The 62,948-nt window shown below is 32.0% G+C and overlaps 6 protein-coding genes across 8 annotated transcripts; 1 reads left to right on the forward strand and 5 right to left on the reverse strand.

Moving 5' to 3' along the window:
• Positions 1-8,997: 8,997 nt before the first annotated feature.
• LOC140662974 (uncharacterized) lies at positions 8,998-16,868 on the reverse strand. Its single transcript, XM_072886819.1, has 4 exons — positions 16,695-16,868; positions 14,584-16,016; positions 13,201-13,207; positions 8,998-11,000 (listed from the first exon to the last, which is right to left on the reverse strand). Exons 1-4 carry the CDS (start codon positions 16,695-16,697, stop codon positions 9,567-9,569), a joined length of 2,877 nt encoding a protein of 958 aa, XP_072742920.1. The 5' UTR covers positions 16,698-16,868; the 3' UTR covers positions 8,998-9,566.
• Positions 16,869-17,819: 951 nt separating this feature from the next.
• Positions 17,820-20,883, reverse strand: Tum (Rac GTPase activating protein tumbleweed). Its single transcript, XM_072896037.1, has 10 exons — positions 20,608-20,883; positions 20,274-20,476; positions 20,040-20,188; positions 19,540-19,960; positions 19,277-19,446; positions 19,008-19,134; positions 18,690-18,922; positions 18,309-18,603; positions 18,058-18,233; positions 17,820-17,975 (listed from the first exon to the last, which is right to left on the reverse strand). Exons 1-10 carry the CDS (start codon positions 20,687-20,689, stop codon positions 17,912-17,914), a joined length of 1,920 nt encoding a protein of 639 aa, XP_072752138.1. The 5' UTR covers positions 20,690-20,883; the 3' UTR covers positions 17,820-17,911.
• Positions 20,884-21,466: 583 nt separating this feature from the next.
• Positions 21,467-26,424, reverse strand: LOC140669723 (vesicle transport protein SFT2C). Of its 3 annotated transcripts, none has more exons than XM_072899799.1 (3): positions 25,829-26,424; positions 25,508-25,511; positions 21,467-22,151 (listed from the first exon to the last, which is right to left on the reverse strand). In XM_072899799.1, exons 1-3 carry the CDS (start codon positions 25,866-25,868, stop codon positions 21,644-21,646), a joined length of 552 nt encoding a protein of 183 aa, XP_072755900.1. In that variant the 5' UTR covers positions 25,869-26,424; the 3' UTR covers positions 21,467-21,643. The 3 variants fall into 3 exon arrangements, with proteins under 3 accessions (XP_072755900.1, XP_072755890.1, XP_072755882.1); XM_072899781.1 differs by lacking the exons at positions 21,467-22,151; positions 25,508-25,511 and adding exons at positions 24,763-25,212; positions 25,290-25,441 and having other exon boundaries at positions 25,829-26,409; XM_072899789.1 differs by lacking the exons at positions 25,508-25,511; positions 25,829-26,424 and adding an exon at positions 22,318-22,588 and having other exon boundaries at positions 21,470-22,211.
• Positions 22,571-24,525, forward strand: LOC140669696 (uncharacterized). The gene is made up of 6 exons (XM_072899738.1): positions 22,571-22,682; positions 22,767-23,007; positions 23,155-23,205; positions 23,284-23,418; positions 23,505-23,721; positions 23,798-24,525. The coding sequence occupies exons 2-6, from the start codon at positions 22,898-22,900 to the stop codon at positions 24,410-24,412; spliced, it is 1,128 nt and encodes a 375-aa protein (XP_072755839.1). The 5' UTR covers positions 22,571-22,682; positions 22,767-22,897; the 3' UTR covers positions 24,413-24,525.
• Positions 26,425-26,864: 440 nt separating the features above from the next.
• On the reverse strand, positions 26,865-33,358 carry LOC140669616 (uncharacterized). The gene has a single exon (XM_072899616.1). The coding sequence runs from the start codon at positions 33,355-33,357 to the stop codon at positions 31,441-31,443; it is 1,917 nt and encodes a 638-aa protein (XP_072755717.1). The 5' UTR covers position 33,358; the 3' UTR covers positions 26,865-31,440.
• Positions 33,359-33,550: 192 nt separating this feature from the next.
• On the reverse strand, positions 33,551-49,344 carry Cdk5alpha (Cdk5 activator-like protein). Its single transcript, XM_072899748.1, has 4 exons — positions 47,039-49,344; positions 45,686-45,928; positions 34,281-34,577; positions 33,551-33,688 (listed from the first exon to the last, which is right to left on the reverse strand). The coding sequence occupies exons 1-4, from the start codon at positions 47,477-47,479 to the stop codon at positions 33,593-33,595; spliced, it is 1,077 nt and encodes a 358-aa protein (XP_072755849.1). The 5' UTR covers positions 47,480-49,344; the 3' UTR covers positions 33,551-33,592.
• Between the last annotated feature and the right edge of the window lie 13,604 nt (positions 49,345-62,948).

Here is a 62,948-nt window from a genome sequence, read left to right on the forward strand (position 1 = left end):
TGGAAAGCAACGCTGAGAGAATCCCAGTTAGTCGACATCAAATACGATCCCCGACAACATAATTTCGTGATCGAAATCAGGAAATGTGAACGAAAACACGACCGCGATTGCGATGAAGCCGAGAACCGAGAGCCGAGACGAATGTCAAAAACAATAGCGCGCTATATGTCACCAAGGTCGAATGTTATTATTTTATTTCGAAATCATTTTAGACGTATTTTAACACGTTAAGATTTATCGTAATATTATTGCATATTATTCGTATTATTATTACGTATATTATCGTCGCGAGAAACGTGTACGGCGCGCTCGACCTCGAGGTGACCGAACGCGAGGCGCACGTGCCGGCGCCGGCGCCGACATCGGAGTAAAAACACGTGCGCACACTACGCCCGCCGGAGTAAGAATGAATGACTCATGGCTGTCACTAGTCACGTACGCCGTACGCGCCGGGCTCCCCTCTCTTACTATGGAATGCGTGACGTCAAAGACAAGGTCGAGTATGCTCAGTCTCTCTCTCTCTTTCTCCTCGCGCCAGACAATAACAAATACGTACTATATACTACGTGATATAATTTAACGCGTTGAAATATGTACAATCAAATGATTCTAAAATACATATAAAATTCCTTAACTAAAACGATATTATTATTCGATTTATATAATGCGATATATTTAAAATACATGAAACGCGATTACGAAATGTGTAAAATACTTCAACGAAATTAATCTTATGACTTACTGTATGACTATTATAATTGCACGATTTATTTATTATATTCGTAAAAAATTATATCAATGATGTATGTGTGTGTGTGTGTGTGTGTGTGTGTGTGTGTGTGTGTGTGTGTGTGTGTGAACAATTATTTGTAAAAGCGATAGAAATTTATAATATAGATACACACATATATTTATAGACGTATAATAATTAAATATAAATTAATAATGAAAAATATGTACAAATTTACTGCCTGTACTTATTACATTTACTAAATATGTATAACTCTCTGTAATTATAGAAATTTGTCATATTATATTAAATAAATGTTCTCTCTTTCATCGTAACTATTTAATTATTCATTTATATATATTACGTATGTTTGTTTTTTTTTTCTATCAAAAAAAGAAAAAGAACAGATATTCTATCACTAAAAATTAATGTATTAAATACAATTTATTAATATTTTAATATTTGTTTATTATAAAAAAGTTTTTTATTAGATGTGCCTGTTTTTATTATAGCTTATACTATTTAATTTATTCGATTAAAATATGAATTTTTATTAATAAAATATTTTACATAAATATCGGCAATGTAATTCACGAGCAATAATGTATCTTAAAACGCTCGAAAATTCGCTTCTGAATGAATAGGAAAACATATTTCGCAAAGAAGGTATTGTTCTTCCCGCGGATTTTAGCGATACCTTCTTTGCGAATCATGTTTTCTTAATCATTCAGAAGCGAATTTTCGAGCGTTTTAAGATACATTATTGCTCGTGAATTACATTGCCGATATTTATGTAAAATATTTTATTAATAAAAATTCATATTTTAATCGAATAAATTAAATAGTATAAGCTATAATAAAAACAGGCACATCTAATAAAAAACTTTTTTATAATAAACAAATATTAAAATATTAATAAATTGTATTTAATACATTAATTTTTAGTGATAGAATATCTGTTCTTTTTCTTTTTTTGATAGAAAAAAAAAACAAACATACGTAATATATATAAATGAATAATTAAATAGTTACGATGAAAGAGAGAACATTTATTTAATATAATATGACAAATTTCTATAATTACAGAGAGTTATACATATTTAGTAAATGTAATAAGTACAGGCAGTAAATTTGTACATATTTTTCATTATTAATTTATATTTAATTATTATACGTCTATAAATATATGTGTGTATCTATATTATAAATTTCTATCGCTTTTACAAATAATTGTTCACACACACACACACACACACACACACACACACACACACACACACACACACACACATACATCATTGATATAATTTTTTACGAATATAATAAATAAATCGTGCAATTATAATAGTCATACAGTAAGTCATAAGATTAATTTCGTTGAAGTATTTTACACATTTCGTAATCGCGTTTCATGTATTTTAAATATATCGCATTATATAAATCGAATAATAATATCGTTTTAGTTAAGGAATTTTATATGTATTTTAGAATCATTTGATTGTACATATTTCAACGCGTTAAATTATATCACGTAGTATATAGTACGTATTTGTTATTGTCTGGCGCGAGGAGAAAGAGAGAGAGAGACTGAGCATACTCGACCTTGTCTTTGACGTCACGCATTCCATAGTAAGAGAGGGGAGCCCGGCGCGTACGGCGTACGTGACTAGTGACAGCCATGAGTCATTCATTCTTACTCCGGCGGGCGTAGTGTGCGCACGTGTTTTTACTCCGATGTCGGCGCCGGCGCCGGCACGTGCGCCTCGCGTTCGGTCACCTCGAGGTCGAGCGCGCCGTACACGTTTCTCGCGACGATAATATACGTAATAATAATACGAATAATATGCAATAATATTACGATAAATCTTAACGTGTTAAAATACGTCTAAAATGATTTCGAAATAAAATAATAACATTCGACCTTGGTGACATATAGCGCGCTATTGTTTTTGACATTCGTCTCGGCTCTCGGTTCTCGGCTTCATCGCAATCGCGGTCGTGTTTTCGTTCACATTTCCTGATTTCGATCACGAAATTATGTTGTCGGGGATCGTATTTGATGTCGACTAACTGGGATTCTCTCAGCGTTGCTTTCCAGTGAAAAATGATTGATTGAGGAAGATGTTGTCAAATGGATGTCGATTATCGGCGTTTAATTTGCATTTTTTCAATCGTCATTTTTTACCGGGCAACAACGTTTACACGCCTCAAATGCGCGGTTAATATTGAGCTAACGCTCGATAATCGGTTGTTGAGAGCACGGTCTGTGCTTCGGCAACGGGTTTCGGTCCTAGTCGATTAGAGGTCGGTCGATTGTTGGAATAAATCGTTGATGGGCCCCTTTTCTTGTACCGACGTATCGCATTGAGGACGTCGACTGGAGGATTTAGGTCATGATTTACGCTCAGTAAAGAGGTCCGATCCAGTTGATAAATGTTCAGATTGTTGAACATTCATGAAATGGGTGTTCCTCTTGATCTGTCTACCAGCCCTATGACGTATCATGTGGACTGTCTGTATGATAGACACATATGCTCATCCGAAATCGTGCCTAATGAGTTTGAGTCGGTCTAAAATGCGGAACTGCACGAACGAGAATCGAGCGTACCCCATTCGCGATCGATTCCCTCGATCTTCCGTCCTCTTCCGATTCGGACTTAACTCTTGCTCGGAGTTTGATCGCGCCCGACTTGTCGACTTCAAGTATGATTCTCGTGCGTGATGAAATGGGATTTTCGATCGTTTCGAAATTCAGGAGTGCCGTCAAAGTATCGCGCGTAAAAGTGCGGAAGTGCCGTCCAAACTATCGCGCGTTTTTACTTTCGTACGGTTTAAAATATTGCGCGATTTTATTTTTGTGCCGTTTCAGCAAATTGAAAAAAGTATATCGCGCGTATAAAACAATAGTTCCTGACGTCCCTTACAATCTGAGAGGAGGAGGAGGCCTAGGAGAGGCATCCTGCATCGGCGGAGCAACCCCAGGGTAAATATAATTTGTATATTGTTATTTGTAGATTAATTATTATAAATCACGTATATGATTTAATTCAGTTTATTTAGTTGATTGATTTCAACAAGAGAAACTCAGAGATAAAGACTTTTACATAAATCTTATAAAAGTCTATTTATTTAAAAAATAGTTCTTTTTTTTAATTATATAATTATTCGATATTTATATATCTGCTTATTATTGTACGCATTGAATATAAAATTTGATGAGTACATAATAATAATTTGATGAGTATATATAATAATAAATTCTTGAATATTAATTATTTTAAGCGCTGCTATAATTTATATTTTATATTTGTATGTTACAGACAACGTATAGATTCAATATCAACAACTCCGCTGTTGCGCATCAGTGTCGGTGAGTGATAAAAAGCTTTTATTATATTTTAAAGCAACGGATTTGTGTAGAGATTGTAGATGTAGATTAATAGACTTGTAGATAAAGATGTAGATTGTAGATAAATTCGTTGCTTTATCCCTCGGACGGCGGAATGCATGCATGCCGTACTCTGGGTCAATTTTAAATTATAAAAAAATTTCTTTTTGTACGTATTCCAAGAGAAAATTTTATCTTACATTTTTCATTTACTTTTTTTTTTAACTTTTGTTAAAATAGATATACCATTTGTATATTAAAATTGGAAAAAAAAGAAAAATATTAAAAAAATAAAAATATATGATTTATTCCAGTTTTATGCAAGACATACATGAAATATTTATTTTAATTATATATATTTGATTTTTATAAAACAATTTTAAAGATACAAATGTTTAATGACCCGCCGACAGAGGGATTGATATGCATGCTATTATAATATATTTTACATACACCGAAAAAATTATATTCTCAGCTTAAGAATATTTCATTTAACTTTATAATATATTTCTTTGAAATAAACATTAAGAAGATCTTCTTACAATTAGTTTAAGAGAGAAATCTTCTAAAGAGTACTTTCAGATATTCTTAGCAAGTAAGAATATACTTATATACTGAATAGAATATTTTCTTATCATTATATTATTTAATATTTGAGATTAGGAATTCCAAAAACAAAAAAAAAGCAATTTTACAAAGGGACATTTGCTATTTATTAAAATTTTGACAAGTTAGATATATATAATATATTAATATATACAATAGTTTTAATTTCATTATAAATAAGATGTTTTAAAATATATCTTATTTATAATAAAGTAAAAAATTATTCTTATTTATTAAGAATATCTATTAAGAAGACTTATAAAGTCTACATTTAGAGTACAATTTTTTCGGTATATACATACATGATTATATTTGTTATATATCTTTTGCAACTTTTGACGACTAATGGTACGCATTAAAAAACGATTGTATTATAATATCATACGATCCTAAATGAATATATGTCGTCTTATTTGCCGGTGATAATTATTACCGGCAGTAGAAGAAGTTATTTTTCTTCTTCAATTCTTAGCTCGTAGAAATCGAGTTAAAATAACTATAGCCAGGAGCAACAAAGGTAGGTCCAACTGGCTGGAAAAATATAATACGTGGTCAAATACTGGCCATAATACGCGTAACGAAACCACCCCGCGCCTTCGATACCCTGCTAACACCCGCCGGAAACTGCCGTCCGGCGAATACCAGCCGGACAATGGGCAGAGGCGTAGAGCGCTCATTTTTTAATCATATCCAAGCGCTCTACGAGCCTCGAGCAAAGCGGTCCTTTTCATTCCCGGCCATCTTGTCGGCCATCCGAACGAACCGACGAAACCGCGCCCCGCGAGAAGCCGTCAATCACGATCCACCCGCGGCGGATCCATACTCGAATCGATACGCGCCGGCATAGATCGATCGGTCGAGGCCTTCCGCCCACCGAAGCGCGCACAACCCCGCGACATTCGCCGATTGATATTGATATCGATCGCACAAAAATATGAGTATATTCCAAAGTAAAATGTTACAAAGTTTAGAATTAAATATTACTAATCGTCTACAAGTATGCCAATTGGATAATCGGCATTAATTAACAGTAATTAATAAAGTTTCTTTTCCCGAAATTAATATATCAAACGTCCTGCTCTTAAAATTGTAAATTCAAAGCTGCAAGTAGATGATGAATTAAATGAGTCAACTGATGAATAGAATTACAGTAATTAAATAAAATAAAATTATATTACAAATATGTATTTATATATCATATATATATATATATATATATATATATATATATATATATATATATATAGTTACATAAGGGTCTCTTGCAACAATGATCTGGGTTAATTAATTTTGATAAGTAATTTTCCTTTTTTTTTTTCAAATCACGATTAGTTGTTACAGAAAGTGTCTCGCATCAACTTTTTTATTAGTAATACAAAAATTTATACGATTAAATATTTAGCGGGGACCTTCTTTTAGCTCTAATGCTTTAGCTGTATAAATTAAAATGCTTGTCAAGTAAAAATTAAAACTTTTATTTTTTATTTTATCTTTTTTAAAATAATATGTAATGAAAATTAATGAAATTTTTACGATTATGACAGCGAACATGATATAATTCGAACAATTTTTACTTAAATAAAATTAAGTAAAAAATTAATTCATTTTTCTCTAATTAAAAAAGTTTTGTATATATACGTATACATATAATATATCTGATTTTTATTTCATTTAATTGAATCTATCGATATCTAATAGTTTATTTATTGTATTTGTAGAACAATATAATACTCTAAATTATTAAATTGTTGAAAGAAAATTTTTTTTTCATATAAAATAAGTTTTAATTTGTAAAATGTAGAATGTAAAAATAGCGTTTAATAAAAGAAAAAGAATTACCAAAAATCAAAATATTATTGGCAAAATTAGAATATTGACAATATTTACATGGTTATTTGATATTAAAAGTAAATTATTGCCAGTGTGGAGAAATAACAAATTATTTTTAGGTGAAAGTGAATAAGCAAAATGTGTTAATAAATTTTGTGGACATAGCACGGTTCGCAACCAAAACTGTGCACATTATGTGTTATCCATTGAGAACATTCGTGGACATTGGCTCTGTAGTTCAATGTCCACGTTTTTATGTTTACAGCGAGCATATCGCTTTCAGAGATCACGTACCTAAAACCGGGCAGTGGCATCTCTCACGCTTCTCTCTGCTACTACTCTAAACTGACTATTACTGCTATTGACTGAGTCCACAAAAAGCACATGCGTAATGCGTAAGCATACTTTGTATCTTCTTTCTTGAATGCAGGAGAGGAACATCATTTACATTCATGAATTGATTCAGGAAAACGAGAATAAAATCGTAATTACATTTACAATATATATTTGATTAAAAAATTACATTATATTTGAATAAAAATTAGAGTTAACTTTTTTATGTTTATATCAATTAGCTCGTCCTCGACTTATCTAATCTTTTTAGTTTACAATAGGTATATATATTAATTAAAAGTTTTTAAAAATATTTTTTCAAATTTTTTTGAAAATAATTCTTAATATTTATACAGATGTATTCACAATCAGAAAATATTCTAAAATGTGCTTACAAACTTTTATAAGTTTTTTTTGTACGCGCATATAATATTTTTGTTATATAATACTATTCTATACATGTTATCTGTAATTATAAAAAATATATATAATAACATATATATCATACAATTAATTGATATTAATAACTAATAAACATTTATTCGAATATAAATGATTATTATAACAACTTATTTTAATAACAATATTATAGAGATATAATTATAGAGATATAATTATAGAGATATAATTTTATTGCGACTGCGTATAAATTGATTATAATGTTAGCGAATTCAATTTTTGATGTATAAGTACAGAAAATCTATCCTTGATGAAATTCTGTTATCCCCAATAAACATGTATATATATATTAGATTTTTATGGCAGATTCATCAACTGGTTATAAAAACAATTTCATCTTTTTAATAAAGAATTAACTGCCAGGTTTTTGTATATACATACATATAAATCAGCAGTTTATGACAAATAAGTTTTTTGTAAAAATGTTGAATTTACAAAAAATGATACATAAATAAATTGTATATACTTATATACATTGCATTGTAATAAAAATTATTTCAGCTTACAGCCTTAAAAATTCCAGTGTGTAAAATTTGATTCTAGCATCAAATTAATGGTAAGATTCTGCGGCAAGTTCTTCAAGCTAACATTTAAATATTTCAGTCGATTCATCGCCAGATGCACCTCTATCAATGGGTAACGTACTCAGGGATAAAGATTCTAACAACGTAAACTTATTATTGTTCAAATTTAAATATTTTAAAGATGTTAAAGATTCACTTAATGTTTCTGGTAGAAAACTCAAGTTGTTCCTCGATAGATCTAATATTTCTAAAAGCGAAAGATGAGCGAATGCTTTAACATGAATTTTGTCGATTCGATTCCCTGCCAATAACAATATTATATAGTATGAAGATTCTTAAATTGTTATCTAATGCACATTACTTTACATTAAGAAAATGTACTTTTTAATATTTATTTCATTATATAATTTATATTATATATAATATATAATATATACATATTTAGATAATATTGTATATACATATTATTTTTTTGTAAACTTTTGATTTTTTTTTAAATGGTGGATGGTATTTTTTTAGAATAATATTAAATAGCAACTAGAAAAAATATTAATAATTGAAAAAAGCTGAAATAGATGAGACTAAAAAATAAAATAAGAAACTCAACTGCATATATATTTTGTTTTATGAGAGAAACAGTTCGATTTTCATCCATCATGCATAGATCTTTGCTATTTAGTTGGTGAAGTATTTTGACAGAATACTCAAACATCTCAAATCTCTGTCCTACCACACAGCTATTCAATTGAAGCAATATTTTATTATTTGTCATTGAATGTTGCATATCACAGTTCTTATTTTTTTTTCACACTTTACTACTACATACGAACCGAATTTATATCATAGTCATAGAATAAAGTATAGATATACATTCATGTATAAAAAAGAACAATTTTAAGTATAAAGAAATATTAATTATATATTATATATATATATATATTTATTTATTATATATACTATATTTTACGGCATATATATGTTATCCGTATTATAAACAAATATACTTACACATATACATATACAAACATGTCATACAATTAATTGATATTATAATAACTAATATAAAGATTTCGAATATAAATAATTATTATAATAATAACTTATTTAACAATAATTAACAATAATTACAGAGAGGTTATAATTTTATTGAGACTGTATAATTATAAGAATTGATTAATATTAGTAAATTCAATTTTCGATGTATAAGTGCGGAAAATCTATCATCGAAGAAATTCTGTTATCCCCCATAAACATATATACATAGAAGCAGTTTTTGGCAGACTCATCAACTCTTTAAAAAAAATTCATCTTTTTATAAAGATGTGCTGTCCGATTTTTATACATAAGTCAGCATTATAAAAATTAGGCTTTTTGAAAAAAGTGATGAATTTACAAAAAAACGACATATATTACAATAAGTTTAATTTTTGTAAACTGTTGGATTATATACAAAAATTCGGCAGTACATCTTTATAAAAAAGATGAATTTTTTGTAAAGAGTTGATGAGTCTGCAACAAAAATGTTAATATATATTTTTTTAGAATAATAGAACTTCATCGATGATAGATTTTCTGCACTTATATACATCAAAAATTAAATTCACTAACATTAATCAATTATATATATAATATATTTGCATTATAATAAAAATTATTTTGGTTTGCATCTATAAAAATTTCAGTATATAAAATTTAACTACTCCAAATGAATCGTAAGATTCTGCGGCAAGTTCTTCAAGTAACTAATATTTAAATATTTCAGTCGATTCATCGCCAGATGCACCTCTATCAATGCTGGTAACGTATTCAGGGATAAAGATTCTAACAACGTAAACTTATTATTGTTCAAATTTAAATATTTTAAAGATGTTAAAGATTCACTTAATGTTTCTGGTAGAAAACTCAAGCTGTTCCTCGATAGATCTAATATTTCTAAAAGCGAAAGATGAGCGAATGCTTTAACATGAATTTTGTCAATTCGATTCCCTGCCAATAACAATTTCGTCAATTTCGGCATTTGCACGAAAGCATTTGCAATTATATTCGTCATATTGTTATCATTAAGAAACAAATTGCTGATTATTGTTTCTTTTGAAATCTGCGGAACACCTTCGAGCTTGTTGAAACTCAAATCGAGCGATCTCAAAAACAACAATTTGTCAAATATCTCTGAAGGCAAGTAATTTATTTGATTTCTGGATAAATTCAAATAGACCAATTTTTTAGTATCTTCGAAAGCGTTTGATTCAATAGAATCAATTTCATTATTGGAAATGGAAAGATAATGTAAATTTTTCAAGCCAGTCATCACTAGACCATAATTACGTGAATTATCCTGTTGTGAATTATATCGAGAATCATATGGATTATTATACTGCGTTTGATATCCATGTCGACAATATTGATTATGTAAATGATTACGCGAATAATTATTGTTCTTCACATATTTCAGATTATTATTATCCAAGTTTAATGCTAATAAGTTTACTTGTTCTTCATTAAAAGCTAAGGAAATGAGCGAGTTATCGTGGAGATCAAGGAAGTATAAACTATTTGGCAATAACTTTATAAAATTAGTATCTTTTATCTTGTTATAGGATAGATCTAGAATCTTCAGTTTTGGGAATGGAGTTTTATTTGTAGGAGTTCGTAAGTCAACCATATAACTTTTACGAATAGACAAGATTTCTAAATTAGGATATTCTCCAGAAATGTCAAGGATATATGAATTATAGTAATTGTTATAATTATTGGAAGATGCACTATTTAGAAAAAGAATCTTTAAGTTTTCATGACTTCCAAAGTTGAAGAGGTTCTCCCACCTGATATTATAAGAAAGAATCAATTGAGTCAAATTAGGAAGTTTGTTGAAGGCGCCTTTTTGGATGTTCTCGATGTAAGTGCTCGTAAAATTGAGACAAGTAATCCAAGAACTACTGATAAAATCCTGACTAATAGAGGTAATCTTTGGAGCAAAGTTAAAGGAAATTATTTCATTCTTGCATAGATATGGGCCAAATTCATTTACAAAGTCCGGAAATTTCAAGATTTCAATATCATCGGCTGTTGATAGCGTGGACCAACAAATAAAAATGATGATTGCAAAAGAAAACTGCATGATATTGGATCTCTGCAAATATAATAAAAAATATCTTTCAAAAATATAATATAATAGAAATGGATACAAAATATTATAATAAATAAAATTATACTAACATTAATTAACATTAATGACAAAAATCTGTATAAAATTATAATTATGATAAAAAAATTTATGTAAGATAATGAAAAATTCAGATATAAAAGTTATAGCGAGTATAATAGTAAAAAAATTATGTTTTATTAGTTATATATAATAATTATATATATATTAATTTAATTCTTATTGGATGTTTATTTCAAAACTCAAATCGAATATTAGGATCAATTTGAAGGTAAATCGAGACTAGCTAATTAAAGTTTTATCTGTAAAATTTGAACAAATAAGTAATGATGAAGTTTTATAGTTTGATGCTTTTTAATGTCATTAGAACTATTACATTCACAAAATAAACGTAATTTTGTGAGAAATTTATTAATTAATAAAACTATTTTTCGATTTTTTTTAAAAAGGTATGAAAAATGGATCAAATTGACACTAACGTTCGATGAGGGTTAATTATATCATAAAAAAATTGCATAATAATTATTATAGTATTAGAGAATATAAAAATAGATTTTTTTAATATTAAATACAAAAATATTTTATTTATATATATTTGAAACTGTTTCAAAATAATATGAAAATTAAGCATACCATTTTAATAAAATACTTTCTCCAAAGTGTTGTTCAAATTAATTGATGACTTCCTTGTGATGTACTGTGAATATATATCGACTACTTGTCAGGATTGCTCTTAGAATACTGCAATTATGTTGTCATGCCAGTTTTGATAAAGTGTATATTAAAGAGCTAAGAACGTCATAATCAAAACCCCCATCCATCTGAAGACAAAACAATAGATAATTTTCTATCTCGTAACTCAGATATCCGTTCCGAGTATAATTTAAATTTCTTCAAAAATTATTTCTATAATATATTCAATAAAATAAGTCAAAATATTGTCTGAAAAAATGTAAGTTTATTTTATATTATAAGGATTTTTAAAAATATTTTCTTTTTCAATATTTATATGCGTATTAAGAAAATATATGTAAAAATAAAATATAAAAAAATTACAAAAGTATGAAGATTCTTAAATTGTTAATACACATTACTTTATATTAAGAAAATGTACTTTTTAATATCTATTTCATTATATAATTTATATTATATATAATATATACATATTTAGATAATATATACATATTATTTTTTGTAAATTTTTGATTTTTTCTGAAATGGTTAATTATATGCTATGTAGTAAGTTCTGATAAAGCATTTAAACCAATACAGTCGGACCTCTTATTCTACGACAAAAAAATCTTATGCTACGACCGCGAAAAGAGAATTATACCCTCACTCTCAAATTTTTGTCGTAGGATCAGAGGTTTAAGGGGAAGATTCCAGACCGAAAATGTCGTAGGATAAAAGGTCCGAATGTATATATAATATATAATATATACATATTTTTTGTAAACTTTTGATTTTTTCTGAAATGATTAATTATATACTATCATGCCAGGTCTGATAAAGCATTTAAACCAATATAATATTTATCAAAATTGTATATTAAAAAGCTAAGAACATGTAATAATCAGCACGCCGATGTTTATTCCCGAAGAGATAATTTTCTATCTCCATGACCCGGATATCTGTTCCAAGCACAGAATAAGTTATTTTAAAGTTATCTCTATATTAAAAAAAAAGTCAAAATCTTGTCTAATGATGCTTATTTTATATTAAGTATAGAGATTTTGAAAAAGATTATCTTTTTCAATATTTATAGTATATATGTATAAAAAATAATAACAAAATACAATATATAAAAAAACTTATAATTTATATTAGAATATGCAGATTCTTAAATTATGTCATGTTAATACACTATACTCTCTTTTCAATATTTATGTATAATTTCATTATTTTCTTTAAAATATACTTTTGATTTTTTTGAGAATGGTGCATAGTATCTTTTAAGAATAATATTAAATAGCAACTAGAAAAAATATTAATAATTGTAAAAGGCTGAAATGGATGAGACTAAAAAATAAAATAAAAAATCTCAACCGCATACATATTTTGTTTTATGAGAGAAACAGTTCGATTTTCATCCATTATGCATAGATCTTTGCTATTTAGTTGGTGAAGTATTTTGACAGAATACTCCCATCTCAAATCTTTGTCTTACCACACAGCTGTTCAATTGAAGCAATATTTTATTATCTGTCATTGAATGTTGCATATCACTTTTATCAGCTCTTATTTTACTTTCATTTTATTAGTACATACGAACCGAATTTATATCATAGAATAAAGTATAGATATGCATTCATGTATAAAAAAAACAATTTTAAGTATAAGGAAATATTAATTATATATTATATATATATATATATATATATATATATATATATATATATATATATGTGTGTGTATATAAATATATATATATATATATTTATTTATTATATATACCTATTATATTTTGCAGCATATATATGTTATCCGTATTATAAAAAAATATATATACACATACATACAAATATGTCATACAATTAACTGATATTATAATAACTATCATAAAGATTTCGAATATAAATAATTATTATAATAATAACTTATTTAATAACAATAATTACAGAGAAGTTATAATTTTATTGAGACTGTAATTATAAGAATTGATTAATGTTAGTAAATTCAATTTTCGATGTATAACCCAGATAGAAATACATGATGATCACGTTTCATCATAGTGTGAGCGTCATACTACTACCTTCAACTTAATATCTTTTTGAAGATCATTACATGATTAACATAACATGAAAACAAAATGTACACAAATGTGTAAAAAATGTGTATGATTTATACAATAATTATACATGATATGATGATGACATACCACGTTTCATTACAATGTGATCGTCATAATATTATCACATGAGATATATTTCTGACATCATAATGTGACTGCGCTTTGAGCAGCATATACACACGCATCTGTATGCATTTCTGAAATAATATTATACAATATATGTATATGCATGCTGAGCACAATATGATATCATTTTTCTATCTGGGAAGTGCGGAAAATCTATGATCGAAGAAATTCTGTTATCCCCAATAAACATATATACATAGAAGCAGTTTTTGGCAGACTCATCAACTCTTTAAAAAAAATTCATCTTTTTATAAAGATGTGCTGTCCGATTTTTATACATAAGTCAGCATTATAAAAATTAGGCTTTTTGAAAAAAGTGATGAATTTACAAAAAAACGACATATATTACAATAAGTTTAATTTTTGTAAACTGTTGGATTATATACAAAAATTCGGCAGTACATCTTTATAAAAAAGATGAATTTTTTGTAAAGAGTTGATGAGTCTGCAACAAAAATGTTAATATATATTTTTTTAGAATAATAGAACTTCATCGATGATAGATTTTCTGCACTTATATACATCAAAAATTAAATTCACTAACATTAATCAATTATATATATAATATATTTGCATTATAATAAAAATTATTTCGGTTTGCATCTATAAAAATTTCAGTGTATAAAATTTAACTATTCCAAATGAATCGTAAGATTCTGCGGCAAGTTCTTCAAGTAACTAACATTTAAATATTTCAGTCGATTCATCGCCAGATGCACCTCTATCAATGCTGGTAACGTATTCAGGGATAAAGATTCTAACAAAGTAAACTTATTATAGTTCAAATTTAAATATTTTAAAGATGTTAAAGATTCACTTAATGTTTCTGGTAGAAAACTCAAGTTGTTCCTCGATAGATCTAATATTTCTAAAAACGAAAGATGAGCGAATGCTTTAACATGTATTTCGTCGATTCCATTCCCTCCCAATGACAATTTCGTCAATTTCGGCATTTGCACGAAAGCATTTGCAATTATATTCGTAATATTGTTATCATTAAGAAACAAATTGCTGATTATTGTTTCTTTTGAAATCTGCGGAACACCTTCGAACTTGTTGAAACTCAAATCGAGCGATCTCAAAAACAACAATTTGTCAAATATCTCTGAAGGCAAGTAATTTATTTGATTTCTGGATAAATTCAAATAGACCAATTTTTTAGTATCTTCGAAAGCGTTTGATTCAATAGAATCAATTTCATTATTGGAAATGGAAAGATAATGTAAATTTTTCAAGCCAGTCATCACTAGACCAAAATTACGTGAATTATCCTGTTGTGAATTATATCGAGAATCATATGGATTATAATAATGCATTGGATATTCAATATATTGATTATATTGATTATGTAAATTATCACGCGAATAATTGTTGTTCACATATTTCAGATTATTATTATCCACGTTTAGTGCCAATAAGTTTACTCGTTCTTCATCAAAAGCCAAAGAAGTGAGCGAGTTATCGTGGAGATCAAGGAAGTATAAACTATTTGGCAATAACTTTATAAAATTAGTATCTTTTATCTTGTTATAGGACAGATCTAGAATCTTCAGTTTTGGGAATGGAGTTTTATTTGTAAGAGTTCGTAAGTCATTCATATAATTTTTACGAATAGATAAGATTTCTAAATTAGGATATTCTCCAAAAATATCAAGGATATATGAATTGTAATCGTTATAATTATTGGAAGATGCACTATTTAGAAAAAGAATCTTTAAGTTTTCATGACTTCCAAAGTTGAAGAGGTTCTCCCGCTTGATATTGTTATAAGAAAGAATCAATTGAGTCAAATTAGGAAGTTTGTTGAAGGCGCCTTTTTGGATGTTCTCGATGTAAGTGCTCGTAAAATTGAGACAAGTAATCCAAGAACTACTGATAAAATCTTGACTAATAGAGGTAATCTTTGGAGCAAAGTTAAAGGAAATTATTTCATTCTTGCATAGATATGGGCCAAATTCATTTACAAAGTCCGGAAATTTCAAGATTTCAATATCATCGGCTGTTGATAGCGTGGACCAACAAATAAAAATGATGATTGCAAAAGAAAACTGCATGATATTGGATCTCTGCAAATATAATAAAAAATATCTTTCAAAAATATAATATAATAGAAATGGATACAAAATATTATAATAAATAAAATTATACTAACATTAATTAACATTAATGACAAAAATCTGTATAAAATTATAATTATGATAAAAAAATTTATGTAAGATAATGAAAAATTCAGATATAAAAGTTATAGCGAGTATAATAGTAAAAAAATTATGTTTTATTAGTTATATATAATAATTATATATATATTAATTTAATTCTTATTGGATGTTTATTTCAAAACTCAAATCGAATATTAGGATCAATTTGAAGGTAAATCGAGACTAGCTAATTAAAGTTTTATCTGTTGAAATCTGTTAAATTTGAACAAATAAGTAATGATGAAGTTTTATAGTTTGATGCTTTTTAATGTCATTAGAACTATTACATTCACAAAATAAACGTTGTAATTTTGTGAGAAATTTATTAAATAATAAAACTATTTTTCGATTTTTTTTTAAAAGGTATGAAAAATGGATCAAATTGACACTAATATTCGATGAGGGTTAATTATATCATAAAAAATTACATAATAATTATTATAGTATTAGAGAATATAAAAATACATTTTTTTAATATTAAATACAAAAATATTTTATTTATATATATTTTAAACTGTTTCAAAACAATATGAAAATTAAGCATACCATTTTAATAAAATACTTTCTCCAAAGTGTTGTTCAAATTAATTGATGGCTACCTTGTGAATATATATCGACTGCTTGTCAGGATTGCTCTTAGAATACTGCAATTATGTTGTGATGCCAGTTTTGATAAAGTGTATATTAAAGAGCTAAGAACATGTGATAATCACGCCGATATTTATTCCTGAATATATAATTTTCTATCTCGTCTACATGACCCGGATATCTGTTCCAAGCACAGTATAAGTTATTTTAAAAAGTTATCTCTATATTTAAAAAAAAGTAAAAATTTTGTCTAATGATGCTTATTTTATATTAAGTATAGAAAATTTTAAAAAAGGTTATCTTTTTCAATATTTATAATATATATATATATATATATATATATAATAATAACAAAATACATATATAAAAAAACTTATAATTTATGATATTAGAATATGTAGATTCTTATTAAATTATGTCATGTTAAAACACTATACTTTCCAATATTTATGTATAATTTCATTATCCTTATAATATACTTTTAATTTTCTTGAGAACGGTGCATAGTATCTTTTAAGAATAATATTAAATAGCTACAAGAAAAAAATATTAAAAATTGAAAAAAGCTGAAATGGATGAGACTAAAAAATACAAAATAACAAAAATAGAAAAATGACTGCATGTACATTTTGTTCCATGAGAGAAACATTTCGATTTTTATTTATCATGCGTAGATCTTTGAATATCATTTCATTGATAAAGCATTCTAGGTCAGAGTACACATAAACATCAAGACTCTATCTTATCATACAACTTATTGAATTAAAGCAATATTCTTATGATTGCATACATGTATCTGTTATTGAATATTACGTCTCATGAATCTTAGTTTAATTTCACTCTACTGCTCTAAGCGAACTGAACTGTTTATATCATAGAATAAAGTATAAATATATATAAAGTACATAGATATACATTAATATATAAAAAGGAAAACTTTTAATATTATAAGGAAATACTATGTGTGTAATAATTTAATCAATAAATGACCTAAAAATTCTTAACACTCTCGAAACAAAATATAAATTGAGAAATGTTTATTGTATATATAAGCATATTTACAAAAGAATACATATTTAAACATATACCATTAAATATCAAGTTAAACAAATCTTTATGCAGTTGACTTGTTATAGTTTAACAAGTATTGTTATAATTTAATAAATATAATCATTTTAGAAGCCTACCCTAGAAGGTGGTGTAGCAAAGTATTTCTTGTTTCTCCTCGCAAAATTGCGGCTACGAATAAAAAGAAGAAATATGTATACCAATAGAAAAAATGTACTGAATATGAATAATTTACTCTTCATACTTTACTTACCTAGAAGAAAGTGGAGTATTAAAGAAACCGCGGGAGATACTACGCTTAAGGAGCGATTCTGTCGACGGTGTATGCTTCAATTCACCCGTTTTTGGAGTACAAATATCATTCGAATTCACTGGATTCACATAAGTAGCCCAATAATCGGATGGAAGTTGAAGCAGATTTTCCACTACCTAGAATAAATTATTTTAAAGTATGTTTGTGATAGCTATTTATAATAATACATAGATATAAAAAATTTTTCTTACTGCAACTTGATGTTTGGTTTCACTGAGCATAGTGAGAGATGGTTCCTTGGAAGTATAACCAACTAAAGTTGGTCCAAAAACTTTGGCAAGATTACTGATGGGCATTTTACATTCGGGACTACTCGATACTCTCTGTAAATGTAACATCAGGAAGGCCAAAGTATCCCGATTCGGTTGCGGCAATTCTGAAATTGCTTGATAAAGAGCGGCATCAGCATCTTGTTTATCTGTAAATGTTGTCGCACGTACAAAGTCTCCCATCAAAGCGACAGTGATCAGCGGCTCACGTAAAGATCTGTAAAACGCTAATTTCGTTTCTTTCTTTCTTTTTTAAATACATACATATACTGCATTTATTAAATCTACAAATAATGTATATACCTGAGAAAATCTTTCAAAGTAGAACAGATAGTTGCGATATCAACATTTGAAAGATTTGGAGCACCTCTGCCCTTTAGGAATTTATCCTTAAGACATTTGGCGTCTGCGGTCGCTCCGTTTACTCTATATAAACCTTGTTCGTTCATTCCACGTAATTCAACTTCATTAATGCAATGCACTACTATGGAAGGCACCATAGGTGGTATTATAGGTGTGTAATCAGCTATAGTGCCCTATACAAATATACAAATGACATTCAGTAAAAGTATGGATTTGAATGTTTTATGGATAGAATTACTGTAAATTTATGATACTCACGGGTACACCACGTAACGTAGGCGTATTTCCTGTTGGTACACATGGCAGTGGCACTAAATCTTTGCATTCAGTATGGGCTGTAGCTCTACAATCTCTGCATTTTTGAACAATCTTTCCAAATCGAATTCTATCAAAAGATTAAAGGATAAATTAATTAATAAATTAAGAACATTAGGGTATTTTTTTATAAATCTACTTCTATTAATTTGAAAAAGATGACAATAAGATATATTTAGATATCTACACTCAGCTATGATAAATAAACTTACTTTTTTCCACAAGGTGTGCACATTTCTGGCTTAATGACAGTTTTGGCTGCAAAACTGTGATTCCTGGACATTTTTGTATTCATAGTATATCCACCAATGTTTGGACTAGGTTTGAAGACATCTTCCGTATCTGAAGTTGATGTAAGAATGTCAGCTTGTGGTGCTGATGGCTAAAAATAAAGAATTATTATACATAAATTACATTTAATTATAAATATAAAAAGAAGACAGTTTAGTTAAAGTAAGTCAGTTTAATAACATACTGCTGTATCTAATGGTACTTTGTTTGGATCTATGTGTGACAGTTTTGATTTGTTGTGTTCTCCGCTACTTTTACGACGTTTGCGTATATTTTGTGAAGAAACTTGAGGATCTGCATTTTCATCACCAGGTATAGCTTCAATTGTAGACGATGCGGTAATCGCACCATCTTTCGGCACAACTACAGTAGTAGTAGCTACTATTCTATCAGAAGAATTTAATTCTGTAACTTTGTGCAATGAACTACGGCGTTGTTTTTTAGAATATTCGCTACTGGGACGATGATCCTTCCACTGGCGCTTTCCACTCTTCTGATTTTGTTGTAAAATAGTACTGGTGTCTAAATCATCTTCGGATTTTGATAGACAATTAAGATCGCTTAATATTGAGCCTGTGGAATCCAACTCGGCTATTGTATTAAGTCTAAAATAAAAGCAGCATAATATTGTTAGATATCCAACATTGAGATCAATCTTTATTTATCAAAATCTTCATTACTTACTTATCAATGTGAATGTCTTGAATATGCATATTATTTTGTTGATTCAAAGAAGTATTATTAAGAAACTGTAGTTTTTCTCTAGTTTCATCATTTAGATTTCTACCTGCATCGGTAAACAAGAAATTCCTGGCTGTAGAGATTTGTTTCTCCTGGAAAATAAATACAAATATAAATTATTATAGGTCAAATATATCTTTAAAAGTACATCTATTCCACAGAATATATTTCAACTACCAATGAATCTTTCTGCTCCTCAGCGATACGACGTCTGCGATTTTCCTCCTCCAAGTTTCTTCTAGCATGACGCAGTTTTCTATCCAGTCCTGCAATCTCGTGATGAGCCTTATCCAGAGCTGAATGAAGTCTTTGGCATTCTTGTTCCGACGCCAACCATTTTTGTCTCATTTCCTCTTGATTTAAGGCAAATTGCAGGAATTCTATACAAAACAATGTTGAAGCAAAATCACATTTTAGAAAATTCCAAAAACGCTATTGCATAGCAAAAATTCGAAAATATATAGCGTAACGAAAGACAATTTTAATTTCTCATGACTATTGACCGACGTACCTTCCTCGCAGGATCCATTTATAAGGACATTCGAACATCTCACCAATTCGTCGTAGGTTGCTATAAGTGACAACGAAGTCATTCTGTGATTCTTATTTTATATCGTTTCTTCCGTAAACTTTTATACAATTCACATGTCACTCGCGATTTACTCTTTACCAACAATTATGCGCAACCTGAAGAAATTGACGCAAATACAACTCAATTAATGACGATCGGTTGTACGAACGAACCAACGAACGTATGTTATATGCGTTGGAATTTTTAAAACTAGACCCCTTTCCGCGACCGTTAAAATTCGATAGAAGCGACCTCTGAAGAGCGTGAATTATTCATGTTACCAACTGATTTCGCTCATTGTTGAAAACAAGTTACTACAGTTTCGAATCATTTGATTGACCAATCAGAACGAAAGGCGCAAAGGTTTCTTCTCTCTGATTGGTCAATCAAGTCTCATTGATTCAGATCGTTGATTTTACTAGAGTTCCTAGATTTTTGCATAAAATTTCTTTAAAATTTATTGGTTTATCCTTTTCGAATTTGGAATTATGTATTATATCAAATTTTTATTATGCAAAACACAGAAATCATATGTATATATTTTTTCTATTTATCATGTAGTAAATACGCATACTTTGAACAAGGAGCAAATTTTTTTTCTCTTACATTTATACAAATAAATTTATATAAATAAATTAAATTGTTTATCAAACATTTTTGCATATTTATATTTTTTTTCTTTTAATATTGGACATATAAATGAATAAAATTTTTTTCTTTAATAGATTCTTATATCACACACGTAAGAAAGAAACTAATATAACCAAATATGTAAAGCAAATTTTATGTGTTATTTAAAACAAATAAATTTTTCTGCACCTTTATAAGATTTAATTTAACACGTCAGATATTTGAACAATCACATCTTTTTTTTTATTAGATTCAGTTGTCGTTTGGCAATAGTTTAATATAGTATTATTCTTTTAAAGATTAAACTGTAAATTATATACAATTTATAAAAGTATTTGTTTACTGACTAAGTTTTAATATCATTTGGAGAACTTAAATTATCTTTTTCGACATATAATCCTTTAAGCTTGGAGAGCACAGAAGAAAGTTCTGCTTGTACATTTGCTACCTTTGCAGCAAGATAGATGGACTCTTGAAAACGTTTCTGACTGTTTTTCAAATTTTGTGGGACCAGTACACCAAACCATTTTACAGGATCTCTTGGTCCATCTGTTTCATTGCTTGATTTTTTTAAACTTATATCAAAATTCACCTCAGTGTTTTCATTATCATTTGTCACATTAGTTTCCAAGTCAAACAAGGATGTAACTGTGTCTTCGTTGTTTGGAACCTGTAGCATACTGATGTTCTCCTTTCCACGAATATATTTCGCTTTAGCTAACTCAATGTGACCATCTTTCAACAATGTTTCCATTTGAACATTTTCACGAACCTTTTCTTCCATTAATTCTAACTTACGTAGTAACAACTCGTCGATCTCTTCTGATAAAGCATCCATACTTTTATTCATGACAGTCATATGAATATTGTACTCCTTTACACTTGTCAATAAACGTAAGGAAAAAAGGTTTTGCCTAAAAAAAAAAGAATAGTACAAAAGTACAAATGTACACATATTTTGTCTGTTATTAAAATAGTTGTGAACAGTAAAAATATATGTTTTAAAAGAGAAATACATACCAATTATTTAAAATAAATTGCAAATACGTTTACTTTTCTCTTTGGTGAATATTGTCATGTTTTCCTGACAAATTATATACAACTGTCTTTTTTTCAGGTTTTTATATTCTTTTATATTTTTTAAAAAGATTTAAACTAATACCTTTATTTTTCATTATATGTCATAATAAATCTTTTTTATTTTCAATTGATTCTGGGTTGACGAAGATCTATCTAGCAGGTACCCATTCTATCCTGTCAGGTATCAGATGACTAGTCTGAACTAACCTTACCTATAACGCAACACAGACGTCAGATGTCAGATGTGTGCTTTCCACTTTCCACGTGCAAAGAATACGTAGTACGTTCTGTTTACAATTTAGAAGGTTATGGAAGTTTTATGCAAATATTTTTACAATAGTGTGAAGACTTTTTACAAAAATAATAATTCATAAAAATTATTTATTTAGATTTTGGTTCTGCTTTGGTTCCGATGTATTTAAAATTGTTCTTTTTTCCTTACATCTCGGATATATCGATATTTTAGAAAATGCCATAAAAGCAGAGTTTAATTGTGGTAAAAATATAGTAAATTATCATCATGAATACGCCAATATTAACAAAGAAACAGCAAAGACAGAGCTTATCGGCTAAAAAAGGACCAGTCAAGGGTTTACGGAATATCTTGGCACAACCTGCTGAGACCTTTTGGTATGCTATTACTTGATGAGTTAATTTTTTCTACGAGTTTGCAATAAATTTTAGTATTTATTATGATATGAATATTTCTAAATATTAATATTTTTCTAAGTTTTGTTACAATTATACTTTTATATTTATTGTACAATTCTTTATTAGGCCAGCTGTAAACATAGATCAGTATCCAGCATTAGTAACTCTTATGGATGAGTAAGTATAATTTAAAATATGAATAATATCTTAAGAGAAATATTATCTTTTTTGATGCTAAAATTTATTTAATTACAGATTATTACCCTTAATGAAACAGCCAAAATATAAAATTCCTGGATTTATGCTTAGACATGTGCCAAAAGAAAAACGTATATTGGTTAAGAAAGAAGCTTTAGAAAAAGAAATTGTCAAGTTTGATAGGAGTATATTGTAAATATTTTTTATATTACAATATATTAGAACCAATCATGATTTGAAAACTTAAACATGAATTAATTTATACTTTTATATTTTAGGAAGTCTGTAATCTTAGGTATTAATGCAATTACTCGGGCCTTAGAAAAGGATAATGTATGCTGTATTTTATTAGATGCCAAAGTTGAACCACTTCTCATAATAAAACATATTATTGTCATGGCTCAGAATAAGAAAATACCTATTCTTCTGTTATCTGTTTTGAAAACAGTCACATTACAAAAGATTGGATTTGCCACAGCAGCTTTTGCTTTAAAGGTATTGTATTAGTAGAACTTCTTATTTTAAATATGTATATCTTCACATAGATTTCTTAGAAACTAAATACTTGCAGAACAATGTAATGCAATCTTCAGACAATGTATTCCATGCATTATACAAATTGGTAGCAGAAATTTTTACCAAGTTTGAACCACCAAAATGTTCACTTCAACTTTTTAAACCTGATGAAACATCTGAGGAAGATGCGTTGTGTAAACCAGAAAACACAAGCACGGATTCAACTATTCCTAAACCAGAGAGATCTGTTACTATATTTACAGATGTGTATAAATATAGATCTTGCCGAAAAGAAAGAGCTTTTATACCCCCAACTGTCAACAAAAGTTCTCAAGTTTCTCAAATACAATCAGATGAATTTATAGCTCTAACCAATGATCCTGATTCCGCCGACGATGAAGATGATACAAAAATGTTGAAAAATGTAAGATATGTAAATATTTGTAAGGAAAAAGAAAGTAAATCTGAGACCACAGAAAAAGATAATGAACCCTCTTTAAAGGAATCAAAATTAATTGATAATAGCATAAATTCATTGAAACATGTAAAAAATTCTATGTTCAAAAAGCGCAAAAATGATGTCACGTATATATCATTAAAAGTAAAACGTGTACGAGGAAACGATCATCGAGAAAAAGCGACTAAATTTACAAAAAAGAAAAAAAAATAATAAATTGTTTTTTGCGCACTGAAGTTTTAGAGATTTTTAAATTAATATTTCCTATGTCTGATAATACGAAAGAGAAGAATAAATTGAATAGGAGAATGATGAGCAAATACATAGTAATAAAGATGTATTTCTTTACATAAAGATTATTACATAATATATAAATATTGACTCTACTTTTTGCTTTACCAAATAATGGTAATTTTTTAAATAATATATATACTTATTATTATTAAATAATAAATAGAACTTATTTAAAATTTATAGTAATAAAAAAAAAATAAAACTAGTTGCAATTTTACAATTATGTAATTGGTTTAAAATATATTATTGTATATAATAATTATATTTTGCATGAAAATGTAGATTTAAGTCAGTCTTCTGTGTATTAACTTTAATGGTAACAAATATAGAAACATTTTCATTATTATTCTTACTCCTCTCAAAACATGTTGTGATGCATTAAGAAACTTTGAAAGATTAATTTTTATTATTTTTATTATAAAACAAAGTATTCTAAGAACAAATAATGCTATCATACAGGTAAACTTGACTTTACCGACGATCTAAACATCCTTGTAAAGAACATGAGACCAGTTGTACCTCCTGGTATATGACTTATTAAAAAAGATAGCATCGCTATCAACTGCAAAACAGCGCACAATACAGTCAAAGGAGTCGATTGTAAATGCAGAGCAAAGTAAAGTGTGCCTGTTAATGTTGCAAAGTACGATATTGTAAAACATCGCTTTTCAACTGTGAATAATGACTTGATATAACTTGATCCCCATAGAAAACAGAAACTGTAAGAGATCCTTTGTTAGAAATATTCTTTTCACACATGTATATAATAGCTTTAAATACATTTATATACACATACCTCATCAGAAAGAAGAGGCTCCCTAAGGAATAAAGTAAAGCGAATTTTCTCGCTTTAAGCAATAACACAGGAATATAAATTGCTGATAGACAGAAGCATAATAGTCCCAAAAGGAAACATACAGCAAAGGATATGAGTCTCTGCGTCCTCGTCTGTCAAAATATAAATGTCACCATGTATTTTATATAAGAACATATCATATTCATTGTTATTTATATTAATCTTAATTCATCTAAAAATGATGACATGAGATAAGTCAATTATTTAACTAATTATTTATTAGTAACACAGAACAATTTCCGACGAATATATATTATAAATACAACTAAATTCCACCTTATTGGTATTTTTGACATACTTCAAATAATAATTTGGAAAATTTGTAATATTTCGCAATTATAAGCAAATCTCTCGAATGATTAAGTCATTTCAATTTCACTCATGTGTTTATATATTTAAAAATCTTTTTCGGCTAACCAGAGTTAATATTAATCGACATTAATGCGATCATCCGTCGAGGTTATGAGAAAATGCACTACCATAGCAGGACAACATTCTCTTTGCGATCTTTGAAGCCATCCTGTGTCCTCCTTCGTTTCTTCAACATCCTTGGCGAACCAACCGCGAATGTTCGTTTTTGGCAACGTTACCGAAGGAATGGCGATTTTGTACTGCTTTTCATTTTTATTGTTTAGGAGATATTCGTTCAACTCCTTGTTGAGATCGGCCATTTTGACAGGTGGCAGGTGGCAGGTGACACATGTATTAATCACTGTCATCCGTCATTCATTACTATAAATCGTACAACGGAATACCGTCTTTATCGATGGCAAGTAATAACCGACTTTTAAAATGCTCCATCTGTAAGTTCATATTTGTACTTGTAATCGATCGTGAAAGAATGTGCTTTCATCGTTGATGAAAGTGTATGAAAAAGAAATGACTAATAATTTTTGCTAAATAGGTAATTCCCGTTAATTATGATAGTGACAGTGGCCAGACAAATATTTCGACGCTCAATAAAAAAGTATAAGTACTAGACGACGAGTTTATAAATAATATTGCAATAAAACTCTAATAAACAATTTAACAAAATTAGCGTTTAAATTAGCTTATTAAAATAAAATTATTATTTAAATTAACTTTTTATAAGCTTTAAAATTAGATTTCACAAAAAAAAATAATTTAACTCTCTTTTCCATATATAATATGCTTATTGCATTTTAATATAATATATTAAATATGTTCGATGCGACGCAAGCGGTGCAATTTTATATATTACATCGCTTTCGAATCTCAGAAGAGATTAAAAAAAAAATATATATATATATATATATAAATATATTTACAAATAGTGAAATCCTTTATAATATATCCCTAACAGCACACATGTTGAAAAGATGTTTTTAAGAAATCCATAGAATGTTAAAACATATTTTAATATCCTGTGGATCTCTTATAAACATCTTTTGAACATATGTGCGCTGATAGGGATTTTTCGCATAATTTCCGTCTACGCAAAATTATGCGAGGAGCGACGCGCGCGTAACGCGCGAATAAAATTGCTCTACGATGGGTTTTCAAACTTACATTTATTTAAACAAATCAACATTGACCTCATATTTACGGATTGTATACTGTATTTGTTGCACAGAGGATGCACCTTTCTATATACGCGAGATCTCTACGTATCCCGCAACGCGTCGTATCGTTTGACAGATCATTACAGTCGGTGACAGAGGGGGAGGGGGGAGGGAGAAGAGGGGAACGGGGGAGGTATCGGACTGAGTATCGATAGAATAATTAACGTGACTAGAAGAGCCGAACTAGAAACGAGTCTCACGTTATCACAATGTAATATTGAGTAGCGTTAATTATAGCGTATTACTTACAATATCATCGTAATAAATATAATAATAATAATAATAATAATAATAATAATAATAGTAATAATAATATCGTTCGCGTTGAGAAGAAGTGGAATTAGTACTAATAATCGCGAAACGTAACAACAGTTCGGAAACTCAGACAACAAATTCGATCACATTATTCGAATACAATATACATGCTCTATGAACCAGATTTGCTCTTTTATTCGTCTTATATTCTTTGTGTGTCTTTTATACCGCTAAAATACGTACGTACTGTTCATGACGAACGACCGCATGAATGGCTCTGATTATACGATACACAGGATGAGAGATTGCTAATTATTCAACACGAAGGTCCCTAAACTTATTTCGCTTGCCGCAGAAACGGAATTCACTCCTGGATTAGAATGCTTATCGATTGTGTGATATTGGTACTTAATCGCGAAACTCCGTATATAAGCTTAAGGAAAATACGTGGTTGCTGCGCCCGTTATAATATTAATTCGCTATCGTTTCGACAGTAACAAATCTATTTCGTCCAGTGATGATTCTTTGTTGATAACAATTCTGTTTTCTTCTAGACCGGGATAACCAAAGATTGTTTGAAAAATAGCTCTCGATAGAAAATATTGTGATTGTGTGAATACAAAAATTTAATAAATCGAATCCTTTATTATCCCCCCCTCTCTATTGCTTACTGTCGAAATAAGAAAAAGATATTTGTAAAACCTTCTCCTCTCTCTCTCTCTCTCTCTCTCTCTCTCTCTCTCTCTTTCTCTCTTCTCTCTCATTCGCCCCATTTTCTTTATGTATACACGGATTTACGCAACTAAGCATAAAGTATATGCGAGTATGCGTGCGCTTGTGTGTACCCATTCTCTCTCTCTCTCTCTCTCTCTCTCTCTCTTTCACTCTTTCTCTCATCTTTTCTCTCGCACATTCTCTCTCTCTCTTTCTCTCCCCCTTTCTCTCTATACGTATATAAGTGTGTCGTCTCTCGTGGACATAAATTCGTGTGTGTATTTTAACTATATACTTTGGCTTGTCCCCATACGTCATTGCATACTTCCGTTTCCCGCTTTAACGCTAATGGCAGCATGGATACAATTTTTATACTGTAATAGCGTCCTTGCACACAAAACGTGAACCCTAGAGTCATCTCGCTTTATACTATTCGAACGAACGCGCGTTCGAGAGTAACACATATATCACTCCATCCTCGGCGACGCCTAAAAATTATCCGGGCGTCTCCGTGAGCATCTCTTGTTCTCTCTTTTTCGATATAGTCTCGCGCGCGCGTTTTTTTTTTTTTTCTTTACGCTATATTATAATATCATACAGTGGTACGCGCGCGCCGTAATAAACTGCTATATGTACGCACTACGAGGGAGAAAACTATATTTTTATGTATATATATATGTATATATATATATATATATATATATATATATGTAATTCTCGTGGAGAAACGAATGGCTATGTAGCGTATAATGCGTGTGTGTAATATAATTCCCATTCATGAAATCTTCTCATTCAGGAATCTCTGCAGGACGAGCCGCGCGTTCGCTCGAATGCATCGCGTTTCTCTTCCGTTTGACAACTCTCGCCATGTGCATTTTTCTACAAAGTTCCAGTTTACCATCGTCAGGGTAAATCGCGAGATATCGTAGGATGAGATGTCAGTCTTAAACCCCGTCGTTTAAGAAGGCTGTCCGTTGCCCAATCTCAGAAGCGAGGTCTGCGCGCGATCTTTCTATTTCTTTTAACACCTCATTTTTTTTTGCTATCTGCTCAAGAGCAGAGAGATCTGCTTCTCTCTTCTTTTCTTTTGCATCTAAGAAAAACGTACGTTTAAATGCGACGACGATCGCCCTCGATCTCGTGACGATTAGAAGACGGAATGTGAACGGAATGCAGACGTAAACGAACGTAACGGTCTCTCTTCTCGCCTCTTTGGATACACTTTGCTACGGATACTCAAGTTTACTTCTATTGTTAGTCATAATATCACTAATTGTTCGTCGATCGGTAGTTCGATTATATAAAGATCGATGAAAGTAGAAGGAAACCAAAGGGAGCTCTCAGAGAAAACGAGAGAGAGAGAGAGAGACAGAGAGACAGAGAAAGAGAGAGAACAAGCGAATAAAGTATTTGTACGAAACTTCGCGCACAGACTTATCGGATGAGCGATTTACGCCGTAGTGTTAAGTACGGTGTTATCCTAAAAAAAAAAAAAAAAAAAAAAAATTATAATAATTATGCCCTAATTATGTCCTAAATTCAGGCGACACGAGATCGGACGTAACCGCCGACGAGAGGGAAAGAGAACCGGCGTGTTTCCATGAATAATCGCCAACTGATGAGCGTCGTCGCTCGAGTGCAATTAACGCATTCCTAATGTGTGTTTTCGTTAACAATACAACCTGCTTATTATTAGACGCACTTAAACGAGAGAGAACAGCTCTTACGCAGTGATCACGAGCTTTGTTTGTTTTCGAGACACACATATGCGAAGATGGAAAAGATCACAAGGAGTATCCCCGGTATCTAAGAGAGAGCGACGAAACATTCTCGCGCGAGCGGCGACGTGGCGAGTTGATAAAAAGGATTAAAATAAAATTAAAAAAAAAAAAAAAAAAAAAAAAAAAAACCGGCAACGCTAAAAAATGAAGGGAAAAATGATGGAGTTACGCGCAAGCCGATCGTCCCCCACGGATACCTAATTTGTTGGTTTTCTATTCCCACCTTAGTACCCCATTTATTCATACGCGGTTGTCTACCGACGTCCTTAATTAATATTGCACGCACCGGCACACACGGGGCACACATACATTATTTAGTATGCGTTCCCAATTTTTTTCCTCTATTCACGCTGGATTGTCGTCCGTACGAACGAAATCGATCAGTCGCTTGTTCGACGATCTCGTCGATATCACGTACTTATATGAAGAGAACGAAAAGAAAGATAAGAATGAATAACAAAGAGAACCTCGCGGAGCTATACGAGCTGAGAGGGGCTCTCGATCGAGAGCGAATCCAAAGCTCGAAGTCTGATTTACCCCTGGAACGAGGCAATTTGATCATTCTTTGATGAGGATGCGCTCGAAACGCGCATCTCTCTTCTCGCTTTTTCCTCTTCTTTTGCTCTCTTCTTCTTCTTATCTTATCTCTTGCTTACTTGTTGCTCTCGCAAACGTGTTACAAATGTTTTACATTTAATTATGCATATATGTACGCGGCGTACATATACCAATTACTTGGCATTTTGCGCGCATACATCCGCGAGATCGAGACGGATCTCGCTCGATCTCAATCGGACGCATCTTTTTTCCCTTTAGTCACTACAAACTCATGTCATCGTTATATTATTCCTACAGTCGATACTTTAATCGTTAGTATTATATACTAATTACGTTAGAGCTATCAATCAACGCGTTATATTGAACCGTCGCCTCGCACACCGGGCGACGCATCAGATTTTTCTTACCCCCTTTCCACCTTTATTTTACGCTAAAGTTTGCAACGTCCGCCCGGTCGCGAACGCGATCGTACATTTCGTCTTGAGCTGAGAACATTCAGGCATCACGCACGAGAGGAGGAGATACCTCTCCTCGACGCGAGCGCGACGAGAAAACTCACACGTATATATTACGCTATTTAAATAATAGTCAGTCCCTCGACCCCTCCTCCCCCTCCCCCGACTCCCGTCCGGTTCCTCTAGCTGCTCTCTCATGGAATGATAGTCGATTCGTCGATGTGATTTTTGTCCAGCTTCCTCTCTTTCTCGTCGATATTTTCCATTGTAGTCTTCGTATAGGCCAACGAAGTTTTCAGCGTCCATCGCGCGGACGATCGCGATTATTAGAAACTCTCTCTTCTTTGCTTTTCATCGTTCGAGTCCCTCGTGCACTTCGTCCTCTGGCCCGCCGTCTCGTTTTTTAGGTGGTTTCGAAGATGTGTACTCTTCGTGAGGCCCTTGCGAGGGAACAGTTACTCTTGTGGACGCCTCTTTTCTCCGAATAGCTTCTCTTTTAGCGATCATCATCTCGCTCTATTTTAATTCGATCTTATTTCCCTTTTTTTTTTTTATTCGGTAACTTTATAAAACCACGATAATAATATGGATGTATTAGAAAATAATAATTCCTCTCGCGTAAGCTGTACAACACACGACCTCTGTTCACGTGCAATCTCGCACGACGCTGAGCTGCCTTTAGTAAGTGCGTCGATTACGAAATATGGAGACCATCACCATCAGCAATAGTCTCTGGAAGCTACGGTCACACTGTTGTGACGTACTCGCGCATCTCGGGTGACTCGGATCTGAGCCAAGGATCGTCGTACTTGGACACTTCCTCGCTGCGGGTTCTCGTAGGGGGTGCTTTAGGGCGCTCGCGAGGACGTATGCGCGGTCCCTCTTCGCTTAGCGACCTCTTGGTCGCATCTATGCGCGGAACGTCGAGCAGAGCCTTGGACCTAATCAGCTGGGGCCTCTGCCGTTTAGAGTCCTCGCTAGCGGCGCGCACCATCACCGTCGGTGGCGGCGTAATCTTGGGCGGAGGCCCAGCTTGGGGAAGTCTGTCTTCCAGCGGATTAGTAGCGGGAACGGAGGTTTTCGCTCTGAACGCACCTTTACGGATGAGTCGGGGCTTGCTGGATCTGCGCGCGGTCGGCGAATACTCCGGTGATTGATCTGGCGATGGTTGCGCGATACTCTTCCGCTTGCCGGCGGGCGTGCCAGGGACCATCGGCGACCAGATTGGTGTCCCCACTTCTTCCGGGGTGGTGATTTTCGGCGGCGTCTTCTCCGGCGACTCGTCCTTCCAGCCGCCCTGGTAGAGCGGAAACGGCGCGACCTGATTAAGGATCCGCCACCGGAATTCCTCGTCGTCGCTCTTGCTGGGTGTCGCCGGCTCCGGCGGCGGACAATGCGTGGGCGTGACATTGTGGAAGGGCGACCATTTTTTGTCGTCGATCACTTCGATCGGGATTTCACTCGGCGACTCGTCGTACGGTGTCCACTCGATATCGCTGATGTGCTTCTGCTCACGCTTTTTCATGCCGATGGTCGGTAACGGCGACGAATCCTCATAGGGAGCCCACTTAGTACTCGCGATGCTGATCTCCGGTGAAATGAGGCGCCGCACGATCCTGTTCTCCAGCTTGGTCAACTGCCGCGGATCCGGCTCCGGTGACATGCTTCTACGTATGCTGTACTTGGGCCGCTCGCGCAGACTCTTGCTCTTCGGCTCGTCTTGACTCCTGTACCACTTTGACGGCTTCTTCTCGGCAGGCAGAGAAACGTGTGGCTTCATTGCCCATCTTGCTCGTAACGGCTTCTTGCTGTCTGCCGGACTGATGACCTTCTCTTTCTCTTTTTCCTTTTCTTTTTCTTTTTCCTTGTCCTTGTCCTTGTCCTTGAAGCCCCATCTTCTGGAACTCTCGCTTCTCACCTGAGCGGAGCGCTCCAGCTTCGGTCGCTCTCTTTTTTCCTTTCTGGCGGCTCTCGGATCCTCGCTGACTTGTCTTTTAATCTCCGGTTTCTCCCATAGTACATCCGATTCATCGGGCGCCAGAGATTTTGAATAGTAGAGTTTTTTCTCTTCCTTCTGTACTGGTTTTTCTGGCTCCGCCGCCGGTACCTTCTGTTCCGCAGGTGACGCCGGTGCCGGAGTCTTCACTTTAGGACAGGTGCATCTCGGCTTCGGATTGGGGTCCACGTCCGGCACTTGCAACCACTTTGCATCTCTCGCGAATCTCGTGTCGTCGCTACTATGCTTCCTTAGGTCGTGCATCGGCATCAGCAGATTCTCCGGTCTAACCGACCACTTGTCCGTTTCCGCGCTATGGTGCTTCCTGAGATCACCGCGTTGCGTTCCCTCCGGCTTTTTCACCTCCGGGGTCAGGCTGTGGCAGCTGCACTTTGTCTTTCTGGCGAGATCCAGATCGGTGCTCGAGGTGTGTAACTCCCACCGAAACTCCGTGGTCTCGCTGGTGCGCCTTCTCAAATCCAAGATCGCCTCGTCGGGCGACAGAAAGGTGCTGGTGCCCCATCTCACCTCGGTGCTGCGAAACTTCCATAGCCTACCGCGCTGTTGACGACTGGTGACGTCCACCTCCTCGCAGCTGCAGAGCCTCGTCGGCGTCCTCTGCGACTCCAGCGGCGCCGGCTCAATGGCATCCAAGTCTTCGATCATCCATGGGATCTCCTCGCGGCGTCGTCGGCCGCACGACGGACAGAATATGTCGTCGTCGCGACTAGTACGCGGCTGCTGCTGCTGCTGGCGGGGCAACGTCGGGGTCGAAGTCGAGGTCGATGCCGTGGGGTCAAGCTGCGAGAGCGGCTCCGCGTCGTCGCGACGGCCATCGTCAGAGCGTCGTGACGTCGCAGCCGTGCCTGGCGATGCGCACCAGCAGGTGTGTGTAGCTCCGTCAAGCTGCCTTGGTGGGTACCGCGACTCCGGAGACGACAAGGCTCCGTTCGAGGCCGCTACCAGTCAGACTTCCGCGTTCGCTGGAACCGCAGGCCTATTCGAATTCATAGATTAGAGTTGAAATCAATCACCTCTTACTTCACTGTAATTAATTTCCGCGAACGATTGATTTTTTATTTATAAATACATTGAAATCATACGTCATTACGATACATCATCATTACATGAGAGAGAGATATATAATTCTTTTATTGCATACTTAAATACATAATAAATAAACAAATAAATATATATACATGTATATTTATTTATTTATTTTAAATTTTAGTAATTAAAGAAATATTCTTTATTTAATATGTATATTTGGTAAAAAACATATTTTAAAAATTTGCTATAGTTATTTAATTAAGGTTACTAATTTGTAAATTATTTATACTACTAAAAATCAATAAATTAATAAAAATATAAAAAAGAATATTTATTTTAATTACTTGAAGATATAAATGACTGTAAGGTAAATAAATTTTTAGAATAAAGATTTTTGATTTTGTATGTTTGCTACAGTAAATTATAACAATAACTTAAATAATAATATGTATATATGTATGTGATTCTCGAATCGTCGATGATTCGATACTGATGTATTTACTTTGATTTTATCGGTAAAAAATAGCAACAAAGCGTACCTTCAGTTCGCTGAAGATCTCTGTGAAGAATCCGGGCTCACTGTTGATTCGCAGCATTTCGGAGCTAAGTCGGTTGACGATCAAAAGACATCGGTCCCAGAATTTGTCTTTGCTATCCTCAACGAGGAACGGTTTTAGTGGATAACTGATCTCGTTGCCCATGTAACTGTAGCTCAGGTAAAGACACGTCAGTACCGTTGCCTGGAGTTCCTTTTCGGAAGCCTCGTCTCCGTCGACGAGCTCTTTCACCAACATGTACACGAACACTACATTGGCAGGGTTTATAAAGGGCACATCCTGTCAAACAAAAGAAAATAAACGTGCAATTAAAATGTTACATCTGTTACTAACTTTTATCCGAGATAGCATAGATTTCAATCTAATAAATAATCTAATTAATAATAGGTTTGCTAAAACACATAATGGTCTGGCCAATACTTTTATATTAATTTATGTTTTATTTTTATTTATTTTATTTTATATTAATTTATATTTTTTTTAAATTATCGCCTGATTTTATTAAAATAACTAATCACATATCGTAAATATAATAATAAGTAAAAAAATTATTATTACAAATACAAACAATATATATGATGTTATGTATGAATAAAAATACAAATAATGTATATAAAACTCATAACAATTCTTAGTTACGAAAAGAAGTACCTTTTTATCAAATATCTATTAAGTATTTGTTCAAATATTTTATACTTAAATATTTATTATTGAAATTAATATAATTTTGAAGAGAAACATACGTTGAAGAGAATTTTATTTTTACTATATATGTATATTGCATCTCGTTTAATTTTATATATTTTTAATTTAGTTTTGAATTCCTATTATTATTATTATTATTATTATGAAAACATGTCAATTCATTTTTAATTATATTGTTGTTACTAATTGCATACTATTTGTTATATATTTGTTATATGTGTACGTTGAAGTATAACGTCATGTATAACGTCGTGTACGCGTACATGTGTGTCAATATAAATACATATAGGCACATATAATGGACGCAAGCGCTTTGAATACAATTATAGTCACACAGATGTTAATTAGTGCGGATACACATATAAGGAGAATATGTCGTATAAATAGGGGTCTATTTATACTTGACAAGATCTTCGTTAGCCATGAAATATATAAAAAAGTGTGCAATCAGGTATATCTATATTCTAGCATACAATTGCAATATTAATTTATATTGCGTATAGTAATTTTACAATGTCATAATTTTCATATGTCATATATACACAAATATGCGATAAAACATTGTTCTTTCTAATATCAAGGAAAGTGAAAAATTTATCACATGTCTTGTTGAGCGAATAAGTCCATTTGAAAGAGAAGAATACGTATCTTTTATATATATTATCAAGAAAATGTGTAGGTGTTGTGAAAGAATATTATCCGTGATTTTATCCATATTTCTTGAAGTTTAATTAATTAAAAAATTTACTAATAAAACTTTAGCGATAAGCGATAACTTTCGAAACAATAATCAATCCATTGATTTAATCAATATTAACAACTTTTATAATTTAACGAGTTTACTTATTGCATTATCAGGTAAATTGTATCGCATATTATAAATGAACTTGATATTAAATGTATTACATTAGCCTGAAAATGCAGATGTATCGATTCGACCTAATTTTCAAATGTAATGTGCATAAAATGTAACAAACTATAGCGTTACAGTAAGTAAGTAAATAATATTCGCTTCGTAAGCACATAGAGATAATTATGAGATATTATAAAAAGTTGGAGCGATTTGATCGCGATTGTTAATGCAACATTAATTAATCACGCATTAACTCGGGGAATAAAACGAATGCTTCGTTTGCGAGAAGAGGAGGGGAAAAAAAAGGGTTGCATGTAACATGAGATTATCCTCGCGATGTAAGGAGTAAACGCGCATCGATTCGTGAGAGCGCGAAGTGGCGACGGCGACGCGGCGGCCGCACATGTGGGTGCATCAAGCGCGGCGAGGCCGACGTCGGTGACCCGGGAGGATCGATGCCCCCGATACGGGCTTTGCGTACTTACTCCCCGCGCCCCTCTCGCGATCGGCATACAACCCGATGCTATTTTTTTGTGTTGCCTTATGTGCCGCACAGAGCGCCGGCCGTTCCTCGTTAGCCGGGTCGCTTAATGCATATTACACCGCGCGCACTCACGCTTGCAATTTGCTCACACGCCAGAATGCACATCTCCGGACTCTCTCTCTCTTTCATTATGTCGTGTGCCGCGACAGGGCCGTCGACACTGCCGATGACGATGATACGTCCTCTCTTCGCGCGAGGAATAATCGGAGCAACACAATGCAGCGGAAAGAAAAAGGGATGCTACGCGTGGCCTCACGTGAAACGCTGCCTCTACACGAGATTATTCCAAGATTTTCTTACGGAGACTCCAGAAACTGTGAATACAGTCCAACAAGTGCGAAGCATCATTGTTGTTTTTCTATTACGTGTTTCTACAGTTGACCATTTTTCATCGAATTGTTTCATTTTTAACCCATATTATTTTTAGAGAAATAAGATTTAGATTAATTTAAAAAGAAATTGTGAGATAAATAATGTAACCCTAACAGCGCACATGTTCAAAAGATGTTTATAAGAAATTTATAGAATGTTTTAACATCCCTGCTGTTAGGGAATAATTTTATGCAAGTGATCCATACCATACATTATTATTACTGTCTTAACCATTTTATGCGAAAGCTATATTAGTATAAAAATCTGTAGCGAAGATATTCTAGAAAGACCCTGCTTCAAAATTCTTCGAAAGTTAAAATGGATGAACTATCGATGATACTGAGCGAATAGGGTATTGCAGAAATAATGAGACTCGCGTGACGTTATCGAGAAAAATTATTCATAGATAGCGTCTGTCGACAGAGATATGTTTTTATGTCTGCAACCTAATAAAGTAAAACTCCGTCTATAGACTTAACGTATCGCGTGAACGAACATAATAAATGCAAAATTATATCAGGTCACATTGCAAAAATATTTACATTTTTATTAAAAAAAAATATTTTAATTTGTTTTATAATAAGTTTTCTAATACTTAGGCATTTCGATCAATCAAGTAATATCTACAAATAATTTTATTAATATTATTTTATTAATATAAATGAAATTATTATTTTTGTTGTCATTTAACAGGTGAAAAGGAAGATTATATTAGAAATTAGACGCATTATATATAATGGAAAATTTTCTGGCGGACAATTCGACCAGTTAAATTATTTTGATTGAATTAATGAAGGTAAATTTAATCAAAATGATGATTGGATTTTATTTTTACAGATTCAGTTTTCAATCTTCTCTCTCTTTGTTATGAAAGAATTGACACAAAGTTGATTAAGAGATCTTCAAGAGAAAAAGAAGTGCGGAGCATGATTTTTCCACTTGTCATTATTATTTTACAACAAATAGATCCCTTAATACAAGACTTTTACTGTCGCGCGATTCATTAGAATGTTCCACGTGCTTCGATGATCTTGGAGAAATAATCAAGACTAATGATACTCCCAAGAACATGGTGTAGCCGAATATTGGGAGAGGTGGTTGTGTTAGTATATATGTCTGACGTAAACGTATATATAATCTCTAGTCGGTCGATATTCGCTCAGGAATAAAAGGTCCTATCGTCGAGCGAGAGCCCGGTACGTTATTCTCGCTTGTGTATAGTTTTAAATGTTTTAATTAAATTTCCAAGACTACGTAGATAACGATTGTACGAATAAGCGAGAGTATGCCAATTTGGATCAATTAGTGGCGTACTCGGAATGAAACGTCCTCACAGCCGCAATTACAATTTGACGTTTAGATGTCCCGATTCAGATGTCCCTGATGAGAAACTTTGCTCAAATTCGCGTGAATGCGTTCTTGAGCTGCGTCCAGGTAATTAAATTATGCAAATTAATGAGACGTACATAAAATAAAGAGAAAGAGAGAGAGAAAGAGAGAGAGAGAGAATTTGCTGCAATTGATAAAATATCCTCTATAGGGAATTCTATGAAATGCAGCAGCACGTGGAGATCAAGATGTTCTCTCACGATTGGGTGTTTAAACATTGTTTGGCTTTTATCTCTTGATCATCTTTGAAGATGGCTAATTAAGATAAGATGCCATGTGATAGATGAAACACGTGTTATGCAAGGAAAACGTGACAAGAACGGAATTTTCAAATACATTTATATGGTCTCTTTTTAACTGGATTTTCAACATTGCGGTTTATTTGATCTTGTTTGACGTCCAGACGAAACCGTTTATCCAGTAGAATCGTCCATAATTATTTACAATGTGTTTTGTTGACATTTTGATAATATTAGCAAGCAGATATTGTAATGTAGAGGATCAATACATTTCAATTATGAGAGAAAGAGAGAGAAAGAGAGAGACATAAACATTATTTTTAAATAAAAAAAGAATTGGTTTAAAATGAAAATTAAATTTTTCTTCTTAATATATTAAACAATATATATATATATAATACTTTGTAATAATACTGTAAGATATATTGTAAAGCTAACTGTTTCTTTCTTTATAAATATTTCATAAAATTAATAATTAGTCGATGCTTTAAAAAAAACCACGATGAAAAAACGAGTTAATTATTGTAAACTTAAAAGATCGTTTTCGCGACAAACTTATACACAATTCTATTTTCAGATTATTGGATCTGATTATTCAGGATAGGATCTGTCGATAGGGTGTGTCACGGAGCGAATGATGTTTACTTTTAACATCAAACTTATTGTTAGACCACATCTATGTTCATAAATTTTCTTCTAGCTCCAATGAAAAAATTGCGTAAAGATATTTTAGTGACATAATACCGTGTTAACGAATTAAATCAAATAAATATCATTCGATTATGAATATCAAATAAATTTTATATTAGATAAAAAACAAGAATACATTTAATGATAATATATTAAAAAAATACTTATGGAAAATGTGTAAATTGTACAGATAATAAAATTGATCGTTATATACATGTCTATTTTTTTCAGTAAAATTCTTTCACCTTAATTGCAAAACAGTGGGAGAAAGTTATTGAAGAGTAATAAAACGATTTAATTATAAGGGCGCATATATCACTGTAAAAGTAATGTGTTTTTCTCTGCTTTCATCAAAACCAATTCAATTTTAGTTCAATCACAAAGTGGTACTAATTGTAAGCGGTTTTTGTAAGCGATATTTATCTCCTCTTTGCATACACGGTCACGGATTCGGTGGTTTGTCTTTTACACGTGCGTGTCATACACGCGCGGTTTTCAGACACACGTTCGGACGGGATATATACTCCAGGATCAACTGTGTGCGCGTTATACTTGAGAAATTAGATTAAAGCACGTGCAGAATCGATCCGTAGCTGTTGTGCTTCGATATCTCGAAACAACAACAAATATTTTTATTCCATCGTATGCTTCATCCATGATAAGTACTTGCGCAAAATAGAATATATACTATCGTGCACTCACGATATTTAAATATTTTCTTTATTATATCCGATTTTTCTACATAATCCATTTACTTGATCTTTTATAATTACGTGTCGGATTAGATGTACAAATTTATGAATACTTGTGAGAAGAGAAATATATATATATATATATTATATTTATTAGAAGGTACTCTTTAGAGAAAATTATTCAGTACGTTTAATTACCCCATTTATGTCAAGCTTGTCACAGACCATTAATATCGAATTATATATATATATCATTAATCTTGTCAATCAGTTAAAGTGCAATCAAATTGAATAATATAATGGGCAAAAGCTCGAGATTTGTTTTTTCATTTCATGACCTATAAAATTAATAGAAAATTATCGTTATAAGATTATTATTCTATTTTCTTAAAATATTCTCAAGATTATTTAAAGTAAATATGTAGTATTTTTCTAATTCTTATATTTTTCTTATTTTTCCAACTAATTTAGATATCTCTCGTTCGAAAGATCGATCGTCATTATACATTTTCTTAAACGTGATTTTAAATTTAGAGTAAAATAGAAAAAGTCTTGGCAAGGAGCTTTTACCCAAGAAAAGAAAATGTCTCCCTGTCATAATTAAGATCGAGGGGTGAACGGCCCTCTTACGAACCCTCGCATTTTTCTGCACGTCTCTATGGGGTGTTTTTGCGACGTTGCCGCCACTTCTGAGTAACGTTTGCGCTGCACGCGACCCTTCGTCCCTTATGTGGTTTTCTCCCTTAATGCACATTGCTGCACATCTTTCTCACTTGTCAATCGAATTCTCGTTCAATCGAGTTAGCGTCACGGATTTGCCACAACATAAGATAAAGTTGTTCATAAGTTTATCAACTTTAGCCTTTCTGAGAATATAGTGCTGTTAGAGACTGTTACTACAGTCTCTAACAGTACATGTTGAAAAGATGTTTTTAAGAAATCCATAGAATGTTAAAACATATTTTAAAATCCTGTAGATCTCTTATAAACATCTTTTGAACATGTCTGCTGATAGGGGTAATGTATATAATAATAATAATAATAATAATATTCGCACAGTAATATTATTTCAAGTGTGCGAAGTCACAATATTAATAATGTTACAGAAAATTTATATGTAATTTTATATAAATAATAATAATAATAACAACGAAATTAAATAGGAAAAGAAGAGATACTCTCTCTCACTGTCAAAAATCTATTTTATTTTAATCTTAAAAAATAAATTAAATTGTTTATTCTTTTATGACGAATAGTATTTTAACTGACAAAGATCTCAATTTAATGTCAGATTAATACCATACATCTTTATTAATAAGTTTTGGACAAAATTGAAAATAATATTAAAGTAATGAAGACATATTTTTATCAAAAAATAAAATATGTGCCATCTCTCATCACGTGAAAAATGGAATAATATATTCTACGCTTTCGCTTAATATAATTTTTATCGCAAAGAGAAGAGAAAGATTTGTTTAAACATAGGTCAACGTCCCAGGTAGGATCAAGACCGAAGACTTATTTTAGGGTCGGAACTGGAGTATAGTCAAAAGGGTGAAGTGTAGATGAGGGATTGAGGCTGAAAATCAGTGTGCTTCGATAGTGATCGCTACAAGGGATGCATCGAGAGCAAAAGCATCCTCTTGTATATATACACTTGTATATATGCACTCGACAGAGGAGATCAACACATGCACGTGAAAGGCACGAATAGCTATCGTGTTGGCTGTATCGATAGCTACAACATATAATTTTATCTACAGTTCTCTATGCATACAGTTGCATTGTATTCATGGAAATGTCTAGCAGTATTGACTTTTATACATACTCGATAAATTTAGATTACATACTCGTTGTGTATTCCGAGAAAATGAGATAATTAATCACTTTTCTGTTGGCTATTTTTGTAAGATAACTGTTTGTAAAAAATGTCAGGTTTTTTAAATCTAAAATATTTTACTTTTCTTAATAATTAAAATTAAACTCATTTATTTTTGGAATTTATTTATTTTCTATTAAACATTTTTTAAATTACGTATATTTATATGTATGTTTTGTTAAAAATATAGTGTGTAAATATATATTCGGGCAAATTTGAGAAAAAATTAATTTATTTGAATTTTTTCTTCATAGCTTTTTCTTTATAAAGTTTGGTAGAATAATTCTTAATGACTTTTTCTTTTTTATTCTTATTGATTTTGGTGTGTTTGAATAATTTAAATGTGGATCCGAGAAAATTATCCTTAGATCAAAACATTGCCACTGTTTTATAAATACCATTAAGTAGAAATAATTAATCGTTTTAGATATTAATCTTCCATTACTGCGACGTTTGATTTATGGCTCTCGATTTTTCTCATATATATTCTATCGATTCGAATCATATATAATGTATATGTATATAGTTGTTAACATAGCACGAGTATTTTGAAAATATTCCGAAAAAACTCGATGTTTTTAATAACTTGGTTATAAATAAATAAATAAAAAATTTTAACGTACATAATTTGTTTAACAAAATAGCAACGAAATATATATTTTTAAATATTTTTTTATCTACGCAAACATCCTTTCTCTCTCTCTCTCTCTGGTAATTTCTCGCAAAATTTATTATTAAAAAGTGTCTCATCTTTTAAAAAAAAAGTCCGAGTTATAGAAGAGAGAGATACATTCTCGATGAAGAATATCGGAAATAAATAGACGAATAGTAAGAAAGATCTTGGATGGAGCACGTTAGTGGACCATCCTTTAGATACCGAGAATAACGTGGGCTTTTTCAGACCATCCCGTTATCTCTCGCTCGCCTTTCCAGCGATTCCACACGTGGGTTTATCGACATGAGCAATCGATGTCGGTGGGCGCAGGGTTGTTACTAGGGAGTGTGTCTACGCAAAGGCACTTTATTATGGACGTCTTCAACGCCTCCCTGTAAAGTGGGTTGAAACACGCAAGTGTGGCAATAATACGTCGCAAATTGTCGTAAATGACAAAATGCGCCATAAATTCTCGGAAATAACTAGAGCAGACATATATTATAGATTGTAAAATAACATTATACGTATTATCGTACTCTAAAGTAGATTATGTTAATTTTACAAAACAAAATTACAAAGAAGCGTATTATTTCTTATTCCAATTATTACGATATATTACGTACACAAAGAAAAATACGCATATTAAATTAGTTGTAAAATATTTTTAAGAAAAAAGAAGAGAGAGAGAGAGAGAGAGATGAAAAATAACAAATTAGCTTTTATATCGGCTAACAATTATTTCGATATTAATTTTACATTTCGACAAATCTTTGAACTGTTGCTTGAGTAGGAAAATTAAATCAACATTTATGAAATAGTGTTATTTTAAGTGATTTGAATTACCGGAAAATCTTTTTCTAAAGATTATGTGACTCAAACATAAACGTCAATCGACGTCGACAACGTGCTATTGTTCGCAACGATTGGCGCTTGAACGTCACTCGTGTGACGAGGAAAGTACACCCACGGGAACGTGGAATCGCCGCGGCAGTGGTCCGGAATTATTACAAGAGCGCTTCACGCTATTTTCCATGAGACTTCACGAGTATTGCAACTAGTTGAAGGTTGCACGATACACGTTGGTCAATAGTGACTTTCGTCATAAAGTAGGTAAAAGAATGCCGCTGATATGCTCGGCAGATAATTAACCCTCTCGTGACGATCCCAATGCATATTTTAGACATTTTCATATTTTTGTCGTAATATAATGTGCCTTTTTATTTATTTGGTTTATTACGTCGCGTGACTGAATCGCGATTATTGTAACAACCACAAAAATCAATTCTTTTATGATTTTGTTAGATTAAATTATTCTGTTCGTTAAAAAAAAAAACAATAAAATATACAGAAAAAAAAAATATTTAGAGAGATTGTGTTTTATACATTTTTTTGAAAAAAAAATTATTCAATAAACAATTAATAGAATTATTTTGTAGGTCTAAAAATTTTATTTTTAAAACACATGCTCTTCTTTTTGTAATGACCAAATCAATTGTAGCTCATAAAAAATAATTTTAAAACTTAAAAATATTTACATATTTTTAACTAAAAAAAAAAAAAAAAGTTTACATTTTTTTCGCTTACAATATTCGTCAGGAAAAATTCAGCCCTTATGATAAAAATGAACACATCATGCATGAAAAGCACATGTATAACGACACAGACACAAAGTGGATAAACAACAACGTAGATTTTGCATTGTATTATTAATAGTTTGATAGTATTTTTAAGTCGGCGGCCATCTACGTCAGCTGACTATCGGAGTGAAATATTTTTAGTTTGATCGATAGCTTCTACGCGGAGAGAAGGCGAGTCTTATAGGGACCGTGCAATTTGCATAGGTCGCGCAATCGCGCGCATGATAGTCTCATTAACATAAATGCTAAATTCATAATCAAATCAAAAACAGGCACCGACTGAAACCATCGGGTAACTTTCCCATTGATTCGTTTTTTATAGAACAGAACGATCAATTTTATTGAAAGCTACGAAACTTACAATACTAACCAAGATTGAAGAAAAAAATCAGAAAAAAAGGAAAAATCTTACTATAAAAAAATTTTGATATACAATTTATTTTTCTCTGAAAAAAATCGCGACTATATTTTTTTAAAAAAGAAAAGAAAAACAGCTTCGGGAGAAATTGGTTACTTTGGAAAAGTTTTTTTTTTTTTTTTTTTTAAGAGAGGATGTTTTATACTCAGCAATTAAGAAATAAAAATTTAGCATTTTTTACGTTTAACTCTACTCTTTCTCTCGTTACGATGCAGATGCATGTCAACTATGAGCGTATGGACAGTTCATCCAGATGGAAACTCCCATGAAAAATTGGCCTAATTCCCCCTGTGACATATTGCAACTAACATGCCCTAGGTGACTCTTATTATGCGTTACTGCATATTCCCGCGGGACACTGTCCGCATGTATTCGATACGTACGAAAGAAGCCCTTTCCTTCGTGACGCGTGCGGATCATCATCCCGTCCATAATGATAGTCTCTTAAGGGAAACGAAACCTTTTAACGTATCGAAGACAAATATTCGTAATTTTTAATTGGATCGTGGTTGTCTTTCAGAATATTTCACATTTACATACCATTATTTTCATAATCGAGATGAATGGAATAACATGCATTTTAAATCAAAGCTGTCATGTTTGGATTTTAACGTCAGATATGTATATATGTGTATGTATGTTGTGTGCGTATATGCACTCAACCTCATCACAGTCTTAAAACTTACAACAAGTTTTGAACATTGTTCGATTATTTTCAATCAAAATGCAAGCCCTTATTAATGTTATTAGCTTTTTTCTTAAAAATTTAATAATCTTTGCGATAGTATGTTCGATGATTATTATATATTTTCATATATCGTTCAATGTCGCAGTGCAATTAACGAGAGTTAATTGCTTCATGCCGTTGGTGCATCTTAATTATCCAATTATCACGATAGAAATATATATGTATAACCGCGAGAGTAATATATTAATTATATCGTCAAACTGGTGCTCGTGATAATTATATTAGCGGCGAGTATGTTCGCCGAACATGCTAACTACCTGGTAAACGAAAATATTTATTATTGAGCGGAAGTTTCTTTTGTTTTAATGAAAGGATTACAAAATTGCTATATCGAATGATTTTTAATAATTTCATTGACGATATTTCTTTTTGCTATTTTCTACAATGTAAAAGATTATTTACACAAATGAAACGTTTGATTAAATAAATATATCAAACAGATAATCTTAAAATAAATATAATTCTTTTTTTTTTTATATAAAACTCTTTGTTGTGTCAAATTAATATTAAATAATAGTTAAATAATAGAAATATATATTAACAATAAATGGCGAATTATAACTCACCTGCCAGCCTTGAAGCAGGAGATTTCTGTCAACAGTCCTGAGCCACATGACAGCATCGCCAGCTTGGAAGTCTCTTAAGCGGGTGCATTTCTTATGCAGGAAGACGCCGAGGCACTTGAGCAATTCCGAGGTGGAGGCCTGGATGACGGTTTTCCTTGGACCAGGGGGCAAGGGTTTCTGCACCAATTTCTCACACGTCGGATTGTGCGTGGTATGATTGTTGTTCGACGCCGGTGCTTTTGTCTATAAATTCAGATGAATATCGCTTAATAAACAGTTCTTTTAATGTTATATCAAAATAACAATATTTTTGCGTGAAACCTATTCAATTGTATTTTACATTTAACACTTTGCAAAATTGTTGTAATTGATATAAATTTATTTCGTATTTATATTGCATATCAAGTTTCAATAATTTTGGATATCATATATATATATATATATATATATATATAATTTAATATATCAATATATATAAATAAAATTTTTATAACATTTTAATTATTAAATACTACATACATTTTCATACGTAACGAGATAATTTTTTATTATATTGGTACAATAATAACGGTAACGTTTAACGAAATACGTTATTTGATTAATGAAATTTATGCCCATTTGTGTGTTATTAAATATTACAAAGAGTTTAACGACTAATGGCTAAACACATTAAATATGTGAGAACGTTAAATATCATATTGTATATGCTTGGAAACACCCTTGTTTCTAGAAACAGAAATTGTCAGTGAGAGGGTAAAACTTTGTAAGGAGAGAAACTATTCGTGCAATGCGACGTGTCACGCGAAAGAAGACAACGAAACGATCGATGCGCTTTCGATCGTGTCTGAGGTCAAAGCACGCTGTATATTTTATTCTTCGCACTATAAATCTTTCAACATTTCTGTAGACACAACAGAGAAATGTGCGATTATAATTCTATATTTATTGTTAACAGCCTTCAGTCTCTTATAAAGCTAATGTTTTTACTTTTTTAATTTATTGCGTGATTATCGTTGTTATGTAAAACTCTAAATAAATGAATTATTATTTAAAAGATTTCAATAATCTCTTAAAGTCTTTTAATAATCTCTGCAATTTTCTTGCAGAAGTATTTTTCTCTTAAATTATGGATAAAGTATAATTGAGAGATTAAATTGTTAAAAAGTATATTTTTCCACGAATAAAAATAACAAAAAATCTATGTATGAATCATAAAAAAGCTTGTCCTCTTTTATTTATTTTATGCAATTTTTGTATAAATTTGACGCTTAACACATGCTTTATTAAATATGCAAATTAATAAAACATTAAAACAGAAAGAAAAGGAGAGAGTCTGTTGCTAAAAGTACTCACCTGTGGCGTCTGTATATTTTTATTCTTATCAACGATAGGTATGTTATCGAGTGGCTGTCTGAAGGAGATGTTCTTGTTCTTGTTATCTAGTTTTTTCTTGTTGTTGTTGGTCGTGCTGAACCGTTTCCACGAAAGGGCGTTTATGAATAACGAATGCTTTTTGAGATTCTTCTCCAACGCGTTCTTTTCCGAGATGATCCTCGCGTTGTCATTGTTGTTTAGATTAATATTGTTGTTTTGCAAGGAATTATTATTAGTTGGCGGATGATTCGTGGGCGGTGCCGGAGCTACCGTGGCAACGCTGGTCTTATTCTCGCGATTTTTCGCGTTGTTCAATTGCTCATAATTAAAGTTGTTCAGTGTAAAATCAGCAGGGTGACCCGCCGGTGGATAAACGGCTCCGCGACGATCCCGCGGACTGAACGACAATACAGTCCCCATACTGCCGGTACGTTGCTCCGGATGTTGTTGCGGTGGTTGTTGTTGTTGCGCCTGCTGTGGCTGCTGACTTGTCGGTTGCGTCGGTTGCTGCTCTCTGCCGTTCTGTGCCGGCTGAGTCGGATTCTGCGGCTGACGACTCACGTGCTGGCCCGGATGAGGATTCTGGACTTCTCGTCCTGGACTAGTTGGTTGACCGGGATTTTGTGTCGGCTGGCCACCAGGATTATGTCCCGGGTTGTCCGGATTTTGGCCCGGATTGCCCGGGTTGTGGCCCGGGTTGTTGCCCGGATTATGGCCCGGGTTGTGGCCCGGGTTGTGGCCCGGGTTGTGGCCCGGGTTGTGGCCCGGGTTGTGACCGGGATTGCTCGGATTGTGGCCGGGATTGCCCGAATTGTGTCCGGGATTTCCTGGATTGTGTCCGGGATTTCCTGGATTGTGTCCGGGATTTCCTGGATTATGTCCGGGATTGTCCGAATTGTGTCCGGGATTGCCCGGATTATGGCCGGGATTACCCGGGTTGTGAGTCTGGTGACCGGGGTTGTTACCGGGATTGTGGTTAGGATTGTGACCGGGATTGCCCGGAGTGTGGGGCGAGTGACCCGGATTGCAATGTCCGGGATTTTGATGTCCTGGATTGTGGGCCAGGTGACACGAATTCTGGTGATGCTGGGACGTAACGGGCGGCGGTCTCGGCGGACTCGGTGTGACACGCGGCGGCGGGGGTGCTCGAGGAACCGAGGACTCCCTCGAGGGTCCCGTCAGCGGGGTTGCATCCCCTGGCTCAATGGCCTCCTCCACGACGGGACCCACCACCTCGCTCAACCGACCTCCCAGCCTGCTGATTTCTACCTTCGACTTGAAGGACACTACTTTTCCTTCCTCCCGCGACGTTGGGTACCGATTTATCTCCTCTTTTTCAGCCAAACCTCGTCCCTTCCTTGAACTGTGCGATATTTCGTGATAATGCACCCTCTCCGCGATGGGAGAGCGTTATAAGTAATATGGCGGTCGTTGACGGCAATCAATAAACGGAGAACAAGACGTACTTATAGAACAGACACGAAAATATCTTGGCTCTTGATGTAATAACTCTGCAGCCGCGCGCGCTGTACCTTCCGTATCGCTAAAGATGTCACGCGGCAAGATGTCGTCGATGCGCGCAAAAGATGTCGGCCGTCGCGCAAAATGGCGAGCGATCGATGCTTCACCGCCCTCCGCCTCTCGGAGGGTGGATAAGCCAGGTGAACGAAAACACAGGAGCGACGCACCGAGTCACTCTATTTGATACCCTGATTCTTGATCCTCCGCGTGTCGTGTCTGCTCGTGACACTCTCCCGAGTTACACTCTCTTTCTTAGAACACTCTTGCACTCTCTCCACTCTTTCGGCTACGCAATTATTTAGCCATTAACCAGCCATTAACCAGCGCAGAGGTCTAGAAGTACGGATCTCTTCGACACCCTTTTCAAAATCGTACCAATCACCCAACTCCTCCTTTCTTAGCGTCAACCTTCCCGATTTTTGTTTTTTTTTTTTTTTTTTTTTTTTTGTTTTCGTATGCTCTCGATTTCGCGTTTCGTTGGTCTTCGAGGTCACCTTCGAAACTGCACTCGTAGGATCCCCTCAAGTGATGTGTGTGGATGTAGCTCTACGCGGCGGACTCTGCGAATGTTGTGACACAACGCGCACGCTTTCTCGGGAACGTAGCGAGAACGACTGATCACACTGAGCGTGAAGACAGAACTTTTCTTCCTCTTCGTCGCGCGGCGAGTTTCGCTGACAATCTGCTGCGCTCGTTTTCGACGACGTCGACGTCGCCGTCGTCGTTCTCGTCGTCGTCGGTCGGCCGTGCGTCCACCACCTACGTCTACGGCCAACCAAGACGTAGCACGCCCCGTTACTGTTATCCGTGCGCGCGCAATGGTTCGATAAACGCAGAACGTCGATGGTCGGGGGTGGAAACGGACGAGTAGAATTCGCCAAAGAGAAAGAGAGAGCGACGGGATAAGTGTGAGAAGGAGCATAGAAAGGGTGCGCTAAGGGCAATAGAGTGGGAGCGCATCGCGGAGGTGAGGCGAAAAGGGCGCCGGAGACGGAAAGGGAACGAGAAGGATGGAAGGACACAGAGAAATGAGAGAGGGTGGTTGTTGAGAGAAGGGTGAGAAGGAAGGGCGCGTACCGCGAGTACCACTGGTGCATACGCCCAAACTTCTCTCTTCGTCGTAACCCTCTCCGGGGAACCCCCGGGAGGACAGGTCGAGACTGAGCCGACCGCTAGAGTCGCCTCCGCTGGAGATACTTTCCAGGAGGGGCTCACCGACGAGTCGTGAACGTAGGTCGAGATTTTCTGCAGGGACAGGACGCGGGAAAATGAATGAAAGTGGGACGCGCGCGGCGTCCCGACGTAAATAAACACGGCCGGCAAGTAAATATTGAAACTCGTTCAAGTTCGTGTACGAAACGAAATGAATATTCTTCCCGTAAAAATCGCGAGGATAAATAATAAAATAGCTTGAAGTACTTGAAGACGACAAACGAGCGTGCGAAAACATGAGATTGCATACGAAACACTTTTTTCCGTAAGATTTTTTCCAACTCAATTGCAATCTTAATTTTGAATTTCACTAACCCAATATCTTTTACGTATCGAAGACTTCATAAAAATATTTTGAGTAAAATTCTTCAACATTATTTATATTAAAAAAATATTTTATATAATTATATTAAAAAAAATATATATATAATTATATATTTAAAAAAATATAATTATATAAAATACAATTATATAATTAAAAAATCAAGTAAAAAAACTCGCTATAATTCAATAAAATGAAAAGGTTTCAAAAAGGTGTAAAGAGCTATAAAAATTATGCATTTAATAATCAAAAATGACAATTGAAAAATAACATTAAAGATTACATATAGATGTTTACAATTTTGATGTTTGTGTGAGCGGACGTTTCGACTTATCTTTAAGTCGTCCTCAGCGCCTAACTTTTGATATATTGTAATTAAAAAACCCAGAAAGAGAGAATATGCAAACAACGCAAAATTTGATAAAACGTTCACAAACTACACATTAAAGTCGAATATGCGACGATATTAGCGCAATACAATTTTATAATCTATATACGATGGTCTCACGGTTCTCTCCACGAATATTTTAATCATCTTCGGGATGTGAGTGGGAGGGTTCGAATCGTAGCAAGCTTGATATTTTGTCTGTAACCGTACAAGAGTTATACGCAATCATAAAGGCGGTTAAAATAATAAGCTAATACAGAGATGTCACAAGAATGAATTAATTTAACTATACGGTTAAATAAATTAACATTTAATGGAAGGTCATGTGAGGTAACGTGAAAAAACGATTTAAATAAATAAAATTGTTAACCCCATACGTGAGTCAATTATGTAAATTTATAAGTCAAATCTTAAGCTAAATTGAGAAACGTTAATATATAAAAACGGACTTTATTAGTCAAATTATAAAAAATAAATAAGAATAAAATAATAATAATAATAAACACAATCAAAATAAAAATAAAAATAAAAATACAAAACAGAAATAAAGATAGAAAATAATAAATAACAAATAATATAAATTAACATTGCAATGTGGTGAGACTTAAAATCCATATATATGTCGCTAATCAATTTCCTCCACAATACTCTTTTTGCTGACTGTTCATCACGAAGGTATAGTATATAAATGACGATAATGTTAGCAAAAATTTTTTCCCAAGTATGACCCCTAAATCTTAGGTAGCTTGTTTATTACTTCATTGTACATGTCAGGTAAACAGTATGTATCGTTTTGCACATTTAAGCAATTGTGTTGTCTCTTTATGTATAGCATTTCGGAAATTAGTCTTTTATTAAAATATGATTCTTTATCGGAAAACAATAAAAAACTATATTTCAATTGGTACCATAAACCTACATATTCAGAGAGATATTTAAATTATTTATCGCAACACCCGGAATGCCAAAAAAGAGGCACAATTTTTAATCTTATTGACAGAGCTTTTCTGCTTTCGCATCCTATATTTCATCATGAAAACATTATGATGATTATTGAAATTTTACTCACTAATGGATACCTATTAAAATTCATATTTAAGAACATTAATCATAGACTCCATCATTTGATTCATCAACCTAATAATATCATCGACAAATCGTTCTTTGAAAAGAAACCTTCATCATATTTTACAGTTCTTTTCATACCATCCTTAACATGCAAATTAAAAAACATCCTCAAGGACATTGACACCTCTTTAGCATATCGTAGTATTAACAAATTGAACTCTATCGTTAAAGTCCATAAAGACGTCATCCCAAAACGTTCGAACACGAACGTCGTTTATAAAATTGATTGTGGAAATTGCGATGCTTCCTAAGTCGGACAAACCAGTAGAAAATTAAGCACTAGGATTAACGAACACATGAAAAATATAAAAAATTGTTCAACTAACAAGTCAGTTATCACCGAGCATAGTTAAATCTGAATCATGATTTTAAATGGGATGACGTGAAAATATTAGATAAAGAATCATATTTTAATAAAAGATTAATTTCCGAAATGCTATACATAAAGAGGCAACACAATGGCTTAAATGTGCAAAACGATACATACTGTTTATCTGACATGTACAATGAAGTAATAAACAAGCTACCTAAAATTTAGGAGTCATACTTGGGAAAAAATTTTTGCTAACATTATCATCATTTATAACTATACCTTCGTGATGAACAGTCACTAAAAAGAGTATTGTGGAGGAAATTGATTAGCGACATATATGGATTTTAAGTCTTACCACATTGCAATGTTAATTTATATTATTTGTTATTTATTATTTTCTATCTTTATTTCTGTTTTGTATTTTTATTTTTATTTTAACTTATTTTTATTTTTATTGTGTTTATTATTATTATTTTTTTTATTCTTATTTATTTTTTATAATTTGACTTATAAATTTACATAATTGACTTACGTATGGGTTTAACAACTTTATTTATTTAAATCGTTTTCGCACGTTATATGACCTTCTATTAAATGTTAATTTATTTAATTATAGTTAAATTAATTCATTCTTGTGACATCTCTGTGTTAACTTATTATTTTAACCACCTTTATGACTGCGTATAACTCTTGTACGGTTACAGACAAAATATCAAGCTTGTTTACAATTCGAACCCTCCCACTCACATCCTAAAGATGATTAAAATATTCATGGAAAGAACCGTGAGGCCATCGTATATAGATTATAATAATTGTATTGCGATGATATCGTCGCATATTCGACTTTAGTGTGTAGTTTGCGAACGGTTTATCAAATTTTGCGTTGTTTGCATATTCTCTCTTTCCGAGTTTTTTAATTACAATATGTCAAAAGTTAGGCGCTGAGGACGACTTAAAGATAGGTCGAAACGTCCGCCCACACACACATCAAAATTGTAAACATCTATATGTAACCTTTAATGTTATTTTTCAATTATTATTTTTGATTATTAAATGTATAATTTTTATAGCTCTTTACGCCTTTTTGAAACCTTTTCACATTATGTAATTTAAAAAACTATTATATATTGAAAAAAAATTTAAAGATTTCACGCTGCGTTTAGTAAAAAGAAATGCTTTTGTATTATATAACAAGTTTGGCTAGACAATCAATATGTAATTCTAGTAATTAATAACAAATTATTTCGCAATAAATACGTTGAATTTATCATAAAATTTTAATGTTTTTATATATTACCATAATTTTAATTTTTAGCTGTAAAAGGCTTTTCTCTCGATGCGATGTGATAAATAACATTTTTATCTAATTTCTTGCAAAGTTGAATACATTATTTTAATAGAATATAAATCTAATATGTATAAACTGAAGATTTTATGTGCATATAGTCAGTTAATTTTATTCAATTTTAGATTTTTTTCTGATATTATATTATTATTGCCGATAAATTAAATTATTCATATTAAACTTGAAGTCCGAAATATGCGATATAGAAATATTTCGGAACTTCAAATTGTTATATGTGTCATTAAGGAGAATATATATTTTCAAATCTTTTTCAAACATATTTTAAAACAATTTTTCTAGAAATCTTTTTTTCGTAAAATTATTATATCTCTTGACTTTTAAATTTTGCATACCTACATATTTGTTTTTAAGAATATCTATATCGTATTTGAGTTTTTATAGAACAAAAATATTAGTATTTTTCTTTAAGTAAAATAATGACGCAAATACATAGGTATGCAGTCTAAAAAAAATTTTCCTTTAAAGTTTAAATAATTTTGAAAATTCTGTTTTTCGAAATAAAAAAATGTTACTAAAAGAAATAAGTTTTTAATTTATGTAAGTATAATTATCGTCCAAAGTATAAAAAGATATATCGTGTAAAAAATGGGGACACTTCAAAGTTAAAGTTTCAATTTTTTTTGCATTATTATGCAATGATTCTAAAAATGAATTGTTATAAATCGAATTTGGAAAATATAATTTCTCGAGAAATGCGTTTATAAAGTTTGATATTAAAATTATAGATTGAATTTTATAACTCTTATTAATTTATTATAGCTACAAAACTATTTATATTTTTCTTTTTTTCCCCTACTGAGCAGGTGCTTCAGTTCAATATGTTATTATATCTTTTTTTAACTCGTCGAACGTTTGTCGTACAGCTTTCTTGAAGTACTCGATATTTCTCGCATTAGCTTTTGTTTGCGCCATTCCCGTTATAGACATTACATTGATATATCAATATGTAGCCTTCATTGAACATATAAATAGCCAAGTATATGACTACTATATTCGCGTTTCATAATATAAAAGCAATGCGTTAAAATGGTTACGACTAGACTCGGAAAATAATATATCGAAAGAAGAGCGTAATTACTATCCCGAGGTCAGACGTCAGACATCTCGGCGAATGACTCGGGTCGCATGAATCACAAGGCTCAAAAAGCAGATAAATGACGGTTTATGTTACTATTGATGGTTAGATTACACTGATTTTCTGGATTTTCTTCGTTGGGTGGTCTCATTGCTCAGAGAATTGAATTTCTTTTACATAGAACGGGATCAAGTGTGATCTTCATACTGAAGACGAGAGATGGTTAATAAGAGTAAATAAATTTAATTATAAAAATCTAAATCTGTTCGTAGTTTATTGAACGAAGTGAAAAGTTGTATATATAATTTTACTTTTAATTATACATTCGGTTAACCTCTAGTATGTGTATGTGTGTGTATATTTGACTCGCAGGTGTTACATTAGTAAAGAGGCCGTCAGTCAGAACGACACGAGAGTGATTGTAACATTAAATTCTAGATTCTGACTGATGATTATAATATTTTTTCATATAATTAAAATTCATTTAAATAAAAAAATGTAAAAATGTTATGTGTGAAAAAATATGAATGGAATCGGAGAAATGAAAAAAATAAATCTTAGTGTGTATGGAGTCAGAAGATAAGCGAGAAAATAAAAAAGTCGACATATTAGTTGGCAAGTTAATTTATAACTAAGAAAATGCACTTAATTTTAATAAGAAAGCATAGAAGAAAAGTTTTGTAGTTGACTTATACTATTTGAGCTGACTTTCTTAACATATTGATAACACGACAGGATAAGATGTTCTCTGGTTTTTGTTTGACTCGCAAAAACACATGCACCAGAATAAAATTCTATATTAATACTGAATTGAACTGCTGCATACTGACAAGATATGAAAGCCAGCTATTATTTGAATTTATTTAATCCGTCTCCGATTTTTACGAGCTTTGGATATGTTATCTAAATCAAAATAAAAGACGTATTTTTTATACGTGCTTATTTATACGGTCGTTAAGGGAGAGAAACATATTTTTGAAAAAAATCAGGTTTTATATTCCTAAATAATACCGTTGAAACGATAAAAGATATAAAAAAGTTTCAAATACAAATTTTACGAATTTTAATATATTTTATTATGTCAGTGTAATTAGATTTTTTGAAATTTAGGAGAGCGGTTTAGAAAAATGTGACATTTAAAAATATCTAATTACAATATTATAAAGTAAGTATTATAAGTATATTAAAAGCCAGCTTTTATTTGTACTTGTTTAATATTTTTTACCATTTCGACGAATTTTCGCTCAGGAATATAAAAGCCGATTTTTTCTCAAAAGGATATTTCATCCCCTTAACGATCGTATAAGCAAATGTATAAAAAATACATGTCTTTTATTTTTGTCTGAACTACAACATATTAAATGCTCATCAAAATCGGAGATGGACATTATACTTTCCCTTATGAGAAATACATCAAGAATTGAGCGGAAAAAAATTGTTATACTATTCCTCACAAATTTCCCTATTTTTATATGGTTTTTAAGGAGTATGTTCTATATTTTTAGAGATGGAAATGTTCCATAATTTTAGCGTATTAAAACTGTCCTAATATTCTCATTCGGGGATGTTTCTTCCACTTTATGTAGATCTATGTTTAATGATGTCGATTGATAAATCTGATTAGTAAAGTTTATGGTTCTTTAAATTGTATAATTACACAAATTATCTTTTCCGGTGGATTCTTTTGTATATCATTTTGATTAGAAAATTCTTATTTCCCATAATTATCACGGGTATTGATACAGCTATGTTGTTTTCTCAGCTATTTAGTTTGCTGAATTCATCACCAATATTTTTTTGTTCTTCTGCTGAAAAATTCAACTGTCAGAAATAGTAATATTATATCTGCTGACATTATTTCTCTCATGTTATAGTTTCTATTAGCTTGGAGAAAATCAATGTAGCTTCACTAATCTTCTGCGTCTTTCCTTATTTATTGTTATGGTTATCGACAACTGACAAAATAATTAGAAAAGTTATATGGCACAAGAGGCTCTATTAAACAACTTTTTCCATTCCCAATTGAATGATCATTATCGCAACTTCGCAAAAGGAAGGAGTCGTGGAGCCGATAGGCTGTAACAAAATTTTCATTATTATTTTGTATGTTTGCTCTTAGCAGATATCTCTGTAATAAATCTTTATTTGATAAAATAATTAAAAAATAGCTAAGAAAATAGCAAAATTCATCATTTATATCGAATATCTGTTTCAGCAATGTTATGAGAAAATCTGACATATATTTTCTTTCCATTTTTTGGCACTGAAATGACATTGTACAGAAGACGGGAGTTTCGTCGCAGTTATTTGAAAATATTCTGTCTCGTACCAGACAAAACAGAAAAGTGCATATAAAAATTGATTTATAGTTAGATACAGTTCAAATATTTATTCTCCGAGAAATTTCCGACAATTATCGAGAAATTGAAATAGACGTTATTTTTACCTGTGTGGCGCTTTCTGATAAAGTAACGTTACAAATTGTTTCTATTAAGTATATATTTTGAAATATTTCAAAAACACATTTTTGAAAACTTTAAGTTTTAAGAAAATAAAATAAAAGAAAAATTCATTTTTTTTTATCCGAAAAGTATTTAAGAATACAGAAAAGGATGCATTTTGTTACGAAACAAATGGAAAAATGAAATTAAAATCAAAGTACGTTTTAAAGTAAAGTCATCTAAATAGCATTACTTCTTAAAAAAGATCATTTAAATTCTATTCAGATAACATGTAATGCCATTTAGCCAACTTTTTCCTAATAAATATGCAATACATAAAAAGTGCGTTTTCTGCATCTTTACATATAGAGATTTTTATTTTGCTTATTTGAGATACTATAAATATGTTTTGCATCTTGCCTTTAAATTTTAAGAAAGGTCCTGTTCATCGAGTCGAAAAAAGCGATTTTTCTTTTGTTGCATTACCTTAAAGGATTTTTAAAAACCGTGTTCTTAAAATATTTCCATGATAAAATTCAAAAAATTTGCAATTGTGATATCTTCTATTTTCAATGTTTTAAAAAGTAATATTTTCTACTTTATAAAAAGCAACGCGCAAGTTGAAATAACATGTTTCAATCTCTTGACACTTGTTTTTAATCGAAGGATAGATGTTAAAACTATATTTTATAAAACGGCAACCTTTATAAACAGTTGTGTATATACCTGTATATATTCACGTTCTTATCTAAAGTTTACAGGCTTGTTATGATTAATTTCTGCGTTCTGTTTAATTATCTGTTTATGTTTTGATACTGAAAAGGAATCGAAATGTGTCATATTTCAACGATGATTTCTGTCTATCAATATTTCTATTAATTGTAAAAATAAAAATCTTAGATACAAACTATCAATTATATAATCAACTTAAGAAATATCAACATTTTTATAAACGCTGATGTTTGAATGCATTACGGTTATTTACTTTTTGGTTCGAGCACAGCTATTTTTATTTCTTCAAATATTTAAATTAATTCTAATCTTTCTAAAATACACGAAGGAACAGAAAAATAAGAGCTACGTACAACAATTTGTAGAGCAAATAAGTAAATCTTCAAATATTACAACAAACCATTTAATGGGCAAACGTTTCGGTTGATTTTCCTATCCTCAGTAACTATTACAAAGTAAAAAAGTATTTTTTACATAATAAAAAAAAGGAGTGCAATAAGAACTTTAAAATAATGTACAAATACGTACAGATATAAAATTTCTTATGCTAATATTTGAAAGTTTATTTGCGCTGCAGATTCCTACAGCTCTCATTTGCCTGTATATTTTGGTTTTTATACAGAGCCTTACATAGTAATATTGCTTTTGTTTTTATAATCTTTCTTTTTTTTATAGAATAAATATATATAAGTAATTTTTGTAAGAAGCATATGTAGTTTTTAAATAGAAACATTAATATATAAATGTGTATATCATATTCATAATTACGTATGTCTTTATATATTATAAAAAATTGTGTTATTATACATAAATGAAAAAAAAACTATGTCATAAATATTAAAAAGCAGAACATAATACCACAGCATCAGCCACATGAAATTCGATAAAATGCAGTAAATTTATTAACAGGCAATGTTGATCATTAATTTTATTTTCCGAGTGCACAGCATTATAAGTTTCTTTGAATTTATGCCATAATTAAATGAGTAAGCTAATTGAAAAATTAAAAACAGAATTTTTGATATAAAACAGCTTTGAGGTCACGTTAACTATTTTTGTATAAAATATATATAAAAATGCCAACATATAAAATCTCTGGCCTCGATAAACTATTTATAACGTATATCAGAATTTATATACGCAAGAGAGTTTGTATGTGTTTGTATGCTGACAATGAGATGCGTATACATATGTGCAAGTTTAATTACTCTTAACTCTCTCAGATACATTTTAAAATAAACAATAATTCTACAAACTGCACAATTTTCTTCTATTACATATATAACTTTGGATATATCTTATCGAGATCATTCTACGTATATATTCTTAATATACTTAAAGTTATAAATTATTCAGTGCTATTAGAGATAAAAAATGAAGACGGAGTAACGCATATTTTATTGTAGAATTACCCTGTAATCAGGTCGTGCTCCGGGAGGGGGTGAAAATTTCACGTAACCTGCTTTTCTTGGAAGCTAGAACAAGGTCAGCGTAGTTGCAGCCTCGAAGGGCGATGAATAGGGGTGGCGACGCGGGCAGGTGGAAATGCGCACGTGTGGCATAGAGGCCTGAGAGAACACCACTCGTGAAAGCACAAGCCGGCTATGCCAGGCGAGACTCTGCCGTATGGCGTGGAAGCGCGTAATAATGTCGCATTGTGCGTCGCGCTCGTGAATGTGCGAGACCATTGGGGAAGGTCGCGATTCCCATTGCTTTCACGCGTGACAATGAATCAGAAATAAATTCCTTCAATTTTTGCGATCGCGAAGATTCAGTACCGAATATACGAATTCTTAATTTTCCAGATTTTTAAGAGTTAACATTTTTCACGTATATATCTGTAATATATTCTTTATTTTTTTTAAGTGAGATAACACACTCTTAGCAATTTTCATTTATAAAATAATAAATAATAAATAATCAAAATTCTTTAAGCCAAATAGAGAATATAGTATGTACAAAATCCGTAAATAATTTTAATTTAGTGATTTATTGCGTATTTTTTTAATAATTGCTGTATATATCCTGTAAAAAAGGAAAACAAAAGAGATTTATGAATAAAAATTAAATTTTGAAATTTTAATTTATTCAAGTATTTCGAAACTTGCTGTTTCGAATAAACTCAATTGCATTGCTTATTGATGTAACTACGGTTGCTTGTAAAGATAACACTTTCAGGTAAAAAATAATATCCTAATTTATGATCAAAATTTTATATATATTAATATTAATATATTAATATTTATAGTAATATTATAATTATGGGTAACAAAGTAAAAAACAATACTACTACCGATACTCTCGCGTATAAGTAAAAACATAACAAAACAAGAAAAGAAATTTTATTTTTAATTAAGCTATTATTCCTTTTTATCAATAAGTCTCTATGTATGATAATCAGAATGACAGTTATGCAGGAATTAAATAGGTTGAGGCTTTCCTGTAGGGACATGTGTAGGTCTTTCTCTCAATTTAGTAGCGATCAATAGTGAGGATTCATTATGAAGGTCCATTCCTGACCGCTAAAGAGAAAGATGGCGGAGTTGGAAGACGATTATTTATTAAAAGATAAATCTTTAAACACACGCAAGGAGTATGGCAACCGCGGACGCATATCGATTTGTACTTATTTAAAATGCGTCCGATAATGAGAAATATTATTCTCGCCCGCGTTGAAAAATAGAATTCTTCTTAGTTATGTTTGTTTCGCCATCTGTCACATTCTCTGAAAAACATTTTAATACATCTAAGAGAATTTTCACACACACACACACACACACACACACACATCTATATCGATGAAACATAGATATTTAACGACCGACACAACTTTCTTTCACTATCCTATGCAGTGTTAGTAAAAAAAAAAAAATGAAACTAAAAATTCATGTCTGTATATTTTGTAAATTTGCATATCGCTTAGATTCAATTTGCATTTCATTTCATTAATTCGATCGCAAAATCGTGGAAGCATATGTATTGGTTGTGCTACATATTAAATTCCATTAAAAAAATATATATGTAAGAAAAAAACATGCATATAAAATTGCATTAAATTCAAACACGCAGTGAAGGCAGAGGGAGGTGAAAAATTAAAGAGGTTTTTCTCGAAGTTAGGGAAATAGATTCCTGCGGGAGGAAAAGGAACCGCTGAGCTCTCTCGGCTTTAAGGGATTTCCCAAGTCACCTGACCCGAATGGATCCTCGACGATATTCCATTTCTGAACTGTGCGGCCAGACGATTTCTGGTTGTACGCATCCCATTAACACCGAGCTATTCCTTATTCAAGAAAAAGATTCCGGATATGATTCACGACGTTAAATTCTGACATGTATGCAAAGCAGCGAATATCTGATTAAATAGTTTGATTTTAATCCTTTTATCCTTTTATTAGTTGAATATCTAAAAACTGAAGGAAGAATTTTTGTGTTTGATTAATTCTAAACTAGATATTTTAAGAAAACATTTTCTGAAAGTTGCGTATTATACGTAGTAGTAGAATTTATATATGATCAGACGCGATACAGTAGATTAACCAAGTCAAGTGCAGATTATTTTATTTTTTTTTTCAAAAAATATATGTGTTTTTTTAACAATAAATATATATAATACGTTAACGTATATTACTTTAAACGATCTAAATGCTAAGATTTCGTATTAACAACGTGAAGGAAACAACATTTTGATTGTAACAAGAGTGTCTCTTCGAAAAAAATAAACAAAGACCTGCGAGTCTCAACATCGTTCGAAACGTGTGGCTCGTAAGTCATAACTTTCGCATGATATTAATGAGATTCACGAGAAATATCGAAATATACAAAAGAATTGCTAAACAACATAAAGCAATCAATAATGTCCTACATGTCCTACTTGTATTTACCTTATTTGTTCACAATTTTTCTATAATTAATCGACCGTGCGACCAGCGTTCTCGTTACCCCTCTAGCCAGGTGTTCGCAGCCCTGAAGAGAGGTTGTAAACGTGTAAAATCAGCGTCGGGCGTCGCTCCGGAGCGGATAATGGAGCGTGACGAACCTCTCTGATTGCCGCTCCGAGGAGACAGAGAGAAAGAGAAGGAACGCTCGCTATTGGATGCTGATAAAAAAGTAGCAGGTGTCAGTCGGCGTGGCAAAAGCGAGCTAAAAATATAATGTTCACTCGCGTCGCGTTGGCGTAAAATCGCGGCTCGTTCACGCGGCGTGTCCATCGATGTGACCCCGATACGTAGTCACGATGTTCGTTGATTCTGAAAAAAAGAACACCTTTTGTCATCCGTAATGAAATGCTAATAGACAGTGCGACATGGCAGCATATACTGTACATTGTTTATTCTCTGTTTGTTCTTTTCGCTATAATCTTAAGATCCGGTCGTGTAGCAGATACAAACATAACTATATACTCGCATATGTATAGGGTGTTTTGATAATAATATTGAAAATATGCGATCCACATGAGATCATTTCAATAGAAAATATCCCATAAAAGTTCCAAATAAATACACAAATTAAAATATTTCATTTTGTCGAACAAGAAATAGGAAAAAAGTAGAATGCAATTAGGAGTAATTCTTACGATTCCTCTTTTTCAAAAGGATTGACGAGGAATATTATTCCTTTAAACTCTCTTACATTAGTTTTATTGTTAGTTATTAGATAGCGCATGCAACTATGAAAGTTCTCATAAAACACAAATACGTTATTGCGATTTCGATTCGTCCGTATACGAGATGCAGTCTAAATCTCTCATTACGATTTTCTACTATTTCTCATTACAAATCTGTCTGAATCAGATTGTGAGTGGAATCTTGGAATGCAGCCCAGAGCTGTTTATTACGATAATTTATTTAACGTATGCATCGTAATCGTAAGAATGACGAGGGAAAAAAGGGCGTATCAAATATAATATATGCGTTAGAAAGCTCGTATCGAATAGTTCTGCAATAAAAAAAACAATTATAAAAATCTTATATGATACCAATTCGATTCTTTTCAAATACTTAATGGCACGGTGGAAAAATTAAAGTAAATAAATTAGAACATCTCAATTTGTCGAAAACGGAAAATCGAATTATAAATCAAATATTTAAAAAAATGTAATACAACAAATCACATAAATTGTTTAAATAATAAACTTGCGTTTGTGTTATATATATATATATATATAACATATCACATTTATACATTTTTGCAAAATGACTTTGGAAAAGTGCTTTTTAATTTATGTATTACATCATAAAATACTTCATTTATATACACAAAATAAAAAATATAGGAGTAAGTAATAATATTAAAATATAAATAAAAAGTTATAAAATTTGTATAATTCTCAAGTCTCTCAAGAAATTCATATTCTTCAATTTTATTTCTATAAAATATTTCTTCTTTTTGTTT

This window comes from Anoplolepis gracilipes, chromosome 1 (assembly GCF_047496725.1).
Source record: "Anoplolepis gracilipes chromosome 1, ASM4749672v1, whole genome shotgun sequence".
Classification (NCBI taxonomy): Eukaryota; Metazoa; Arthropoda; class Insecta; order Hymenoptera; family Formicidae; genus Anoplolepis; species Anoplolepis gracilipes.

Bases quoted from the DNA above. Each gene is read 5' to 3' on its own strand.
- Tum (XM_072896037.1), bottom strand. From the start codon at position 20,689: ATGACTTCGTTGTCACTTATAGCAACCTACGACGAATTGGTGAGATGT. The intron at 19,135-19,276 runs GTAAGTTTATTT...ATCTTTTGATAG, and splicing joins TGCACACCTTGTGGAAAAAA to AATTCGATTTGGAAAGATTG. The intron at 18,604-18,689 runs GTATATACATTA...AGCGTTTTACAG, and splicing joins ACTTTGAAAGATTTTCTCAG to ATCTTTACGTGAGCCGCTGA.
- LOC140669696 (XM_072899738.1), top strand. From the start codon at position 22,898: ATGAATACGCCAATATTAACAAAGAAACAGCAAAGACAGAGCTTATCG. The intron at 23,206-23,283 runs GTAAGTATAATT...ATTTAATTACAG, and splicing joins TTAGTAACTCTTATGGATGA to ATTATTACCCTTAATGAAAC. The intron at 23,419-23,504 runs GTAAATATTTTT...TTTATATTTTAG, and splicing joins AAGTTTGATAGGAGTATATT to GAAGTCTGTAATCTTAGGTA.
- LOC140669723 (XM_072899781.1), bottom strand. From the start codon at position 26,068: ATGACAGTGATTAATACATGTGTCACCTGCCACCTGCCACCTGTCAAA. The intron at 25,442-25,828 runs GTAGTGCATTTT...ATATTTTGACAG, and splicing joins GAGAATGTTGTCCTGCTATG to ACGAGGACGCAGAGACTCAT. The intron at 25,213-25,289 runs GTATGTGTATAT...GATCTCTTACAG, and splicing joins AGCCTCTTCTTTCTGATGAG to TTTCTGTTTTCTATGGGGAT.
- LOC140669616 (XM_072899616.1), bottom strand. From the start codon at position 33,357: ATGATCGAAGACTTGGATGCCATTGAGCCGGCGCCGCTGGAGTCGCAG.
- Cdk5alpha (XM_072899748.1), bottom strand. From the start codon at position 47,479: ATGGGGACTGTATTGTCGTTCAGTCCGCGGGATCGTCGCGGAGCCGTT. The intron at 45,929-47,038 runs GTGAGTACTTTT...CTGAATTTATAG, and splicing joins AAAATATACAGACGCCACAG to ACAAAAGCACCGGCGTCGAA. The intron at 34,578-45,685 runs GTGAGTTATAAT...TTTGTTTGACAG, and splicing joins TCCTGCTTCAAGGCTGGCAG to GATGTGCCCTTTATAAACCC.